The 56,707-nt window shown below is 40.5% G+C and overlaps 1 protein-coding gene and 1 long non-coding RNA gene across 3 annotated transcripts; one reads left to right on the forward strand and one right to left on the reverse strand.

Moving 5' to 3' along the window:
* Window positions 1-1,695: 1,695 nt before the first annotated feature.
* LOC124272926 lies at window positions 1,696-37,084 on the forward strand (the record flags this gene model as incomplete). Its single annotated transcript, XM_046708171.1, has 23 exons — window positions 1,696-1,772; window positions 10,526-10,594; window positions 11,287-11,384; window positions 11,628-11,723; window positions 11,963-12,085; window positions 12,400-12,690; window positions 16,030-16,165; window positions 25,061-25,280; window positions 25,896-26,580; window positions 26,782-26,962; window positions 27,619-27,736; window positions 27,828-28,007; window positions 28,176-28,212; window positions 29,669-29,932; window positions 30,696-30,740; window positions 30,867-31,045; window positions 31,270-31,462; window positions 31,551-31,670; window positions 31,962-32,116; window positions 33,727-33,840; window positions 34,016-34,130; window positions 34,780-34,873; window positions 36,512-37,084. Coding segments are annotated over 23 exons (3,729 nt in total), but the record flags the coding sequence as incomplete, so codon positions are not given.
* A 1,133-nt stretch (window positions 37,085-38,217) lies between these two features.
* LOC124272928 lies at window positions 38,218-38,983 on the reverse strand. 2 transcript variants are annotated; one of them, XR_006897496.1, is made up of 3 exons: window positions 38,954-38,983; window positions 38,794-38,873; window positions 38,218-38,712 (listed from the first exon to the last, which is right to left on the reverse strand). It is a non-coding gene; the product is annotated as an uncharacterized LOC124272928 (long non-coding RNA). The 2 variants fall into 2 exon arrangements; XR_006897495.1 differs by having other exon boundaries at window positions 38,218-38,753.
* Between the last annotated feature and the right edge of the window lie 17,724 nt (window positions 38,984-56,707).

Consider the following 56,707-nt stretch of genomic DNA (forward strand, 5'->3'; position numbering starts at 1 on the left):
ATTTGGACGGTCTAAGGTCATCATCATCAGGATCATTTTCAAGAGGACGTTTTGGTTTTTTTGGTGGGGGTTTCATAAGCTATAGTTAGTGTAGAGATTTCATCATCCGAGCTCCCCACCCACCAAGGAGTATCACAAGGACAATGCTAAAAACAAGCGGATCTCCGACTTGCAACACCATAGATAACCGGATGATATACTCCAGCAGAAAAATTAAAAGATTAATGATTTCACCAGATTGGCCCATGAGCCACCGCCTTCTGGGCATACGACTCTAGGCAAAAACATACATGAAATTGTGTAGTTGAAATTCTCAGTTTAAAAAAATCGCCAATATTTAAACATATAATTGTATATGTTTAAAAAAAATTGGTGCAACAGTACATAGACGTAGGAAAGGCTTGGCGTGACCAGCGGATTGATAGAACCGGGCCAGTTCTACAACCCGTCTAGGTGAAGTAAGGGGCGAAGTGGTGTGTTAGACAGAGGAATACTGTTCCTGGAACCAGTGCCCTCAAACACCAGAATCCCGTCCTCCACCGACACAGTGGCTCAACCCACGGCAAACGGGTTGGTGGACCACATTTACCCTCAGGTCCACAACGGGGGGTTGAAGAGTGCCTAGCGTTATCCTGCACCCACCACGAGGAGGTGGCTCTTCACGGGTGCTAAACGCCAAATGAACGGAAATCCCGTAGTATATTCAGAGATGAAGTAAACATGGCAAACAAGTTTGAATTCTCATTTTGTAGTGCTTATAACTATGGTCGTATGACTCAAACGAGCGATCCACATTTTCACTCATCAACATATCAATCAGTTGATTCTTCCATGTTACCAAGAAGAACAGTGTACTGAAACTTGATATAAGCTCAGTGACGGGTACACGTTCGTGATGCTCGTCTTTGGCCATAGCATTGGCATATCTAAAATCCATGTATGGTTCCCGGAAGGAACAAAATGATCATACAAAAAAGCTATCAATATATAGAGGATATTATATGAGTGCCCTGTCATACTATACTTACGACAAGAGTGCCTATATGTTGGTATTTCCTACGAGGGATATACCGATATTTAGGCACGAGTGTCGTAAACATAGTATGATATGGACATGAATATAATTATATTTTATTTATTACTGAAGTCGTCACATTAAGGAAAATATATCTAAATCTACTTTCAAAGATAGGCCCGCTACCCGCCGTCGTCGCATGTAGGACGCAATGTCATAGAAGAAATGTGACGTCATAGCATTGTTCATGACGTCACATCACCATGACAAAGTGGTATTTTGCCCTTGGGCATCGTATGATACATATGAACCCCGATGTTTTAGGTAATAAAAATTGATATACTATGGTTAAAAATCAGAGGTGTTGCGATACTATTTCCTTGTGTATACAATTCAAACCGCGCCCCACTAACAGCAGTGTGGTTCTAAAATATTCTCGCTGATTAAATGATGCCCTCTTATTGGATAAGCGTGTCTGCAGTGTAGGTGTGCCCATAATCTGAAGCAGTGCGACAAATCACAACGCGAAATATTCAAATTAACCTCCTGGATTGTCGAGGTTCAAATAGCTACCCGCACACTTTTCTCCCTATAATCGGTGTACATGCACTCTGTATGAGACATCCTGGTGACAGAGCAGGATTGGAGTCAGGCGTATCAGAGGTGTTATGGGCAGCTAGTGTAGAATAAAGATACACTTTCTCCTCTTGGTAGTACTTCTGGGGATCCTTGTCGAGTTCAGCGTCCAGTGGTCTGGGTAAGTGACTTCAATCTTAGACACCTGATACTGTCACAATGACAATCGCCGCAAACAATACCTGCCAAATAGATATATGCATTGTGATAACAAGGAAATGCTTGTTTATGTTCACTTGTATCGGATTAACGAATGTATATACTGAAAAACGAAATACAAAACACAAATTATTGGGAAAAGCGCAGAAATTTATGAAATCAGTCAAGGAATGTAGACATATTATGTAATATTTTAACGTTGGATAAGGGCGTTGCCGAACCGTCGAATACTAACGAAATAGATAATGAAGTCATGTCATGCTAGTGATTTGTCTTCATGTGAGCTTTCTGCAATGCGTTGTAAATTCCGAAGGTTTTGCATTGGTTGATTTTATATAAGAGTCAAGTATTTCTTAAAACTGTTGTTTTTGGCAAACGGTGTGTGCTTTCATTTGCACGTGGAGGTGCAGGACGGCTACAAGCAGACAGGGATGATTACATTTTGGATGATCTTGAGACACACGGTTTCATTTACCAAAGAATATTTATTATGCAATGATGACTGCTTTATCATAGTACACGTTTGAGTGATGGGTATCTTCTCGGCTTGATGGATTCATGTCTCGAGCGTCAGATCGAAAGCCACTGCTTCAAACCACTTACATAAAAACAAGTTAAATATCGGTCCTTCTTTAAAAGTATGATCCACTGTGCCAATGACAAGTCTGAGCGCAGACATCGGTATTTACATAGCAATTCTTGCTAACTGGACATCCTCTTTAGAAGAAGTTGATAACTTCATGTCACTGATAGCATTTTGCAAACCACACGGAGACTGTCAGATGTTCCTACTGAAGATGGAATGATGCTTTTATGTTATAAACTTCTGCCAAAGTCATATAAAACATGTTCATTTTGACAACCCTATTCTGAAGCTCTCAGCCACCTCTTTAAAAAAAAAACTACAGGTTTTGTAGAACTTTCAACAGGACCATCATTGATTATGTTTGTGATTTAAATAAAACTAGGTCAGGTAATCAGTACATGCTTACATGTGCGCTTCCACAAAGTTTCCAGAGGCTTTGGAAACACTACTTTAAAAACACAAAACAATGTTGTTTGAGCGTGTAATTTTGCGGCGTTGCCATGTTAACCATGCTATCAAACAGGGACCCTAGCACTGCTATGTATTGAAGAATATATTTTCACTACAAGTAGTTACTTGTTATTTTTTGGGAATGCATGTGTTGCTCCAAGCACTCCTACGCCAAACCATGTCTCAAGGTCAAAACAATCAGCTTTGTTTCTTTTCTAGTTTGAAATTCTATGTGTTATGGTTCCTAACTGCAGACAACGCTACCTGTGCAGCACCGTATATTTGGTAACATGAGACATGCAATAGACTCCCTCACTTTCTGCAAATATGCATTTCATATATTAGAACACATGTGATTTGGAATGATTCAATTGTTACCATGCATTCAAATCTTAACACAGAAACTATACTTGCTGTTTTGAAGTTTACTTACTGAGTGCATATAACTGATTCAAACATGACATCATTGCTCAATTACAAGGAAATCATCACTTTTCAAATTTCCAAAACATGATTATCCAGAAAGTGTTTGGTAAAGCCATTTGGTCAGAGTAAAATGTCTGGTGTGACCACCATGAGCATCGATAACAGGTTGGCAGCAGTGGCCCATAGAAGAAAGGAGATGCCCAATGCTGTCTTGAGGAATGTTTTGATACACTTGCTGAAGTGCTGTGTGCAGTTATTGTAGTGTCTGAGGTGGCGTTGTGTCGTTGAGCTTCTGTCAGTCTTGGCATTCTCTTGTCGTCTGTAGTGGCTTAAAGCAATGCATGTGGAGTGCCATTGATGTGGCTCAGCCTACAGTCATAGGCCTAAGCTCAGGGTGATACACAATTTCATGATGCACGTGCATTTTATGTTGGGTGCGATTTAGCGATTCACTACAGATGTGAGTGTAACGTTACGTTTTTGTTCAACGTTTCTTTTTTCAAACGTTTTGCCGTCGGCAACCATTCCTCCACATGTTGGGATTCTGCATGGATTGGTTTGTGTCAAATATGTTCCTAAAATTCAATTCTTTCCTGTGTCAAGTTTCATTTTTGAAGGATAAATATGGCCTTATATAACTCGATACCACGACAGTGTACAGGTGTTCATATCATCCGTCACTCTGCATAATGAATACATGTGGTAAAGCATCCTCCAGGTTAAAAGCCATAATTATCCATTGTTTTTGTTGCAAATCTGGCCTAATACGTTATGCTGTTGCCAGTGCCATTTGGAAGGTAGTCTTCCATGCAAGATGAGATAAGGGTGCTTTTTCGTATGTTCTTGAGCGAGTGAGTTATTATTTAACGTCACATCGGCAATATTGCAGCCATATCGTGACGAGAACATATTTGACTTTGAAGTGGAATATATGTATATTATAAAAACCTGTCGACGAAGGACAGTAAAACAACTAGAATATCTCAATTAGAATTAAAACTAGCGTGGAAAGTTTAAAACTAATAGCACTATTGGGACAATACAATATAAAAACAGGCTAGAAATCGCCAACAACAGAAGGTAGATCACCATATTAGGGACCATGGGGACTTACAGTACCTTTGCTACCTGCATGGACCCTAGCTAGATTTGCAACATCCCTTCAGCCGCTGGCGATTGTAGGAAAATTTAGCCGGAAGTTACAGAACAAAAATACTACGATTAAAATGTGGTAAATTTACATCTTACTTTGAAAGGTTTGGGACTTCCGTACGCTCTAAGGAGGACACTGATTTTACAGTACTTTAACCCCCTTTGAAGGTACAGCCACTAACAATCTAAGTTACTCATCTAAACTACCAATAATAAAATACATATCTATTTACAAACTATTCATCAACATTTATCTGGTAATTCTATTCCTTTTAAAAGTTCAATGATTAAATGATAATTAGCACTAAAAAGATCCTTCACTGTTTGGACATTAACATATTTATCACTTGTGATGGCAAAATCAATACAGTCAAGCAAGATATGCTTGACTGTTATTCTTTCATCACAAGGGATACAAAACGGAGGATCCTCACCTTTTAACAGGTATTCATGAGTATACCTTGTATGGCCAATGCGACATCGTCGCATGATGACCTCTTCAAATCTGGACTGACAACCCAAGTAGGTGTAACCAATATAAGGTTATATTTCATGTAATTTATTGATACAAAATATAATACTGAATTAAGTAATAATCCATATTTGCTTCATTTCATTTGAGTATTTACAAACTTCTGGAATTTAGGCACATAAATAGAAGAGGAAGAGTGTTTAGCAAGAGTTTCACCTAGTTTATTCGCAATATCTTATTGATCAATAAGTAATTGATCTCCATGTTTAAGATGATGGACGCTAGATTTAGTACCTTTACCTTTACTTTTCTGTACCGTGCTCCATACTTTGGACATTAGCGTTCCGAAGTTATCTTGGACACATAATTTTGCCAAGATTGGCTTTTGGTCTGTTTAAAGGTACGCCGCACTTTAGCATTTAAAATTTAAAATTTGTTTAAGTTATGCACCATAGGGTGGCAACGGAAATAACGTTCTGCGTTTTTCCTTGCCTTCCTAGCTTGTTTGCACTCATCGTTAAACCAAGGTTTTCGGATATGTGGAATTGCAGAGGACTTTGGTATGCACTCATCAGCTATGATGTTCAGTTCATCGGAGGAACATTTGATAGCATCGGGAACGCCAATAAAAAGTTCAAGTTTAAGTTTTGTAGCACACAGTGTTTCATATAAAGCCCAGTTAGCCTTTTTAATATTCCGCCTTGATGATGTAGGTACAGCAGAAGGAGTTACAGGTTTTAGTATAGTAGGAAAATGGACTGACCATTCAAATTCATTTAAGAGGTCTGAATGTGTGACTGACAAGTCGAGAGCAGAATAGATTCCTGTACCAGGGTGTAAATATGTGTTGGAACCATCATTATAAAGACATAAATCATTACCATTTACCTTTAGCGTTTGTAGTTGTACTACCCCAGAGTGGGTTGTGCCCATTTAAATCTCCCATAATAATACAGGGCTTCGGGAGTTGGTCATATAGAGCTTCGGTTTTGTGAAACATTGAGGACGGAGATATATAGAGAGAGCATAATGTAAACGCAACGTGCAAAGTTAGTAGATTAGTAGTAAGTGCAACAGGGCTATGGATAACGTTCTGTTTGACTAGGATCGAAGATCCTGCAGTGGCCCTGTCACCTAGAGGTGAAAAACAATTATATGCATTGAAAGAACGCAGGGCAAAAGCATCTGTTTTTTTTTAAATAGGTCTCCTGCAGACAGAATGCTGATGGTGTTAAATCCTGGACTAAAAGTTGTAATTCACTGAAATTAGTCCTCAGACCTCTACAATTCCACTGTATAATATGATTGTGATAAACTATCTTTTGGGAGGATTTATTGGGGATCTTCCCTGCACTTTTTAGCTGGGCGACAAGCTGAGTGCCCTACAAAGGACGTTTTCGGACACGTCCATATCCTCAAGAGATCCATATTTGTTGTATAGTTGAATTTTATTTTCTGACCCTTTTGGACCTCTGCCACTGATTTTTTTTGAAGCATCTGACTGTTTACTTTTGGTTTTAACGAGACCTTGTTGAGACTTTGTTGACGACTGAGAAGATTGGTCATGATCAAGGAGTGTCTCTGATTGGGTTCGAGATGTACGAGAAGTGATGCTCCTGTTTGAGTAGATGCAGCGGGCGAGAAAAGTTGAGGAGAATCTGTTTTTACCCAAGTATAGTTTGTCTGACAACTTGCAGATACTTTAGTTACTCTAGATATTGCCTCAGTCGTTGGTCTGTCAATGGAGGCATAGCTTTCTGTCTGTTCTGAGCTTTGGGCTAATTTCTTTGCTTCTGCAAAACTAATGTTTTGCGTGAATTTTATTTTGTTGATGGCCATTTGTTGTTTCCAAACGGGGCAGTCTTTAGAGTAAGATGGGTGATTCCCTGCGCAGTTAGTGCACTTTTGACAACACTGTCACAATCTTCTGTTGTGTGTGTCTTTTCACCACAGTGAGCACACACAACAGACAATGTGCAAGTATTAACGCCATGGCCAAACTTCTGACATTTGAAGCAGCTAAGAGGGTTTGGAATGTATGACTCCACATTGAGGTTACAATAACCTGCCTTCAGTGATTTTGGTGCATTAGGAATAGAAAAGGAAAACAGATACGTGTTGGTTTTAATGGTTGTGTAGTTTTTACGGGTTTAACATAGAGTACACCCTGATCTTTCATCTCGGAGACGATATCTAATTCCGACATGTCAGCCAGCAATCGCTCACGATCTCTAACAATTCCCTTGCTCGTATTGAGGGTCTTGTGAGCCGTGACGCTGACAGGAATGCCGACAGTTTCGGTGTTCAATAGGTTGGTTGACTGTTGTCTTTTGCCACACTCGATCAACAGGACACCAGAACGTAATCTTTTAATGTTCTTCACATCGCCGGCCATTCCTTGGATACCCTTAGACACAGCAAAAGGGTTCAATTTTAATGGTGTCATATCTTTTGTCTCAAGGACAACAAAATGTGGCCAGTAATCAGTTGGTTTGGGCAGTCTGAGTTCGCCTTCTGGGCATAAGACTCTAGGCATATTTAACAATTGTTGAAATTTTGAACCAATACATATTCGGTGAAATAATTTTACCAATACCCAAAACAGGATCATTTACAAAAATCAAATTTGTGCAGTATCAAATACAAAGTACAGGGCATGGCATGACCATCCGATTGATAGAACCGGGCCCATTCAACAACCCGTCTAGGTGAAGTAAGGGGCGAAGTGGTGTGTTGGGCAAAGGAACGCTATTCCTGGAACCAGTGCCCTCAACCACCAGACTCCCGTCCTCCACCAAACACAGGGGCGCACCCCACGGCAAACGGGTTGGTGGACCAAATATACGCCCGGGTCCACAACGGGGATTGAATAGCGCTTAGCGTTACCCAACACCCACCACGAGGAGGTGGCTCTTCACGGGTAACGTATGTTCTTGAAACGGATGATGTAATCATTCATATTCCCTGTTGAGTAAAATCATGAGGACTTGAGAAATGGCAACAGCATCTTGATTGGAGTCCCGTGTATAACGTTGTCGGGATTCTTGAACATTAAATCCATACTAATAGGTACTATGACTGAGTCCATCCATTTCCATCTATACTGGTTGATCACATTCTGAACGAATCTTAGATGCAGTTGGAATCTGAATTCCATTCCCGTAGTGGGTATGGAGATTGCTGGAACTGTGATATCCAGGCACTGACCTCCTGTAAATATTTCAGCGGGGAATAAACGAGACTTGATGTGTGTCGAATATGGTCCATATGTATTTATGTAGTTTCTTGGTTGAAGTTCTGCTTTGTCTGCAAATCTCTCAGAGTCCGCTGACATTTGGAAACAGAAAAATGTCCAGATAACAATTGATTATTATGCGTTGTAGTTATATATAGATACGCTAGTAATGGCGCTGTTATAATAGTGAACAGCCACTGGTATCCTGAAACGTAGGACTTTGAACTTAAACATTCTTCCTTTGGCAGCAAATTGTAGATATTTCTTAGAGTCTGGATGGATAAGCACATGTATATATGCATCCTGCAGATCTATGGAGATAATGCAGTCCACTATAAAAATCGCTGTGTAGAGTCCTTGCTTGTGCTATCTTCTGCAGAGAAATTGTGAACGACACTTGCCGTTGAATTGTTGATCATCGTGAGGCTATAAACATAGCATAGGCCACATCTCAGGAGGTACAGACGAATGCTGTTGGTGTATGTGGTGAACCCGTCTAAATAAGGTAAACTGGGCTGCCAAGTCGGCTTAGAAAGCCTGAAAGCTTTCTCTATACTTGGGGCCATAAAGCATCATAAAGACATAAAGCCGTAAAGTGTCATATACCCGGCGATTTTGAGGGTAAGGCTTTGGTATCTGATGCACAAGAGTCTCTGACCTGCAATGACGAGCGTCGCAGGATACTTTAGAGAGGCTAGGCATTCATCCAAATCCTTCAATATCTTGGATTGAAAAGATGACTATGCGTTTCTGTCCAATATTTGAGTCTCTGCAGCAAATTCTTCTTGGTCCAGAACGCAACCCAGCAGCAATAGTTTGTGTTCCTGTTTATCGTAGGCATCTTGTACATGATCTGCTGTTCAATATGATGCAGGGTTACGGACTGTATGTTCCATGCTAGCCTTGCATGCCGTGCTGCTCGAGCTGTAATCACAAGCTGGTTGAGCTCTATGAAGACTGTATTCTCTGCAATCTGGATAGTTACGCGGATCCTGCAGACTGTGGAGTTCGTGTTAATTGTTTTGTCTCTGTGACTTGATCATATGTGGTGCTCCATAACTAGGTCCGTGTGGAGCGTGCAGCCATGTAAACGGTCAATATGGATGATTCTAAGGTGGTCAGTGCAATAAATGGGTCAGTGCAGCCAGTGTGATCCTTGACTTGCCCCTCATCTGGGTTTGCCTGTACAGTGTCATTGTTTTCAGATAAGCCACGTTCAATAACTTTTACACAAGGGCACTCAATGGTGTAACTCCTACGGACAGCGCTAGGGAAGAGTACAAGGCATTTTGGAAATAGGTGTTCAGGCTAAACCTGTGGATTAGAAACAAGTTTCAGGAAATAAGGCAATGAAATGTCAGAGAGACGTATTCATAACTCTCTGAAATTATACTTTCGGTTACAAAAACGACAATATGTTTTCACACATCAGACCATAATAAAAACACCCCTTTGTAATGTCAAAAGTATCATGAAAGAAATGGCAAGTTACATTATTGAGAATTTAAGATTGTAATTTGTTCTTTAAAGGTTTTTCAGTTGGTTTAGTCCAGAAGTTCAATGTATTAGGAAACAGCCACACAGAACTTTAATCTGAGAAAATCACATTGTCCCAGTTAAAATTTCTATGCTGTAAGCGCCAATTCAACATTCGCTTCTTTTGTTCAGGTTTCATGATTGGTGATGGAATTCCTCGACTTTTCTGCAAACCCATTGCATGCAGTTCAGTTCTAATTGTCTCCTTACATACAGCCACAGTTCCTCTATCAATCATATCCAGCCTTAAGTTTTCTAAACACCTTCGTTTATTTTTAGAAACAAGAATACCAAGCCGCCTCCTGTCACCAATAGTCAATTTTCTGGGCCTACCTGCGCCTCCCTGGTGCTCAATGCCATATCCATTTGCAATATTTTTCAAAACACGATAACAGTGGACAAAGGGATGCCTGTTCTACTTGAAATCACTTTAGCTGATCTGACGTCCTTGTTATAATACTTCAACTTCCTCTTCTCTAAATCATCCATACTGAGGATCACTGAAAATGCCGTCTGCTAGCAAGCAAACAAAGGGGGATAACTCTTCACAAACTAATGAAAAAGGATTAACGGAGTTGTCTCTCTTGAATGAAACCAAGCTCTTTATGGCTGGGAAAAGTTGTTTATACTAGAAATCCAATTAGACATATTCCTAAAATTCTCAATAATTTCTGGTCATACTATATATACCTCCTCAAATCACTCTCGCATATCTACTTCAACGTCAATGATTCAATAATCAATTTCTTAACAACATATCTAAATTAGTGTATATTTTGATTATATAAGAAGTCTTTTGCAACCTTGAAAATCAGTTTTATTCACAAAAGTTTCATGTTTATGCGCCTATTTTTTCAGGAACCTTTGTTCTCGGACAGTCTGCAGGTACAGACAAGTGACACGCTGTGCATATCGGACGTGGATGGGGTATGTGGAACCAATGCACTTTGAAACAATAATTCGTATTATAGGGTTATAGGGTGAGATATATTCTGCACATTTCTATTTTACTGGGCCTAATGCGTGACTGTATGAATGGAGCAAATGCAATCATACCATATTTCCCAGACTAGAGTAATACAAACACACACATACACACACACTCACACCTATGTATACGCTAGACACACGTGGATCTAAGCCGCAATGACTGACTGACTGACTGAGTTTAGTTTTACGCCGCTTTTAGCAATATTCCAGCAACATCACGGCGGGGGACACCAGAAATGGGCTTAACACATTGTGCCCATTGGGGAATCGAACCCGGGTCTTCGGCGTGACGAGCCAACGCTTTAACCACTACGCTACCCCACCGCCCAAGCCGCAATGAAGGTCCATATTCTTGTATATGACGTTAACCCCTTACCACACAACCACTTCATAGTGTTTATTGGAGGAAACTATGCATACTACATGTATATACATTTCAAAGTGTTCCTACAAAATGAGTCTTTAACGTTTCTTGTCATCTCAATGGATGCACAATTCAAATATCATTACTATTATTTAGTATTTAGTAGAAGTAATAACAAAAGTGGACAATTTCAGAGGTTGTAGTTTTGCATGTCGTCCATAATCATCGTCATCAATGAGATGTTCCCTCTGATTCCACTGTACAGATGCTGCTACTACAAGTGGTACCGGGTGCCGGATTATCGGACTACCTATTTCTGCTGTCCTGGCTGGTCAACCTCATCCTACCAGAACTGTAACCGACGTAAGACTGCCCCCTTTATATAATGACCTCATAACGTATTTATCACCTGGAACTTGTGACGCTTGATCTATCATATCATGATTTCAAATCGAAGTACCTACACATACAGCTCCAAACTAGTTTCTTTGCTGTTCTGTCTTATAGTCGAGATATTCAACAACCTTTGTACAATACAATGACACGTTACAGTTGTGTGAAAGGACTTGTGGAGACAATTTGATTTGTTTGCTGTTATATTTCCAGCAATCTGCAACCCTCCCTGTCAGAATGGTGGTATCTGTGTGCAACCCAACACCTGTCAGTGTAATGATGGAGCTATAGGATTAAGGTGTAACACGTGTATGTATTGTTAATGTCACATATTTAACTACGTCCTTACAAGGTTATACCCATTTCGAAGACACCTGGTAATAGTAACAGTATGGTATAGTAGTGAAACAGTAAAGTACATTTTGTACAATTGGTTGCTTGAATTCTTACACGCATAAGAAAACTACACTTTGGGGTAATCACCTCAATTGAGAAGGATATATAGTTTTGCCTGATCTATTTTTACTTTTTGTTTTATAATATTTCAGTTGTATGTAACTACCAGAGGCCTTGTTTCCCCGGGATCTGTACACCAGGCATCAGTGTCAACTGTGACTGTTCATCAGGGTTCACGTCTCCTTCAACTAGTCCGAGTGACTATTGTAGAAAATGTACTGGTTCATGATGTTTACACTATAAGCTCATGGCAATTACAAAGTCAATTAAGGACCAGTGGTATATTCCTCTCAACCATTAAATAAATGGCCATGTAACAAACAGTGAATATTTTCTTTGCTTATGACCGTTTACTATCATGCTTATCTGTGTAAAAAAAAGTCTAATAAGACTTGGATGCAGTGAGTTATGGAATGTGCGTAAACTTTGTAAATATAGTCAAAGTGGACCGATCCCATTTTCATAATAAGAACGGTTTGCGATGTGATAGTTACTAAGCGACGGAATGTCCTTGATCATACTTTTGCAGTGGAATCAACCCAGAAGCCAGAGATTTACGAGATCGGCGCCAGACTGTCGTTCTGGCATCGGGGCACCGGGATGCCAACCATGGAGAAGTATTCCCTGTACGCGGACTCCACCATGTCCACTGATGCTGACTCCCTCTGGACAAACAGGGAAAGATTCAACTGGGTGAACGTCACTGCGTCTGCCCATTACATGACGGATAATTACACTCAGCCCTTCTTCATCAAGAGATATGGCATTGGAATTGCTAAGGCAGAAGTTGACATTCACCATGAGAAGCTACTGTTGACGGGTGAGAACATTTTATGGGACTAGTAGTATACATAATGGGGTTTTGCCGCAAACTCCTCTGAGACGTTTATTTGTGGTTAATTAATCTCCCTGACCGGTTAAAACAGTGTTGTTTTTTATCCATGTAGAATCGTCGTTGAGCAGAATTTTTTTACTTAATGCAACGATGTCCATAAGTCGTGACACCAATTCCTGGCGATCCATCGTTTGGTATCCATGGGTGACATGCTTATATATAGAAATGGTGATTGAACAACCATTTCTCGATCAACCTCTAATGATGATAATATACTGTAAAGGGTAAAGGGTTTTAATAAGGAGGTAATACCATGTCACGAGGTACGACGAGCAATTCCTCTTGCACGAATCCTCCGACGGGTCCATCCTTAAGGTAATACAAATGGGGTCCGTCTTCGTTGATATCCACCCGATGGATTTGCTACGTTTTCATCGACCACACGGGGTCCTTGACACAATGTAAATCCCCTCCTTCGAATTCATCGGGCTGGTATAAATACCTCACGCTGACCCGACTTGATAGTTTTTTCTCAGTTTTCTATTTGGTAGTGCGGCCGATTCGGTTGTCACCAATTTCATTTTAATGGCTTCGACAGGTTTTTTGTTGATGAGACGCGTCACTTCATAGTTGATTGCCCTTACCGCCTGAGGTAAACGCACGACCCATTCCGTCGATCGTGTTTTGGGTGTCGTCATTTCTTTGGCGTACTGGTGTCCGAACAAGCGTTCGGCTAAGGTCCGGTTGAATCTCTCAACGATGGCTTGGCTGCGCTCCCACCATACCACGCCTGACCTTGACTTTGTGTTTGCAAAGCAGCTGCGAGAAGGACCCATTAATTCACGTCCGGGATTGACTTGTAATTCTACAGGCCACGTTAAAGGGCTTCGTTTGTAAATACGTTCCAGCGCCTTAGCCACTTGAGCCGAAACTTCTGCTGTGAGTGGTTTTGGCCTCTTTGTAGCAACTGGCCACATCCACCAGGGCATATTTGTACGTTTTGCATCTCACTTTATCATGCAGTAGAAACAAAAGGTCGGCTTGATGTACTCGATTGAGTGTTGATACATCAAACCTTCTTCTCGGGATGTATGGAGAAGCCGGCAAATAAATTTGCTATAAGGCTTGTTTTTCCAACCAAGCCTTAGCAGTCTCTTCTGAGACTTTCGCGGCTTCGGCGATATTGGGGATAATGTGCTTGCACCTTTCCAGTATCCCCGGGGGCTGTAGAACATCGTATCCATTATATCGATTTATTCATATTTATTCTTTAATAGACAAAAATGAAAACATTTTTTCAAATTTTCATACTGTGAGTCGATTACGTTCGTTAAGATCATCTTTTTTTCTTGTCATAAATAATTTGGTTTCGGACCACATCTGCTCTGTGGGCTTTGCACAAATCATAATGCCATTTCACTCCAATACCGCATACCGAACATGAGTAGTTTATGCATCCCTTTCATACTTAGACATCATGTGTATGTCGCAGTATTCGGCCACGCATTTCCTGTCACAGGTTTCTGCTTTTCCAAGAAGCACGTAGTTGCAATGATACGGAGCGGGTCTCATCTTCGCTGCACCTGGATATACGTTAGTCTAATTGCTTGGCGATTAAGGCTGTCGTGGAGAAACCTAAAACCATGAAGATCAGCTCGCAGTTTTTCTGATTTGGAGAAGGTGTGTAATATTCCAATAGGTTGGGTTGATCTCCAAGGGTCCCCATTGTTTTCCCGTGACGAGATAATACTCGTTTATGTCCTGAAACGTTCGTACTGCGTGCCCTTCTCGTTGGAGTTGATCGTGAATAAAATCCATTCTTCGCATTCGTTTTTCGTGTATTATGCTTGCTTGGCTTGTAATTTCTCCACGGCTAAATCGTGACGTTTCCGTTCCGCCTCTGTTTTGACTGCATTAGTTATTCGTAAATAAGAAAAATGGTAGTAGTGCTACTCAAAAAGGCGAGGGCATTGGCTAAAGCCCTGCCGACAAACAAAGCAATCGTGGCCCTTTTTTATGTTTATAATGGCTATTTACTTCAATATGTTTTCGGGGATGATGCCTTGCTTGATGAGCATATCTTTGGTGGCCATCGCTAGTCCCAAATCCAGGACCACCATGCCCATGTCGTACGCATTGAAATGGAGTCTGGGAGTGCCTCGTTTGGTGATCATTTTACTTAATCGTGCATAGCCTATGGTTAAGCCAGTGACCACAACGTATTGATATGCGTGGTTGACAAATTTATTTCCATCGGTGGTGGACATGATTATAACATAAAATGCCATGGCGTACAGAATCTACGGCCGATTATTCATCAATTTATTATGATGCTAAGCTAACCTGCCTTTTTTACCAGCGGCTACTTTTTTAGGGTGCTTTTTTATGTTTCTGCATGACATTATCAATCAATACTTGGGGGGTTGTCTCCTCCACCTCCAAAGAAGGTGGAATCAATTCGAGGTTCGCCTCCGTCATCTTGTATATCATTTGGAAAACATTTATGGTTAAAACGGCAATGCTTTGCCGTGGTGATCGCTGCGGTTTTTGGAGCGAGCAACATCCCGTATCCATGATAGAGTTCACAACTGATCCTACTCAAAGCGTGTCTTATGAACAGATGATCCATGGACAACACTTTTTTAACCGGTCAGGGAGCTCAATAAACCACAAATAAACCTCTCAGAGGAATTTGCGGCAAAACCTCCATTATGTATACTACTGGTACTAGTAAAAATATCTGAATGACAGGATAATGGCGGAATTAAACAGAAGCATAAATTTTGTCAGGAATTATAACATTTAACTTTCTACAAATTTTATTTATCATACCAGATATGTGTGAATCACGCCAGATCTGCAATACGAAGTGACTGTTGGGACAGAAGTTAGAGAACCATCTTAATATGATTGGAACCATCGTTTTCACGCCATGCTAACCCTTGATTCTATGCCATGAATTTCGAAATAATTCTCAACGAGTAACATCTGGTGCTATTCAACATGTAGAGGAATTATACATAACTTGGTGTACTCAGAGAAATTGAATCTGTTGATTGTAAAGGCATAACCAGGTTAGTTCTCTACTATCGGCCCTACTTCTGGAATCAGCACAAACTATCATGATTATGTCTCAGGAAGATCAATACACTTATCAGATATGAAAACATCTTCATAATCAGCACCATTAGTGCAGTTCATTCGAAACGCGTCTATATATCCGACCCGATAACAATGCATATTATAATGCATCCATTCATTTGTGAACGTAGAGAAAGTTGCACCATTGTTCAAAGTTGATCGTATCTTACATTTTGCCTCTAGGGTCAACCCCGATTGTCAGTCTTGACACAACGCTGCCCTGCACACCGACTGTGTCTTACCTCAACCCCACCTCCGACACCTACTACTGTGACATAACCAAACGGGACTACGACATATTTCTGGAAAATGAAGATACGTAAGATGTTTTCCTCGTCTGTAACACGTGTTATATTATAAAATATTCTTTCTTAGTGATATACTGATTTTAGGAATTGTGTGGAGCCACGGTGTTGAAAGTCGATAGTGTGATAGTGTGGGTGCGAATCCCGAATGGGGCTCAATACAATTGTACAATAACCTGTACTTTACTCAGAAGGGTTAGTCCCAATATCACACATGTCATTTGGTCACTTTCTAGAAGGCACTGTGTATTCATGTTTTTATCTTATCAATAAACAACCTCTCCTTGCTCCTTTGTATACTTGTAAATCTCAATCTACAAAGCTACTTTTAGGATGATACAGCACTTAGTTTGGATATCTATCATGGTTTATTTTTGAGAAATAAGTGTCGGCATTGTCACATGTTCGTCGTATGGAATGTCCAACAATGAGATTATTCGGGTAAAAATGCAGCAATTTTGTTATCATTGTCCTGCACAGAACAATCGAACTCTAAACTCAAGATATATTATTCTGTGCCAAAACTGATCACTTGCTCAACCGCAGGATCATATCATAAAAGCGCAACAACTTTGTCATGAATATCAAAGATGTGAAACCAGGTTTGACCATATATAATGTGATATTAAATGATGTTTATGACGTTGAGAAATATATTGCTAGATACAAATCTCAGTATTGATTCATTTAAGAGAAAATGGAATGTTCTTGAGAATGTGCTGTGATTGTTCGTGACAGTGAATTATTTCTTCTCTTTCAGCCTCTTTTATACACCATTATTCCCACTGCAAATCCTAACAAAGAGATGTCATTCACTTTTTTGTTCCATTATGAAATCATGTCTGCAAAATGTATCAAGCAACGATGATTTTATCCAAATGAAGTGAATAATAAACTCATGGTTCATTCAATCCTTCGTGTGCTCATGAGTGGTTCATTTAATTACACATGTGCCGTTCCTTCCAGTATTCGTGCGCACAGGTTTGGTTCATTTGTGCTGGTGCTGTTTGTAAACTGCAACTATGTCTTGAAAACATCTGCCATAGTCCCATCTGTATATAAAGACTGTATATCACTTTGATCAGCAGAAGGAATAAGAGAAATCGTGTCTGTATTATGGAATCCACACTGTGTACAATTATGGTAGGGACTCGATGCTTTAATTGAAAAGAATATCATCATAGTAAATGTGCCGAATGCATATAATAATATATCTTAATACTTTTGCTAGAAATACCGAGATAAAAAATAAACTCATTGGCCAAAGAAAGTATAGGACTGGAAAAAATATTTCACTGTCATTGACATGGTTATGAGAATTAGACATGCTGGCAATGTTGGCCCCACCACTGGGAAGGGAAATACACCGCCAAAACGCAACACGTTCGAACAGTGAGAGTGATGACGTCACAAATGTAGAAAGGATGGTCCATGCTCCTAGCACACAATGCACGTACAAAGTTTCGGTATAAATGCAATGCATCGGCCCCGTCATATCACAGCTGCTGAAAACACATGAAAAGGATACCACAACTGCCGGCAGAACAGAGAGAGAGGGCCATAGGGATGTCCGATATGGGAGCGACGAATGTCAGAATTGCAAGGAGATTTGGTTGTACACCACTGACGATAGCAAGACTCCTCGAACGATTCAGATTGACAGGTCGAACACAGGACAGGCCGAGGAGTGGACGTCCACGTGTAACCAGCGCACGTGAAGATCACCATATACACCTGATACACCTCTTAAATCGATTTGTTACAGCAACGTTAACGGCAGAAACAGCGTTGGGACGTCGCATCAGTCGAAGGACTGTCCTCAGACGTTTGCGAGCAGGTGGAATACGTTGCTATCGATCATTCCGTGGAATGAGACTAACTCAACAACATCGACTTGAAAGACTGCAATGGGCAAGACGAGTATACCACTGACAAGGGCGTGATTGGCGTAGGGTCTTCTTCACCGATGAAAGTCGGGTTTGTCTGCACAAAAATGACAACCGAGAGAGAGTTTACAGGCGACGTGAACGTTTTGCAGCAGCATGCATTCAAGAAATCCATGCCTATGGTGGAGGTGGTGTGATGGTATGGGCTGGCATTATTGGCGACCAAACGACACCCTTGGTCGTTATTCAGGGGACTATCAATGCTAATGAGTACCGAAATCAAGTCTTGCAGTCTTTTGACTTACCTTTCTTGAACAATTAACCAAATGATGTATTGTTTCAGCAAGACAATGCAACTCCCCATACAGCAATAGCGACGAGAAACTATCTTATCAGAATAACGTTAATGTTCTACCCTGGCCTTCTCCATCACCAGATATGAATCCGATCGAGCATTTGAAGGATCATTTGGGAAGACAAATTCGTGGTCGTCAATATCCCCTCAGACAAGACAAGAGTTGGAAGTGGCACTGAGGGACGAATGGCAGCAACTGCGAAATGCCGTCATCCGACACTTGACGTAATCGATGCGACGACGTGCACGAGCGTGCATCGAGGCTGATGGCGGACACACACGCTACTGACGTTGTGATCGTTCTGGAACAAACTTCTCTGTCTTTTGTAAGGAATATCATTGTAACTTTGATATTTACCCCCTGACTGTTTGAATGTCAATGGGCACCCATGAAGGGCCACCTCCTTACGGTGGGTGCTGGGTCATGCTAAGCGCCCTTCAACCCTCCGTTGTGGACCCGGGCGTATATTTGGTCCACCAACCCGTTTGCCGTGGGTTGCGCCCCTGTGTCGGTGGAGGAAGGTAGTCTGGTGGTTGAGGGCACTGGTTCCAGGAACAGTGTTCCTTTGTCCAACACACCACTTCGGCCCTGACTTCACCTAGACGGGTGGTAGAACTGGCCCGGTTCTATCAATCGGCTGGTCACGCCAAGCCCTGTGTATAGACTATATATATATATATGTCATTGCACAAATTTGATTTGGAATTGTTTGAATTTCGGGCTTACTTGTTTATCTAAAACGTTTGTGGTTTTGAATTATTATGTTATGAACTTTGCCTAGAGTCTTATGCCCAGAAGGCGGTGGCTCATGGGCCAATCTGGTGGAATTATTAATCTTTTAATTCTTCTGCTGGAGTATATCATCCGGGTATCCTTGGTGCTGCAAGTTGGAAATCCACTTGTTTTTAGCATTGTCCTTGTGATACTCCGTGGTGGGTGGGGAGCTCGGATGACGAACCTTGAAAAATTAACCATGGCTTACGAAACCCCATAAAAAACAAACGTCCACTAGACACTGATCCAGTTGATACTGATCAAAGACTGTCCACGTCCATTGAATACTGGCCACGATTTCTTGTCATTGAAACTGTTGATAAGACTCCATTGAAGTTGAACCCCTTTGCGATATCTTAGGGTATACAGGGCATTGCTGGTGATGTCAAGAATATTAAACGTTTACGTTCCGGTGCTCTGTTGGTGGAGTGTGGGAAAAGGCACCAAGCCACCAACCTCATGGGTTCAGAATCGTTTGTCAACGTCCCGGTCACCGTCACGGCTCATAAAACTTTAAACACGAGCAAGGGAATCATCAGAGACCGTGATCGATTGTTTGCAGATATGTCTGAACTTGACATCGTCTCTGAGATGAAAGAACAAGGCGTACTCTATGTCAAACGTTTCACGACCAGGAAAAATGATACTGTTATCAAAACAAATACCTACCCGTTTTCATTTTCTTCACCAAATGCTCCAAAATCTCTAAAGGCAGGATATTGTAACATCAATATTGACACGTACATTCCGAACCCTCTACGGTGCTTCAAATGTCAAAAGTTCGGTCATGGCGTAAATACTTGCACATTATCTGTTGTATGTGCTCACTGTGGTGAAACGACACATACAACAGAAGATTGTGACAGTAATGTCAAAAAATGTACCAACTGTGAAGGGGATCATCCATCTTACTCTAAAAACTGTCCTGTTTGAAAACATCAAATGGAGAAAAATAGAATCAAATTTGCCCAAAACATTAGTTTTGCCGATGCAAAAAAGCTAGTTCAAAGTTCAGAGCATAAGGAGAGTTATGCTTCTATCACCAGAACACCGTCAGAAGCAACCACTAGAATAACAAAGTCAACTGCATGCTGTCAGACAAACCTGACCTGGGTTAAATCCGAATCTCCTGTGCTATTCTCACCTGCAATATCGACCCAAACAACTGAATCAGTTCCTAGTACGTCTCAAAGCCAATGTGAAACATCCTCTGATCTTGACGCATCATCTCAGTCGACATCAAAGTCTACACAGCCCCTTAAAGGCAAAGGTAAGAAGCCAGATTCTTTCAAAAAATTCAGTGGCAGAGCCCCAAAAGGGTCAGAAAATCAAATCAACTTGTATAACAAATATAGTTCCCTTGAGGACATGGATGTGTCCGAAACTGTCCATTCTAGGGCGCACAGTATGTCGCCCAACAAGAAAGTACGGGGAAGATCCCCAATAAATCCCCCCAAAAGATAGTTTATCACAATCATATTATACAGTGGAATTGTAGAGGACTGAGGACTAATTTCAGTGAATTACAACTTTTAGTCCAGGATTTAACTCCATCAGCATTCTGTCTGCAGGAGACCTATTTAAAAAAACAGATGCTTTTGCCCTGCGTTCTTTCAATGCATATCATTATTTTTCACCTCCGGGTGATAAGGCTACTGGAGGATCTTCAATCCTAGTCAGACAGAACATTATCCATAGCCCTGTTGCTCTTACTACTAATCTTCAGGCTGTTGCAGTGCGACTAACTTTGCACGTTGCGTTTACATTATGCTCTCTCTACATATCTCCGTCTTCAACGTTTCACAAAACTGATCTTCAAGCTCTATATGACCAACTCCCGAAGCCCTGTATTATTATGGGAGATTTAAATGGGCACAACCCACTCTGGGGTAGTGCAAATACAAACGCTAAAGGTAAATTACTGGAGGAGTTTTGTTCAGATAATGATTTATGTCTTTATAATGATGGTTCCAACACATATTTACACCCTGGTACAGGAACTTATTCTGCTCTCGACTTGTCACTCACTAATTCAGAACTACTAAATGAATTTGAATGGTCAGTTCACGATGACCTATGTGGAAGTGACCATTTCCCTACCATACTAAAACCTGTAACTCCATCTGATGTACCTCCATCATCAAGGCGGAATTTTAAAAAGGCTAACTGGGCCTTATATGAAACACTGTGTGCTACAAAACTGAAACCTGAACTTTTTAGCGACGTTACGGATGCTATTAACTGTTTTACCGATCACCTGAGTACCATAGCTGATGAGTGTATACCACAGTCCTCTGCAAATCCACATATCCGAAAACCATGGTTCAACGATGAGTGCAAACAAGCTAGGAAGGCATCCTATGGTGCATTATTTAAATAAATTTAAAATGTTAAATGCTAAAGCGCGGCGTACCTTAAACAGAATAAACGCCAATCTTGGCAAAATTATGTATCCAAGATAAATTCTCGAACGCCCATGTCCAAGGTTTTGAACATGGTCCAGAAAATTAAAGGTAAAGGTACTAAATCTAGTGTCCATCATCTTAAACATGGAGATCAATCACTTACAAATAAATCAGATATTGCGAATAAACTGGGTGAAACTCTCGCCAAACACTCTTCCTCTTCTAATTATTTGCCTAAATTCCAACAATATCAAAAAACAAGAAGAAAAGAAAACTATTAATTTCAATTCGGATAATGGGGAAGATTATAATGAAACATTTTCTATTCATGAACTCCATACTGCTCTTGAGCAAGCTCACGATACTGCTACAGGTGCAGATAACATACATTATCAGCTCCTGAAAGACTTACCAGAGTCATCTTTAGAGACGCTCTTACACATTTTTGATGATATTTGGACGTCAGGGAAATTTCCTTCCTCATGGCGTGACGCTATAGTAGTACCAATACCTAAGCCTGGACGTGATCATACGGATCCGTCTAATTATCGACCGATTTCACTAACAAGCTGTGTTTGCAAAACCATGGAACGCATGATAAATAATCGACTTGTTTGGTACTTGGAAACTAATAACCTTATAACAGATATACAATGTGGTTTCCGTACAAACAGAAGTACTGTCGACCACCTAGTGCGTTTGGAATCATTTGTTAAAAATGCACTAATTAATAAACAACACGCTGTGTCTATCTTTTTTGATTTTGAAAAAGCATATGACACTACGTGGAAATATGGCATATTAAAAGATTTACATGGCTTCGGATTGCAAGGCCGTTTGCCTCAATTTATAGCTAACTTTTTAAACGACAGACAATTTCAAGTACGCGTGGGTTCTACCCTGTCTGATCATTACAATCAGGATCAGGGTGTTCCACAAGGCAGTATTTTGTCTGTTACCTTATTTAGTATCAAGATCAACAGTTTATCCAAGGTTTTAAATGATTCAATCGATGGATCACTTTTTGTGGATGATTTTAACATTTCTTGTCGTGGTAAAAATATGCATACTATTGAACGGCAACTGCAGTTGTGTTTAAACAAGATAAATAAATGGTGTCTTGAAAACAGCTTTAAATTTTCTAAATCCAAAACTAATTGTATTCATTTCTGCCGTAAATACAAACCGCATAAAGACCCTGAACTATCTTTAAATGGCACACCCATCAAAGTTGTGAAGGAAGCCAAGTTCTTGGGTTTAATTTTTGACTCCCATTTAACCTTTCTTCCGCATATTAAATCTAAAACTAAATGCCTGAAGGCACTTGACTTGTTGAAAGTTGTTTCCAACTCAAAGTGGGGAGGGGATCAAACTACATTCCTCCACCTATATCGCTCATTGGTCCGCTCGAAACTTGTTTATGGCTCCATCGTGTATGGTGGAGCCTGCAAAAGCAACCTAAACCTACTTGATTCTGTCCACCACCAAGGTCTGAGACTTTGTCTTGGGTCCTTTCGAACTTCTCCTGTTGACAGTCTCTACGTCGAGGCTGATGAGCCATCTCTTACACAACGCCATATAAAATTAACTTTACAGTATATTACAAAACTTTATTCCAATGAGTCAAACCCTGCAACTGTGTCTTTACTCCACAATATGAAGATCTGTATAACAAGAAGCCTTCTCTTGTTCCGCCTCTTGGTATAAGAGTGCAACCTTTCCTTTCTGCTGCTGGCATTGAGCTAGAACATATAGCTCCTTCCCGTTTTCTTTCTTCTCCGCCTTGGCAATTGGTTAGGCCACAAGTTGACCTAACATTCACTACATTTAAAAAATCAGAAACAAATGAATTACAGTATAAACAAGAATTTAATCAATTAAGAAATAAATATAATACATACAAATCCTTGTTTACAGATGGGTCCAAGGATGGTGGCGCAGTGGCCACATGCCACTGTTATTGGATCCCGAACAATATCTTCTAGAATACCGGATAACAGCTCTATATTTACAGCAGAAGCAAACGCCATCTTAACAGCTCTTAAATATATTCAAAGACATCCCAAACATAAACAATATATAATATTTTCTGACTCTCTTTCTTGCCTTCAGGCTATTAACAATCTCTCTTGCAAACATCCACTTTTAATTGAAATAATCGAATTATATAATGATCTTGCTACTGGCCAATGCGACATCGTCTTTTGTTGGTTACCCAGCCACGTTGGCATTTCTGGGAACACGATGGCTGATATTGCTGCTAAGGCAGCCCTCAACAAATCTGTGACACCACTTCTTATCCCATACTCTGATTATAAAGCCAGCACTAGAACATACATCCGCGATCTAATGCAAAAGAAGTGGGACACCCAAGTAGGTATTAATAAATTACATGCAATAAAACCCTACATTGGTTACACCTACTTGGGTTGTCAGTCCAGATTTGAAGAGGTCATTATGACGATGTCGCATTGGCCATACCAGATATACTCATGAATATTTATTGAAAGGCTAAGATCCTCCGTTTTGTATCCCTTGTGATGAAAGGATCACAGTCAAGCATGTCTTGCTTGACTGCATTGAATATTCCATCACAAGGGATATCTATTTCAAATCCAAAACTCTGAAGGATCTTTTAATAATGTCAGTTCTCATTTAATTATTGCATTTTAAAAAAAAATTAGATTTGTTGAGTGATTTGTAAATAGACATATATTTTATTATTGGTAGTTTAGATTAGCAACTGAGATTGTTAGTGGCTGTATCCTCAAAGGGGGTTAAAGTATTGTAAAATTATTGTCCTCCTGAGAGGGTACGTAAGTCCCAAAACATTTAGTCAATCTAAGTGTACCTGCTTTTTAATCGTAGAATAAGTGTGTTTTTAATTTATGGCTAGATTTCTCTTCTGTCGCCAATGGCTGAAGGGATGGTGTAAATCCAACTAGGGTCCATGCAGGTAGCAAAAGTAATGTAAGTCCCCATGGCTCCTAGTATGGTGATCTACCTTCAGTTGTTGGCGATCTATAGCCCATTTTTATATTATGTTGTCCCCTATAGTTACTATGTTTTAGATTCAATTACTAGTTTTACATATATATCTGTGATACTCTAGTTGCTTTACTGTCCTTTGTCGGCAGGTTTTTATAATGTCTATATATATATATATATATTCTTTTTCAATATCAAATGTTCTCGTCACGATATGGCTGAAATATTGCCGATGTGACGTTAAATATTAACTCACTCACTCACTCACTCACTCACTTGAATGTCAATGTCACCTTTCAGTTCTTTCAACCAAGTGATGATTTGTGAACACAGCAAAGTGCAAATGAATTTGCTACAAATTACATCTATTACATAATCCAAATCTTGTGTTGTTTCTGTTTTGATGATCTTCAAAATGACCTATACTTTCTTTTGCCCATGAGTTTAGTACGACCAGGAAAAGCAAGGGCTACATACGTATCTTTTCCTCTCCACTTCAGACTTATTCTAACATTCAAGGCCTGGAACGGGGGTTACCGGGAACTCCAGGAATTAACTTCTTCTGGCCTGAGAAACAGAGGGAACCAGACGTACACGGGACATATGGTAAACCAGTCTATGCAGTTCCGTTTTGACTTCAAGAAACCAACCCACAGCTGCCTGGGTCAAGGGTCTTCCTGTTCAGGTGAACCGTTTTCAATGACGCAAGATGTGACAAAGGTAAACATCATTACATGTGAAAAAGATACCATGATCAGTATGTGTAAGGAATAGGAACTGTATTGGCATCCCTGTCATTGGCATGGAACATTCTGTTTCGACATAGCATATGGAAACAACTGACCTGGGATAGCGTTTCCTCAAGATGTACATGTTGGAGTGATACACTGTCATCGTATTATGTCCGCAAGTCATCATCTAAAAGCGCATGTTGTGTCCTCTAAATCGCCTTCATGCTAAAATCACAGGATCTCTAAAGGGTGCTTGAATATGTCGTCAAAATGAACACATAGTTTTATTTCATGAATCCTGAGCACACATTCAACACCGTATTTTACTCAAAGCCGCAGAGAAACAACACACTGTGTATCGTGTCTTATAAGGAGCAATGAAGCGTCTCAACGCTAAATTCTGATATCGCTTATACAATTAGGTTTCCTTAATCATTATTTCCTCATAAATAATTTCACAATATTTCTCTCTGATCCTCACTAAATGTCGGACAACATTATAATATTCTAAAGTGAAGCTTAACTGCATATGTTATGGAAACCCAAAGCAATATCCTATTGATATCAGCTTCAAACAGGCACAGTGTTACACTTTCACTTTCAGTATCCAATCAATCTCCGCTGGTCCAACTGGAATGATGTTCTTTCTGGCATGTACCGCTATGCCTGGGAGGTATTTAAACTACAGGTGGATGGGAACCAGGTTCTGAAGGAGTATGAACCCTTGAATCCCATATATGGACCTGTTGAAGTCAATCAGTCGTCATCTGCCTCCAACTCCTTCCAAGCCATCTACACACCAACTGCTCCTGGAGTGTACTCCTTCATCCTGGAGGCCTCGGACAAGGCAAATAACTCTGTCTTTGTCAGGAGAATCGCCATATACGACCCCGTGTCCAGTGTTACTATAGATACAGGGGCAGAAAACCGTCTATACATATCTTCGGCGGATCCTAATGGCGGGTACAACTGGCAAGATGATCCATCTAGAGAAATCAAGGTCACGTGGACCAACCACTTTGTCAACCTGATGCACGAGCAGGGCAAGTGGTTGAACCAAGTCCTCGCCTACCCCCCACAGCTTGAGAACTTCTTGAAGAACATCCCCAGAGAGTCCGGACAGGATGACCACGAAGGAAACAGGACAGTAGACGCAATACAAAACAAGAGAGGTGTTGTCAAGTTTGAGATAGCTTATGCGAAGGACAGCAACGCCGGTGTGAATCAGGTGGAACCAGCCACAGGCTGGACTGATGTTGGACTCAGTGAAACATATACCATACCTCCAGGTAACGTGTTAGTTATTATGCAACGTATGTCATATTCGGGATTACACTTACTGTCATGAATATTATTGCAACAGAACTCGACATACTGGTATCTTATAATGGAGTAAATCCTGAATCCGCTGGCTCAGTAAATCTATTTATTCACATCACGTGACTACCCTTTTTGTTCTAAAATTATGAATATTCGTTTGTGATTGGTAGGTTCACACCTATATCTACTGACGAAGAGCGACACGGTGACAGTTTGGGTGAGAGCTACAGACGTCCTAGGCAACACCTTGGTAGATTCGACCAGGGTACATTTTGATGATACACCGCCTGAAGTCGAGCAGCCTGTGTTCAGGATGAACGTCCAGTCGAACAATATTTCATTCAGTTCAACGTAAGTAGTCGTATATATATAATGTGTTAAAACATACGGATGTTAGTTAGTTCATCAGTTCGTCACCTGGGTTTTTTTTCTGGTAATCGGGCTGAGCTTCAACTTTGAGAATACCGGTTATTTGTAAATGTTACTGGTCAAGTGATCACGCCTTTCATTGTGCGCGAGACCTTGCATCCAAATAACCAATCAGAAATGTAGAGGGTATCGCAATGCGTCAATGCCTGGGAGTTTCCATAAAACTGCTATTTGTTATTTGACAACACCTCGATGGCATTGTGAAAATGATTCTTTTCTTTTTCGAGGAGTAACAAAATTGACAGAGGTAATTAGAAAACTGATTTTAACATTTATCTGGACACATGACTGACAGGTTTTGAAATTACCGGAGATTCTTACTTTGCACCTGTCAAAGTCCGGTATATAACCAGATAACGGTAACATTGTAAATCGAATTTACTTTTTAATGTAAAGTAACAGATAATTTTAAGATTCGTTCCCATTCCGGTGGGAATACTTGATAAAGATTCAATTATCATTTGATATTCCATGAAGTTCGTTTTGATAGTCGATGAATAGCACTACGTCGATGTTACTTTTTTGTCTCATCGCCTGAAATAAAAATAACCAACAACGTCTCACTTCTTTGATTCTAGTGTTGAAGTAAACGTTCGGGACATGCAGAGCGGTATGAAACGTGTGGACCTCTTCATCTGGAAAACTGACAGCAACGTGGCGATTGTTAATGAAACGTTGCCTCTGACGACCGTAGATGTAAGTGACCATAGATCCTGTGAATCGATAGACAGTTTTTTGTTTTCTTTGTTCATTTCCATGAACCATATGATTTCACCTTTTTCAACAGTACTGTGCGGGTTTTTCAACGTGTTACTGTACCACCGTCAATCCAGTCTGCTTCAACAAGAAGCAGCTCCTGCCCATTAGAAACTGCTGGTTGACGCACCCAATGCTGGAAGGAAAGACGGTGACAATGGAAATGAACTTCGTGAACATGGCCGGACTTCATACAACAAAGAGTTTCACTGTGAGTGTGGATATCAGCTTAATACTGCTGCCAATGACTTCTGCAAACAAGAACGGTGTTCATATAGGTATACATATATTAAATAACGTTTTCGTAAGATCCAGTGTCAATTTATTCAATTTATGATATGTTCAAAGTTTTTTTAACGTTGCACTTTTATTATAATAGGTGGACAGTCCAGAGGCACTGACTGGAACACAGGGATGTAAGTAGGGTATTAATGTACGTCTGTCATTTCCAGGTTACACACAACGTGTAAAGAATCCATGTGTGAACCATTACCTCATAACTTGCCAAACCGGTCGTCTAGGTAACTTATGGTACCTATGAACATGCAATATTCTATTCTGATCTACTTCTGTGTTTGCTCTGCACGTCTTTGTGACGGGTGCCACTCCTGGAGAGGAATACGACCCCCGCTCCTTATAGCGTTATTACATTGCCATTCCAACTCACTCTTAAGATATGGTCGTAGTCGGACTATGGCGTTTGAAAATCATTCTCGTCATTATGGAACTATACCAGTAAACAAATGTAGGGGCTATTCAATAATGAGGTCACAACTACTGATATTGTATATCTTTAATGAGATAAACAGCTTAACAGACTAACAGGTATATCTCACTGAGATGTGCAACAGTCGTCGAACGTCAGATGACCATATATTGTTTTAGATGATTGTCGCTTACCATGAGAAGTTATCAATATCACGTTAATAAGCCTCTAAGACATCGGTGATTGTGTCGTACGCGCCGTTCAAGGATATCGATGCGTTGTAAATAAGGTGAGAACATGTAAAAGTGTTCTGCCAGTCATAGTGATCCCAGCTCAACGAGGGAAAGATCTTTCTGTCTAATGAAAACGGTCATTCACTCAACACGACACTGTTACGCCTGTCAAGAAAATCCGAAGCAAACCTTGCTTCATCCGAAAAACATAACGCTTGCCCCACGAGGATTGGTCCAGCGCTACCGCTCTTTACACCAACGACAACGTTCAGTAATGTGACGGTCCGTCGATCGTGCATTACCACATAGATGTCGGACAGGCAGGTTCAATATCTGCTGTGACTTATTCGTCTGTCTACTCACTCTAATACCTGTAGCTTTGTAGAGAGCATCTATCGTAACATATCCGTTCATAAGAAACGGTCTTGTGTGTCAGTTGTCGAAGGGATCGACATGTGTTATTGACGTTCTTTTCTATTGGTATCATCATTGTAATCTGATAATTACGGACTCTGAAACGTGCAACAATGCTCTGACTTGTGCCAAATTCCGACATACACAATACCGTTCCTGACATGACAGACGCTGCATGTCAAGAAACGTTTAGTCACAACAACTAGTCTGTTTTGTTAATTGACACGCTTCACTAAAATTTCGATTTTTAAGCTGACCATTTTCAGGTGCGCATTATGGAAAAAAACCGTGTTTGCACTAAATACTTAATGCTTACCGGTGAATTATTTTATATATTCATATACCATCATACAACTTTGTTCCCAAATAATAATATAACTAAATCTGAAGTACCCCCACTAAAAAAGCACATTTACATGTACATAAAGCATATAGCACAGAATTAGTGCAATGACCTGGATTCGTGGTGGTTCCAGTATCAAAACCATACATTACTTATCTCTACTTTGTTTGCATCAGCGCTAGCACCTGTAAACGTGACTGTCATCAGCAAGGACACCAACCAAGTGACCCTGGCGTGGAAACACGCCCTCACCTGCTACCGCCGGACAGAGATGTGGATCAGCTATGAGTCAAATGGACGGACGGAAATAAGACTACTGCACAGGACAGCGACCACCCACACTCTGGTCGGCCTCCAGCCGGACACAGAATACAGCATTGTAGTCATATCCCAGTATGTGGATTATAAGAGCAGGGCTGTCCCATTGACCGTCAAAACAGGTTTGTTTGTATGTTGTTTAACGCCGCACAATATTCCAGATATATGGCGGCGGTCTGTATGTAATAGAATGGGAACCAGGCAATCCAGTGTTCAACATCATGAGCATCGATCTACGGAATTGGGATACGATGACATGTGTCTTTCAAGTCAGTGAGTCTAACCACCCGATCCCGTGACGGCCGTTAGTCGACTCTTATGACAAGCATGGGTTGCTGAAGACCAATTCTAACCTGGGGCAACACAATATTTATTAACAGGGATTGAATGTACATATGTAGTAGTAGTAGTAGTAGTAGTAGTAGTAGTAGTAGTAGTAGTAGTAGTAGTAGTAGTAGTAGTAGTAGTAGTAGTAGTAGTAGTAGTTGTTGTTGTAGTAGTTCACATTATGTTGGCTAGTTCTGCTCATTTATGTCAAGTACTTGATTGTCAGGCCCAGAATGCTTACAGATCGCCGTCATTTATCTAGATTACTGACACAGCGATAAAAAAAATAACAAGCAAAAGGAATAAGAATTGTTCAGACAGTAACAGGGTTATATTTATGTGAAAACACGCTTACAAAAGACGATTTATTACAAGCATATACTTACAAAACAGAAACATCGAATATTTCTAACTGGTGTGCAGCAGGACTTTATTGTTCTGATTGATGGAGATGTAGAATAAGATGTTAACGTTTATCCTAATTTCTGACTGATATTGTGTGACTGTGACGCAAGTTTTCTATTATTCCAGACTCTGCAGTTCCAGTTTCTGATTCAGTTTCTGATGGACTTTCTTCTGGAGCTGTTGCTGGCGTTGTTGTAGGTAGATGACTGAGTTTTCATATCACAACTTTGTATCCTCCCATAAAATATCTTTTCTAAACAAATCAAACCTGCTACATACGCAGTTAAACGCCTCCATAATGTGCTATTTTTCTGTTTTGTCAAGGAACGTTGTTGCTGCTAGCTTTGATACTGGTTGTTGTGGGCCTGATTCTGTTCCACCTTGGGCTATTGGCTGGAATCTTCGGGCGTCGGAACAATTACAGAGAACAACCCCATGTTGTGACCTCAGGGCAAACGGCGGGCTTCAATCGGAACAACCGTAGAAGTAGATGGGCATTTGACGTACGATTTAGTATTAGACATACACCATTGCACTACGTTCATTTGGAGATGTGAATGTATTCTACCAATGAACCTTGGATATGTTTACAGATGAATAATTATTACAAAATATCCAAAAAAATATCTGATCAATTTCAGTTTAGACATTTCGAGGAGAAACCAGATCCAATCTGTATTCTATAACTTGAATAATGGATTTATACAACACTACATTTATGCTACAGATTACAACATACACAAAGGACGACGGCATCTACATCAACGGCAGCATGGACCTAGGGGAACCGTGGTACGTCCCTCCAGAGGACATAACCCTGTCAGAGGTCATCACAGCTGGCAAGTTTGCCACGATCTACAAGGCCAAATGGATGGAAACGCCCAAGAACGTCAAACAAGTTGTGGCTAAGGTTCTGAAAGGTAAACGTACAAAACACCTTCTAAAATATGTCATATATTTTTTATACTTTGTTAGTATTGCTGGTTACGTCGATCTCTATTTCCTCAGTGCGGGAGAGTCAGGACGACATCCTTTTGATGCTGGCGAAGATCAACTTTGCTGCAACTAAGCTGGGCAAACACAAGAACCTGTTGGGCTTCCTGGGAGCTGTCATGGAGAACGAGGCGTGTGAGTTGAAATTATCATCACCATTCCAAATAGAATAACGTTACTTTTGTTCGTTTACTCCAAGTGATCCATTTTGATTCATGGCATGAACCTAGCTTCCAGTCTGTTTTGGAAAGACCCCAGCAATATATTCCCTTAAGAGAGCATAGGGATGTTTGTGTATTGTTTGCATGGCATGAACCTTGCGACCTGAAACAATTTAAGAAGACCTCAGCACTGTGTGTGTTCAATATGCCCTAACCAGAACATAAAAATTTGGTTCATTATTCTTCTTTCTGTGGTTTCTGTCAGTGGGTCCCGTGATGGTGCTGGAGTACTGTGAGATTGGCCAGCTGGACAAGTGGCTGACCAAGCAAAGATTAAACATCAGCGACGACACCCTCGACAGGATTCAGAACTTTGCCCTGGAGATCGCGCGTGCCATGGAGTACCTGGCGTCCAAAAAGGTCACTTATCGATTAAGAAGTAGGAAATAGTAGGTAGTAGGAAATGTGCAAAACTGTAGGTTTAATGCATTCCAACCTGTCCTGGGTTTGATCCAGTGGTATTGTAGAGGCTTAAAACTATTTGGATGAAATACGGTTACTGATTCAAGATGTTAAACTGTCTGCCTTTTCCCTCAAGAAACTTACATTAAATGCACTGTATGAAATATGATCAATTTGACATCCGCCATTGCAGTACCTTTTCTCGTCCGGCATTAAAGTTACAGGAGGCAGTACATTCTTCACTGTCCTGTACCACCTAACACCGACATTAAAACATCTGCTGTCCGAATGACTTTGAACATGGTATTCACAAAAGGATCCATAATTACTTCTAGATGGTATTCCGGTCAAGGTAGTAGAATAGACCAAGTTCCTTGCACCGTTACTTAACATTCTTACCACGCATAAAATTTAAACGCGCGATACGTGACATCAAATTTCAAGCAAAGTGCTTTTCTACATCTTTATTTATTGTAATTTTATAACTTTTCAAATACATTTTATTTAGGGTCAGTTACTTGTTTCCGTTAATATATGTTAAGCATAAAAAATATTCGAAACAATTCTTCATCTTTTCACGATCATTGTCTTGCCTTCAGTTCCTTCAATCTGGTCAATATGACATCGTCATTTGCTGGTTCCCATGTCACATAGGCACAAACCATTATCAGAAACCATTATGTTCCCTGCTAATCCCTTATAGTGATTTCTAAAGATACTTAAGACATTTTGTTAAAAAAGATGGGACACTCTGGTAGGAAGAAATGAACCACATTAATTGAAACCAAAAATCGTTCACACCTATTTGGTCATTGTACGACGATGTCATATTGGCCACGGTTGGTTAAATCATAACTCTACTTAAAGCAGATTGGGAAGGACCTACTGTGTGTATGTCTCATGATGACGTCTTTACCACCAAGCATATTTTGCTTGATTGTCTGGACAATTCACTTAGCCTATAATATGAAATATCTGTTTACCTGCGTGAGTGGGCGTCTCATTATTAACTACTTGAGAGAAATTAGTATGTAAATTGTAACTGTGTATGTATATGATAAATGGCATGATATTTTCTTAAAATTTGAGGTGATTGTGTTTTTAAATTGTAAATAATCTTAAATGATGAAAATGTATATATGAACAAAATCTGTTGAACTTTGTACTTCAAATGAACTTGACGTGCGTACATGTGTAGAGTGGTTTGTCTATATGGCTAAATCTATGTCAAGGCGACATAAACGTACAACTCACCCACACCACTCTCATCCGTGGATTCGAAATGAGGAGGGTAGATAGCAGGACTCCTGGTTAGAAGGCACCAATGAATGCCGTCAGATGTGATCAAATGGATCTGATAAACAGTGAGTGAGTATGGTTTAAGTACTATTCCAGCAATATCACGGCGGGAGACAACGGAAATGGTTGATGAACAGGCTCGGACACCTGGTTGTTATCAAATCATCGAATCCAGATCGGATGGTTCGACGTTCATGACGTCCATCATCTGGGTCGAATATTTACCAATTGTAGATTTCCTAGATTTAACAATCGTGGCGTTTCTTCAGATCGTTCACCACAAACTGGCTGCAAGGAACTGTTTGCTGACCAACCTACTGGCGATCAAGGTGTCTGGGTGTGGCCCGATTAAGGCTGATGAATCTGCTGATGACGTCAAAGAAGTAAGTGTGCAACCTGTCTCATCCTGATCAACACAGTCCCAGCAACTCATTGATATCAGATAAATACTTTCTTTTATTAACTAGTCAGAAATATTCATATTTCAAACAAATATGTTGATACAATTATTTCAATACCCCTAAGCTTTTATTATAATAATGTTTGTTTCTGACTTAGGACCGCATCCTCATTAAATGGACAGCCCCCGAGTGCCTCACGTCCTTTAAGGAAGCAAGCGAGAAGAGTGACGTGTGGTCCTATGGCGTGACTGTATGGGAGATCTTCAGTTTGGGTAGGTGCCTGCGCCTGGTTGTGTCCTGAAGGACTCCGGTCGTGTCTGGATATCCGAGAAATGTATCCTAAGCCACACCTGAACCTCAAGCGAAAACAACTGTGTAACGAACACAAACTAATTGTGTGTAGATTTTAAATGTTAGCATTACGATAATTAATGATTTAGGTTTAATTGTCCTGTTGTTACATTGTAAACATGTTTTGGGAATGTATACATGAAAGATAACATTATATGTAAACAGGTCTCGGAATGATTAAACTAAGAACGAAATAAGACTTTGGGTCTTTTCTATCTAATCATGTTCAGGAACTGTGCTGTCGTCTCACATCTTAAAGTCATCCTAATCTCTGCATTCCCGTAATCTAAACGTCTTTAAACATTTTTCAGATTTTCAGTTTAACAAGATTTTAAGTTTCAGTGATGACTGAAATGCAAACATGGTGACTAGGAAACTTGAAACTGGTTACAGTAACAGTCAAATTTTGCTGAAACAAAATAGAGAAAGTTTTTACTTTTACTTACATCTTTAAAAGATAAGGTTCTGCTGCAATAGAGTTCCAAATAGAGAATGTCTCATCAGAATCAGAACACCAACAGGAAGGCGAAACAATATGCATCTGTTATCTAGTTTTTTTGTCTTCCTTAGGTGAGAAACCTTACTCTGACATCAAAGGTCGTGACATCCCAACGAAGGTCAAGGGCGGGCATAGATTGTCAAGGCCAGAGTATGCCGAGGACTTGTAAGTAATCTCACTTTTGTAATTGAACTCTTTATCTATACACATGAGCATAAATTAAGCACCACCTGAATCCAAGGCCATTTTTAAAAGAAAGTTAATTCCACACAGACAACCACCGCCGAGCACGTTGAAGGGCATATGAAAAGCACGTGCTTCACACAATCTCACAGAAGCTATGGGTCGCATGTTCACGTGCTACCAAGGTGCCAAACGCATAGTGGTAAACATTGTGTAATTGCAGAATGTGTACTTAGGTTTTCTGAATGGATTTATATGATGAAAGTATCTTGCAACAACAAGACGCTGACAGAAAGAGGCACGTCGTCCGATCCAGTGTCCCTTCCTCATAGGCAGGAACATCTGACGTAGGTTCACTGGTCTGATGAAAGTCGTTACCTTCGAGTCGACAGGTTTCAGACGACCGTTGTCACGTATGGAGAGGCATATCACCAGGAGGTGGTTTCATGCATCCAAACCCTTTGGTCGTGGCTCAGTGGGGCTGGGTTTTGAATGACTGAAAGATGGATCTTATTACAGTACCTGGGACACTCAGTGTTCAACGTTATCTACAGAAAATACTGGAAACCTCCTCCGTGCCACATGTCGATTGCTATTCAAGTGCCAGTCGTCCGATATTCATGGATGACAACGCTTGCTCGTTCTCGAGCTGTCATTGCCCATTCACAGAACAACGACATCGACACATGTACCATGGCCCGCAATGAACCCAGATATGGACCCCAACTGACCATCTTTGGCAATGGTGAAACTTCGATTTGGTATACAAAATGTTGTGTTTTCGTGCTTTCCATATCATAAAAGATGGGTAATGCTTGATTAACTCTCATGGCACCACTACCAATTATAATATATGTTACGTTTATGTCCGCAAAAGAAATTACGCATGTCAGTATACATTTCTTTGAATGCATAAAAGAGGACTGCAGATATATCGTTAACATTTGCAAATGTCAGAAGTTTCAATAGCGATATTATTAAAGAAAAGTGAAGAACATTCTGTGAGTGACAGAGGCATCATACAAGTTCAGTACTTATTATCAGTCAAGGTAATAAAGAGCAGTCACCGCAATGTCTAACAGCAATTGCAATGTAGAACAACCGTGGTAATTTAGAACAGGCACAACAAATTAGAGCAGTCATGGTAACGTGGAACATTAAAAAAAATAATGCGACGACAGCGATGATGAGGTAAAGCAATGATACTACCTTGAAAAAGACACTTTGGAACAGACATATATAGACCAGTCATTTTCATATAGACCTTGGTTCTCGCGTCAAAGGAGAATATTCTATGTAAAGTTATCTTAATTTGTACTACTTATATCCATGTGTAACAAGCCAGTACTGTAACGTGTAACGGCCATAGAACAACTAACAGTGACAGTAATGTGTAACAGTCGTGATTATTTGGAACACTGATCATTATCTGTATAATTCATAATATAGAATAGTGACCGACATGTAAGCGTCACAGTAATGTAAAGCAGTGTCAGTAATGTAAAGCAGTGTCAGTAATGTGTTATAGTAATAGTAATGTATTGGGGTCGTAAAACTGAAGAACACTCGTAATATGCACTCAGGATTAACAGCGCAATGGTTATGTCTGTTTGTTTTCAGTCACCATCGGCTGATGCAGGAGTGCTGGTTTGAGTCCCCGAGCGAACGTCTCGCCTTCAGCACCATCGTGGGAAGGCTGGAGTCGTCTTTCAGACTGCAACCTGATGGCAGCGATGAACCCCATTACAACGAAATATGAGTTGGCAGGCAAGGTACCTCGTGGTACACACGACACGCGCGCACATACGCACGCAGAAAAAGAGAGAAGCTAGCGCACAATTAGATTGTATTTTTCTAGTTCCTGTTTGCCATTCTCAGTATGGATGAAAGATTTAAGTATCTTCAACTGATCTTTCCACAAATACAATACATACACACTCAAATGTTATAATGCCAGACCATTAAAGAATAGCATCCTGTCATGCTTCACAAAGATTAGACATGTCATTCAGTATTGTGAAGAAAAGTCGCCATAATTTGAAATGAATAGTCCAACTGGGAGTCCGTTAAGTGCGTACTGTCGTTTCGAAAGAGGTGTTGACTTTGTTTGGTTTCGTACGTTTTGGGGGCGCTTCGTAAGTTTTCTTATGTTAATTTTCATGGAATTCAGAATAAAATTATATTAGTGTTTTACGTCAGTTCTTTTCTTTCTTCCAAAGGTAAAGATTATATATGAGGTACTATGAGGACATCACTGGTTAAATGTTGGCTAGTGTTGTATTGTGGGGACCTCTCTGGGCAAGGCTAAGCAAGGCTAAGCCAGTGTTGTATTCTGGGGACCTCATCGGCAAAGGCTAAGCCAGTGTTGTATTGCGGGGACCTCACTGGTCAAGACTAAGCTAGTGTTGTACTGTGGGGTCCTCTCTGGTCAAGAGTAAGCCGGTGTTGTACCCTGGGGATCTCACTGGTCAAGAGTAAGCCGGTGTTGTACTGTGGGTACCTCACTGGTCAAGGATAAGCTAGTGTTGTACTGTGGGGTCCTCACTGGTCAAGAGTAAGCCGGTGTTGTACTGTGGGGACCTCACTGGTGAAGACTAAGCTATTGTTGTACTGTGGGGTCCTCACTGGTCAAGGGAAAGCCGGTGTTGTACTGTGGGGACCTCCCTGGTCAAGGATAAGCTAGTGTTGTACTGTGGGGTCCTCTCTGGTCAAGAGTAAGCCAGTGTTGTACCCTGGGGATCTCACTGGTCAAGAGTAAGCCGGTGTTGTACTGTGGGGACCTCACTGGTCAAGGATAAGCTAGTGTTGTACTGTGGGGTCCTCACTGGTCAAGAGTAAGCCGGTGTTGTACTGTGGGGACCTCACTGGTGACGACTAAGCTATTGTTGTACTGTGGGGTCCTCACTGGTCAAGGGAAAGCCGGTGTTGTACTGTGGGTACCTCCCTGGTCAAGGATAAGCTAGTGTTGTACTGTGGGGTCCTCTCTGGTCAAGAGTAAGCCGGTGTTGTACCCTGGGGATCTCACTGGTCAAGAGTAAGCCGGTGTTGTACTGTGGGGACCTCACTGGTCAAGGATAAGCTAGTGTTGTACTGTGGGGTCCTCACTAGTCAAGAGTAAGCCGGTGTTGTACTGTGGGGACCTCACTGGTGAAGACTAAGCTATTGTTGTACTGTGGGGTCCTCACTGGTCAAGGGAAAGCCGGTGTTGTACTGTGGGGACCTCCCTGGTCAAGGATAAGCTAGTGTTGTACTGTGGGGTCCTCACTGGTCAAGAGTAAGCTAGTGTTGTATTGTGGGGACCTCCTTGGTCAAGGATAAGCTAGTGTTGTAATGTGGGGTCCTCACTGGTCAAGAGTAAGCCGGTGTTGTACTTGTGGGGACCTCACTGGTCAAGGATAAGCCAGTGTTGTACTGTGGGGTCCTCACTGGTCAAGAGTAAGCCGGTGTTGTACTGTAGGGACCTCACTGGTCAAGGATAAGCCAGTGTTGTACTGTGGTGTCCTCACTGGTAAAGGGTAAGCCGGTGTTGTATTGTGGGGACCTCACTGGTCAAGGATAAGCTAGTGTTGTACTGTGTTGACCTCACTGGTCAAGGGTAAGCTAGTGTTGTACTGTAATGACCTCACTGGTAAAGGGTAAGCTAGTGTTGTACTGTGATGACTTCACTGGTCAAGGGTAAGCTAGTGTTGTACTGTGATGACCTCACTGGTCAAGGATAATCTAGTGTTGTACTGTGGGGTCCTCACTGGTAAAGGGTAAGCCAGTGTTGTACTTTGGGGACCTCACTGGTCAAGGATAAGCTAGTGTTGTACTGTGGGGTCCTCACTGGTCAAAGGGTAAGCTAGTGTTGTACTGTGGGGTCCTCACTGGTCAAGGGTAAGCCGATGTTGTACTTTGGGGACCTCACTGGTCAAGGATAAGCTAGTGTTGTACTGTGGGGTCCTCACTGTTAAAGGGTAAGCTAGTGTTGTACTGTGATGACCTCACTGGTCCAGGATAAGCTAGTGTTGTACTTTGGGGTCCTCACTGGTCAAGGATAAGCTAGTGTTGTACTGTGATGACCTCACTGGTAAAGGGTAAGCTAGTGTTGTACTGTTGGGACCACACTTGTCAAAGATTAGCTAGTGTCGAACTAAAGAGATCGCCCTTGCTCAATTTTAAGTTGGTGGGCATCTCAGTTCTCGAGTGGAAGTTTCTACCGTGTAGTGGTTAGGATTACAGGCTTGTGGCGGTGGGGTAGCCCAATGGTTAAAGCGTTGGCTCGTCACGCCGAAGACCCGGGTTCGAATCCCCACATGGGCACAATGTGTGAAGCCCATTTCTGGTGTCCCCCGCCGTGATGTTGCTGGAATATTGCTGAAAGCGGCGAAAAACCAAACTCAGTCAGTCAGTCAGTCATTCAGTATTATGAAGAGCAGGCGATACCACACATATCATCATGTACATGGAAAAGTTAAATTCAAATCAAAATTGATAAGTTTATGAAGGTCACGTAATATTTGATTCTGTTTTTCCCAAAGACACATCAGTTCACCCACAAAGTTTACCTTCAGGATGTCAAATCTGACCCTTTGGTGCAATACTGTCCCAGCTATGGGATACGGACACATGTTTTCTCGTGCTTTTTATATATTTTTCTATTCTAATTCACTATTCGCTTGTACGTAGTGTGTTTCTTTGTTACTATTGTTTGATTTAGCTGAATAAAAAAACTCTATTTTTTTGTCGTTTCATTTATCAGCAGTAGTGATGTTCGATGTACGATAGCTAGTAGGCAAAAATAGCATATTTATTGATGAATAAGAGAGCTCAGAGAGAAACAACAACATTGATGTTGTACATCCAACTGACGTACGGGCGTGCTGTTATGACACATCGTCCTTGTAGGCCAACCGAAGTGTTTCATACTATCCACGTGGGAATTGCCCATATGGTTAATACTATCCATATGAGCGATGTGTTTCATGCTATCAATGTAGACGCTCGTTGATATGGTTCATTCTGAACATAAAGCAGTCGTCGATGTGTTTCAAATTTCCAGGTGGCAATCGCCGGTATGGTTAATACTATCCATATGAGCGATGTGTTTCATGCTATCAATGTAGACGCTCGTTGATATGGTTCATTCTGAACATAAAGCAGTCGTCGATGTGTTTCAAATTTCCAGGTGGCAATCGCCGGTATGGTTAATACGATCCATGTACGAAATATCCGATGTGGTTGATATGTGAGGTGAGGTGAAATGGGGTTTAACGTCGTACTTAAGAATAGTTCACTCATATGACGAATTGCGTGCGTGTGTATATGTATGTGGCTGTTTGTACTAGCCCAGACTTAAACTGGTTTTATAGTGCTAGCTCACTGGGATACCATGCCGTAGTCCGACGAGTCTTTGACGTACCATTAATGCCGATTGCCAGGCGGAGAACAACAAGTACCATAATTCAACGTATGTTGGTATTACGCGGCCGGGGATCGAACCAGCGACCTTCCGCTCTCCAGGTGGACGCTCTAACCACTACACCACGGAGGCGGTTCGATGTGGTTAATACTTTCCAAATCATTATCTGATGCACTTACTTCGTCTGTAGAGGCAATCACCAACGTTCTTCATACTATTCCACAAGCAATGCCCAATGCGGTTCATACTACCAATGTAACAAATGAACGCAGTACAACGTTGACGTTAAGGTACTCAACAAAGCACGTGACACTCAGACTCGTTTTAAATTCAATACAATGGGCGGAGTTACTGTTGTCCTGCTCTGTTCAAGTGCAGGCGGTGGGGTAGTGGTTAGAACGTTGGCTCGTCACGCTGAAACCCGGGCTCGACTCCCCACACGGGTACAATCTGTGAAGACCATTTCTGGTGTCCTCCGTCGTGATATTGCTGGAATATTGCTAAAAGCGGCGTAAAACCATACTCACTAACTGTTCAAGCGATTCGCGCTACCAGACAAATGTGATCAGCTTTCCCACTTTCCACAATGGATTACAGTCTTTCGAAGAGATAAGGGTGCGTTATTTACCTCCTGGATGCCATAGGGCATATATGACCCTCCTCTTTAACCTTCATTTTGAAGTCCATAAAATTCAAAATATACCACACACTCAAATACGCTTCCGGTATCTTGATACCATCCATTATCATATTAGGCTATGGTAATTCAGAAACGTCTCCGATAAACCTCAAATCGGTTTTGGGAAAATATACGAATACGAACGCCGATATTAGCTTTCCGCCATATTGGGTAGTGTTTACAAAAGCATGTTTCGCGAAGGCCGGTCATGAGACGGCTATTACATCACATATATTTTCACACTCAGCTATGACACATTCGTCACTGAATTCCTAATGCATGTCATCAAAACCGAGCGTCTAGATGAATCGAAACGGGTACGAAAACGAACGCTGTGGTCTTGTTTGAAATGGAAATAAGAACTAAGATTTTACATTGGGTGACATTTCCTAAAATTTTCAGACATCCATTCTGTATGCATTTGCTCATACAGTATATGCTTAGAAAGAGTATTGCAGCAAGAAATATGAAATTAAATGTAGACACAACACAGTGATTTGATAACTTCAAACGAAGTTCCATTTAGCCGTGCTGGTAATTATCGACTTCACTGACTTCTTCTCTTAGCACCGAAATCAAAATATTGTTTTCTATAACATACTCAATTTATATTAACAAACATTAGATGACTGGATATCAAACAGTTAATGATTTTTCTGCAAGAATTAAAAAAAATACAGAGAAATTCGATATCCTCCTTTGGTACAGCACTATTCTGATAATTCCGAACAAAAGGGACATTTTGTGTTCAGCTTTCATCGCATAAGTATAAAGAGAATTAGTTACGTAATAATTACCGATGGAAAGGATATATGGAACAGAAGGATATTATCTACACCTTGTTTGCTTGGCCAAGCTGTCTTTTGATGACAGTCAACGAAATGGTCTGTGGTCTAAGGGAGATAACTCCACATAATGTTTTTTAATCATCTGATCAATGGCTCAGTTTGTGCGTGCATGGTGTTAGACTTGTGTACATTTTTCATAGTTTTGTGTTGGGACGACATAACACAAATAGACAGTTTAAGCAAAGAATAATGCACACTCATATATAACATTTGTATAAATTCCAGAATGGGTGCGTGAAGTTAGCTATGGCCGAAATTAAGCCTGTAAACCTATACTTGAAACTAAGGCAATTTTATGCTGAAGCACAGCGAAAAGACATCTCACAAAGGTGTGAAAAATGCCTCCCAATGAAGCTGCCGAGTATCATGGAACTCCGCATTAAACCGTTAGCTCCGCAATAAGTCGTCATATGCGCGACATGGGAAGAGATGTAACATTGTCAGAGACGAACAGTTTAGGCCAGCCAATGCTGTGATTTTATGACCTTTCACTAACATTTTTCAGTTTGAATTTTAGATTATTTTAATCAGGCTGAATTTGTCTCAGGTGCAATTTCTCTCTTCAAAATACACTTGGATTATTCAAAATGATTTTTCAGCCAATGATGGTTAGTCTCTTTGCATTTTGGCAATTCCAAATGACCAATGAATATAGCTGTATATATGCAAATTAGGAGCCACGTGACCATGTGGGTAATCAGAAATAATTATCCCGTTTTCCTTCATAGTTAATGCGGAAATCGAGTTTTCTATACATCTGTAACTTAAACAAATTCTGTGTTTCACTAATCAAAAACGTTAATAAACTTATATACTTTCAATTCAATACAATACTAGAGCATACCTGTACTAGTTAAATGTATACTTTCGAATTGCAGAATCGGAAAATCCATTCCATTTTAGTAACACGCGTTAGCTTATCCTGGAATTTAGCGAATGGCCGACTGTTTTCCTAGAATCGGTTCGAGAGGCGTGGTCGGTAACAGTACCACGATTACTGAGCGCTAAGTGTGTATGTTATACCGTCTTAGAATTTATAATTACCTTCTTTATTTGATCATCTTTAAAGTTAAACTTTCGTCAATTGTACGGGATACCTAAGGCTTGGCCAAGTCAACTGCTTGTTCTCTATTCTTCAGTCATTTAGTCAGCTTCTTTGTTGTGCAACATGTTGGCACTGTTGTAATATTTCAAAACGAGATTAGCCTGCTCTAATTGACATATCTTTACAAATTCTTACGCTTACACCAAATACCACAATCGAAGTAGTAAAGGTATCATTACGTCTAATGCTCCTGCATATAGTTCTGTGATCCGATGTTCCTTACACAGACTGTTCTCAGTATTATAAAAAATATCACTAACTGTATGGATTTGGTAACAATAAATATTGCTGCTTTTCTAGATCGCACATTATCCAGGTAAGTTTCCTAATATGACTTTGTGCTAGAATTTACATCGTCGAATAGAAAATAAATATTGGAGATATCTGTGTTATATTACATTCGTAGGTAGAATTGATGCCGTCGAATAGGAAATAAATATTCTAGATAACTGTGCAATATTATAGTCGTAGGTAGACTTTACGCCGTCGAATAGGAAATAAATATTCTAGATATCTGTGTAATATTACAGTCGTAGGTAGAATTTACGCCGTCGAATAGGAAATAAAAGTTCTAGATACCTGTGTAATATTATAGTCGTAGGTAGAATTTACGCCGTCGAATAGGAAATAAATATTCTAGATACCTGTGTAATTTTATTGTAGTAGGTAGATGCAGTGCCGTGCTAACTCCATTCTCATACAACGTTTACTTTGTGATTTTATGAAAATGTGCGTCAGAAGATAACACACTCAGTATCCAGAGGGTTAATGTGCCTTTGACAGCGACCTGTATACGACACCGATATACATTTGTGTGAATCAATAGGAGGAAGTCATTTTATTGTCCAAGCTAATGTCAAAGTTACGAAAACTGATAAAAGTTTAAGCACATTTTTAATTTGAAACACATCTTGGAAAACGTCTTGGAGATTATAACTACCTACATTTGTGACAGGCAGTTCGTATGTAGAGAGTATGTAGAGAGTATTGGGCAAAATATCGAAACTTTTAATCTTCGCATCACTCCTCATAAAGGGGCGGCACCCGTGAAGAGCCACCTCCTCGTGGTGAGTGCTGGGTAACGCTAAGCGCTCTTCGACCCCCCGTTGTGGACCCGGGGGTATATTTGGTCCACCAACCCGTTTGCCGTGGGTTGCGCCCCTGTGTCGGTGGAGGAAGGGATTCTGGTGGTTGAGGGCACTGGTTCCAGTAACAGTGTTCCTTTGCCCAACCCACCACTTCGGCCCTGACTTCACCTAGACGGGTGGTTGAATGGGCCCGGTTCAACCAATCGGTTGGTCATGCCAAGCCCTGTGTATGTATATTGTGATGCACAAATTTCGGAACTGTTTAAAATTTATCATATGTCTTGGCTGCATGATTATATATTTAAATTCCAAATGAGTCACTTCAATTTTGTAATTTGCCTAGAGTCTTATGTGCAGAAGGCGGTGGCTCATGGGCCAATCCGGTGGAAAAATTATTCTTTTAGGTTTTCTGCTTGAGTATATCATCCGAGTATCCTTGGTGCTGCAAGTTGGAGAACCACTTGTTTTTAGCATTGTCTTCATGATACTCCGTGGTGGGTGGGGAGCTCGGATGATGAACGTTCAAAACTAAAACATGGCTTATGAAACCCCAACAAAGAAAACCAAACGTCCTCTTGACACTGATCCTATTGACGATGACCTCAGACTGTCCAAAGCTATTGACTTTTGGCCACGTTTTGTAGTGATTCAAACTGTTGACAAGACACCGTTAAAGTTGAACCCTTTCGCAATATCTAAGGGCATTCAGGGTATCGCCGGAGAGGTTAAGAACATTAAAAAGTTACGCTCAGGTGCGCTGCTGGTTGAATGCGTTAAACGACATCAATCAGCCAACCTGATGAGCACCGAATCGTTCTTCAGCGTTCCCGTTACTGTCTCTGCTCACAAGACATTAAATACAAGCAAAGGTATCGTCAGAGACATGTCAGAACTTGATATCGTGACTGAAATGAATGACCAAGGTGTGCTGTACGTCAAACGCTTTTCAACCAGTAAAAACAACGAAAATGTTCAAACCAACACTTTTCTATTTTCCTTTTCTTCTCCGACAGCTCCCAAATCACTGAAGGCAGGTTACTGCAACATCACGGTTGACTTATATATTACTAATCCGCTCAGATGTTTTAAGTGCCAGAAGTTTGGCCATGGTGTAAAGACGTGTACATTGTCCGTTGTGTGTGCTCACTGTGGTGAGAAGACACACACAACTGAAGATTGTACAAGTACCTTTAAAAAATGCACCAACTGTTCAGGAGAACATTCATCTTTCTCAAAAGAGTGTCCGATTTGGAAAGAACAAATGCAGATCAACAAGATCAAATTCACCCAAAACATCAGTTTTTCTGATGCCAAAAACCTTGTGAAGAGATCGGAAATTACAGAAAGTTATGCTTCAATAACCAAAACACCAACTGAATCAAGCCTTAAAGTATCTACATCATCCACAAGCTGTCAAACAAACTTGACTTGGGTCAAAAGTGACAGTCCACAGTGTTTCCTGCTATATCACCTCAAACCACGGAATCACTTCCTAGTACATGTGAAAGGCAGGCAGAGTCATCTTCAGATCACAAGTCACTCACTCAATCACGTTCACAATCTCAATCGTCATCTCAAACTGCTAAAAGCAAAAATCAACAGAAGCTTGATGCTTTCAAAAAACAAAGTGGCAGAGCCCCAAAAGGGTCGGAAAATAGAATCCAGTTATACAACAAATACGGATCACTTGAGGACATGGACGTGTCCGAAAACGTTCATTCTTGGGCACATAGCTTGTCGCCCTCGAAAACGGTGCGGGGTAGATCCCCAATTAATCCGCCTAAAAGATAGGTCTATCTACCAATATCGTGCAGTGGAACTGTAGAGGACTCCGGACAAATTTTAATGAAATACAGCTATTAATCCAGGATTAACACCATCAGCGTTCTGTCTGCAAGAGACGTATCTGAAACAGACAGATAATTTTAACTTACGTCAGTTTGAAGTCTATAATTATTTTCCCCTCCAGGTGATAGAGCCACTGGAGGTTCTACTATCCGTATACGACAGGATGTTATTCACAGCCCTGTTACACTTAACACTCATCTCCAAGCTGTTGCAGTGCGACTTACTCTGGGTGTAGCATTTACGTTATGCTCTCTGTATATTCCGCCTTCATCGAACCTTCAGCTGACTGATGTTCAATCACTCTATGATCAACTCCCAAAGCCATGTGTTATTATGGGTGACCTAAACGGTCACAACCCACTCTGGGGCAGTACTAACACTAATACTAAAGGCAAAATAATTGAAGATTTCATTTCCAATAATGACCTGTGCATATTTAATGATGATTCAAGCATCTATCTGCATCCTGCAACTGGCACTTTTTCTTTTCTGGATTTGTTTCTTGCAGATTCTAACCTCCTGAATGAATTTGATTGGTCCGTTCATAATGACCTCTGTGGAAGTGACCACTTCCCAACTATCCTTTCAGAAATAACTCCATCTGATTCCCCATCGTATACAAGATGGAACTTTTCGAAGGCTAACTGGTCTTTATATCAAACTATATGTAAATCGAAACTGCGACCTGAATGTTTCAGTGATATAACTGATCCCATTCAAACTTTTGCTGACGTTTTAAATGAAATAGCTGATGAGTGTATACCCAAGTCCTCTACGACTCAACATGTACGAAAACCATGGTTTAATACAGATTGTAGACAAGCCAGAAAAGCGAGGAAAAAGGCAGAGCGTTATTTCCGCCTTCATCCAACTGTGCATAACTTAAATAAATTTAAAATACTCAATGCAAAGGCGCGTCGTACCTTTAAACAAAACAAACGACAATCTTGGAGAAATTATGTCTCCAAAATTAATTCACGTACCCCAATGTCCAGAGTATGGAACATGGTTCAAAGAATTAAAGGCAAAGGTTGAAAATCTGCTGTTCACCATCTTAAAGATGGTGATAATTTAATAACTGACAAATCTAAAATTGCAGATAAAATTGGCGAAACTCTTGCCAAAAAATCATCACCGGCAAATTATGTCCCTGAGTTTCAGAAATATCAGAAGCAACAGGAAAAGACAAAACTTAATTTCGACTCACATAACGGTGAAGATTATAATGAAGTGTTTTCATTACATGAGCTACACACTGCTCTTGAGCAAGCTCATGACACTGCAGCGGGTGATGACAATATACATTACCAGCAACTGAAACACTTACCGGAACCATGTCTGATGACACTTTTAGATATATTTGACCAAATATGGACGTCTGGAGAATTTCCTCCTTCATGGCGTAATGCCATTGTAGTCCCAATACTAAAACCTGGCAAGGATCATACAGATCCGTCGAATTACAGGCCGAACTCTCTAACTAGCTGTGTTTGTAAAACCATGGAACGTATGGTGAATAATAGATTAACTTGGTATCTTGAAACCAATAACCTTATAACAAATACTCAATGTGGTTTCAGGAAAAACCGTAATACCATTGATCATTTGGTACGTTTAGAATCCTTTGTTAAAAATGCTATAGTAAATAAACAACATGCTGTATCAATTTTCTTTGATCTTGAGAAAGCTTATGATACGACCTGGAAGCATGGCATTTTGAAGGATTAACGTGATTTCGGTTTGAGAGGCCATTTGCCTCTCTTTATATCACAGTTTTTAAAAGACAGACAATTTCAAGTACGAGTGGGTTCAACCCTGTCTGATCATTACAATCAGGATCAGGGTGTCCCTCAAGGCAGTATTTTGTCTGTCACTTTATTTAGTATCAAGATCAACAGTTTATCCAAGGTTATAAACGATTCCATCGATGGATCACTTTTTGTGGATGATTTTAATATTTCTTGTCGTGGTAAAAATATGCATACTATTGAACGGCAATTGCAGTTGTGTTTAAATAAAATAAATAAATGGTGTCTTGAAAACGGCTTTAAATTTTCCAAGTCTAAAACTAATTGTCTACACTTTTGTAGAAAATATAAGCCGCATAAAGACCCGGAACTATCTTTAAATGGCACTCCACTCAAAGTTGTCAAGGAGGCCAAGTTCTTGGGTCTAATTTTCGACTCTCATTTAACTTTTTTGCCACATATTAAATCACTTAAAGCTAAATGCCTGAAGGCCCTTGATTTGTTGAAAGTTGTTTCCAACTCAAAGTGGGGAGGGGATCAAACTACCCTCCTCCACCTATATCGATCATTGGTCCGCTCAAAACTTGATTATGGCTCCATCGTATATGGTGGAGCCTGCAAAAGCAACCTAAAACTACTTGATTCTGTCCACCATAAAGGCCTTAGACTTTGTCTTGGGTCTTTTAGAACCTCTCCTATTGATAGTCTCTATGTTGAGGCTGATGAGCCATCCCTTACCCAACGTCGTATCAAATTATCTTTACAGTATGCAACAAATCTGTATTCTAATGAGTCAAATCCTGCATTTAACTGTGTTTTTAATTCTCTTTATGAGGATCTGTACAACAAAAAGCCTTCTCTTGTTCCGCCTCTTGGTTTGAGAATTAAACGATTCATTTCTGCTGCCGGCATTGAGCTGGAAAATATTTCTCCTTCCCGCCTTCTTTCTTTTCCTCCTTGGCAACTGGTGAGGCCGGAAGTTGACCTAACTCTGACAAAGTTTAAGAAATCTGTAACTAATGAATTACAATATAAACAAGAATATATTCAATTAAAAAATAAATATAATACCTGCAAATCCCTATTAACAGATGGGTCCAAGGATGGTGGCGCGGTGGCATGTGCCACTGTCATTGGATCCCGAACAATATCTTCTCGACTACCAAATAACAGCTCTATTTTCACAGCAGAAGCTAACGCCATATTAACAGCTCTTAAATATACTAATAAACACCGTAAATATGAACAATACATCCATCTTTTCCGATTCTCTTTCTTGTCTTCAGGCTATTAAAAATCTTTCTTGTAAACATCCACTTTTATTAGAAATTATTGAATTGTATAATGAGATTGCTACTGGAAACTATGAAGGATCTTTTTAGTAATATAAGTTCTCATTTAATTATTGCATTTTTTAAAGAATTAAACTTGTTAACTGATTTGTAAATAGATACATATTATATTATTGGTAGTTTAGATTAGTAACTGAGATTGTTAGTGGCTGTACCCTCAAAGGGGGTTGAAGTAGTGTAAAATTATTGTCCTCCTGAGAGGGTACGTAAGTCCCAAAACTTTGAAAGTCAATTTAAACTTACCAGGATTTTTAAACGTAGTATTCTTGTTATTTTAATTTTGGCTAACATTTCTTATAATCGCCAACGGCTGAAGGAATGGTGTAAATCCAAATTGGGTCCATGCAGGTAGCAAAGGTACTGTAAGTCCCCATGGTCCCTAGTATGGTGATCTACCTTCTGTTGTTGGCGATCTATAGCCTGTTTCTATATTGTATTGTCTCTATAGTGCTATTAGTTTTAAACTTTCCACGCTAGTTTTAATTCTAATTGTGATATTCTAGTTGTTTTACTGTCCTTCGTAGGCAGGTTGTATAATCTACATCTATTCCATTTCAATGTATAATGTTCACGTCACGATATGGCTGAAATATTGCCGATGTGACGTTAAATTTTAACTCACTCACTCCTAAAGGGGCGGTGGGGTAGCCCAGTGGTTAAAGCGTTTGCTCTTCACGCCGAAGACCGGCTTCGATTCCCCTCATGGGTACAATGTGTGAAGCCCATTTCTGGTGTCCCCCGCCGTGATATTGCTGGAATATTGCTAAAAGCGGCGTAAAACCCAATCCACTCACTCGCTACTCATTAAGTGTTTGAAGATCAGTGATTGATGTTTTAGATATCGAAATGCGCTGTTTGTGGTAAGCGCGTCAGAGAAGAACAGAAAAGAAACAGGACCTGTAAAGCTGACACCAAGTACTTATTTATACTAAGTCAAAAAAGAAACTTCACACTCGTTTGGAGGTCGATAAGTTGAACATACATGAAAAGAGGTTTTAAATAATGATTATATTCCATTCTGTACCCATTAAGGACGGTGTACCATAAAAATCATGTTCATAATGTAACCAGTTCCACCGGAAATGCTATGGAAATGTAAGAGAGTAAAAATGGTAAGTTACAACTTGATGAAAGCATGTCAATAGCACGCATGCCCTCCATGAGCGTTCACAACCGCGACGCAACGTCTCCTCATGGATTGAATGATGCGTCTGAACACAGCTTGGGGGATGCGTCGCCATAATTGTACCAACATGGCACCAAGTTCCTGCAAATTCTGTGAAGGGTTCCTTACTTGACGGAGTCTTCTGCCCAACACATCCCATACATGTTCTATGTGATTTAGGTTGGGAGACCTGGAGGGCCACTCCATGACATTGATGCCAGCATTCCTAAGAAAATTCCGCGTTAAATTGGCCGTATGAGGTCTGGCATTATCGTGCTGGAATGTCAGACCTGGGCCATGAGTTGCCATGAATGACAAAAGCTCTGGAATAAGCACTTGAACGGTCAGTCAATCAGTCTGGAACGGGCAGGACCATTAAAGGCACCCCAAACCATAACACTACCGCCCCCAAAACGGTCCACTTCCTGCACACAACACTAGGCGTTGCGTTCACCGCGTCTCCTCCAAACTCTAACTCTCCCATCAGCGAAGTGCAAATTGTATCTGATTCACTAAAACAACCCCATTCCAATCACGCTGAGTCCATCTGAGATGTCGTTGTGCCCAGATCAGCCGTTGACGTCGGTGTAACTGGGTTAGAATTGGTCCACGATATGGCCGACGTGCATGGAGACGAGCAGTGCGCAGACGATTACGTATTGTTTGGGCAGTCACACGACCTCTAAACAATTCAATCCTAGTGGACGTTGCAGTGAGAAATCGATTACGCAAATGACGTAAGACGATTTGTCGGTCTTCTGCTTGTGTCGTCACACGTGGTCTACCCGAACGAGGTCGGTCTGCTGTGGTGCCAGTTTGTTGGAGACGTGTCCGAAGATCATGGATAGTCCGTCGACTGCATCCCATAACCCTGGCAACGTCAGTGACCGACGTTCCCGTATTCAGCATGCAAATGGCACGTTCACGTTGAATGTTTGACAGTCGTGGCATTGCAATGAACGGATAATTGACTGTAAGAACTTGTTTTTCCGAGATGTCACTCTACCGTGCTAACTTGGGCTCAATTGCACGTGTCTCATAAGGTCACGTGACTAGGAACACGAGAAAACATGTTTTTACTGTGATGTACGTGCTGCATGCCTGTGCACGTCGGAGTTGCTGTGTGTCATGATGTCTTTGACAACGCATTTACCCCTAATAATAATAATAATAATAACTCTTGTATTTAGTTTCAAGAAAATATTTAGAAATTTATGAGTGTGAAGTTCTTTTTTGACTGAGTGTATAATATTAATCATAACTATCGTCTCCTCTAGTCTGACTTGCTGAGCTGTTATGTTAGTAAGCTTCCAAGTGGAACAATTTTAAAAGACACTATTTCGCGACGAACAGAAAAAAAAACCATTTCTGTCGGTTGCATGTTTATTTAAATATAAAGTCATTTAAAGTCATTTACTTTAAGTCATTTAAATTATAACGCATATTCATCTATTCAACTTATACATACAATTTACAGTACTATTCGTCAATTTTCTTTTGCCACACGTGGACTTTCAAAGGTAATTGTGTTCTATTTAGACCTGGAACAGCCAATGTTACACGACACCTGTATGTAACTTATCATGTGTATATCTATGTAGTGAGTGAGTATGGTTTTAAGCTTACTATTGTATTTAAACATAATTGATTTGTTTGTTCTATCCCTCGTATATAAGACTGTTGTTCCTTCAATGCCACGAATTTACCGATCTTCTTTCTTCTATACCACGAATGTAGAACTGCTTATTTCTTTTATACCACGAATGTACCGATCTTGTTTCTTCTATACCACGGATGTACCGATGCTAATTCTCTACCACGAATGTAGACTGTTTGTTTCTGCTATACCACGAATGTAGACTGTTTGTTTCTTCTATACCACGAACATACCGGTACTTCTTTGTTCTATACCACGCAGAGCTGCGGGTTTCCTCTTTCCCATGGAGGTAAGGCTGTGATTTGCTTCCATCCCATGGAGGTAGGGCTGTGTTTTGCTACTATCCCATGGAGGTGGGGCTGTGATTTGCTTCTATCCCATGGATGTAGGGCTGTGTTTTGCTTCTATCCCATGGAGATAGGGCTGTGTTTTGCTTCCATCCCGAGTATGTAGAGCTGCTTGTTTCTTCTATCCCATGAATGTATGGCTGCGTATTTCTTCTATCCCACACATGTAAGGCTGTGTGTTAACTTTACCCAATTTATGTACTGTTTGTTGTTTCTTGTAGCCATGGATGTTGGGTGGTGTTTCGTCTACCACTTGTATGTAGCTGGGTCTTTCTTCACACCTCAGTATTCTCGACTGATTGTTTTTTATGAGACGTGCATGTACGCCAATTTGTTACTACTATCCCATGTCTTGTTTTGGTTCCCTGTTACTTCGAATTATGTCAGCGCATGAATGGTTTTCGTCAAGCCACTCTTAATGTATGCACAGCGTGTTGTTGCCTGTGTTGAGACTGATAAACTGGTAATGGCTACTGCCGCACGTTTGTGTGGCCCCTTTTTCCTCTGTCGCCTGTCAAGCTTACTGATTTCCTGGAGTGTAGTTTTCTATACCTCTTTTAAGTTTCTTCAATCCTGGATATGAACGTCTACATGTTCTCTCTATCCTGTGCACCCCCTATGTTTGCATGTTGATGTCATACACATTTGAATACAGTTACTGACATAAACGATCATGTCTCTCATATGGTCCTTCGTATCATCTGTAAAATCGTCCATTTTCACAAGTTCTTTGTGAAATCCGGGACATGTATAATGCTTTATGGCCAATAGTGTTTGAGTATATATCCCAAAATACAACATTTGCATGAACACGTGCTTTGTGTTTTTCACTACTTTACAAAAACGGATATGTGTACTTGTCAGATCATCTGTTTTGCTGCTTGTCGTAAGAGGCGACTAACGGGATCGGGTGGTCAGGCTCGCTGACTTGGTTGACACATGTCATCGGTTCCCAATTGCGCAGATCGATGCTCATGCTGTTGATTACTGGATTGTCTGGTCCAGACTCGATTATTTACAGACCGCCGCCATATAGCTGGAATATTGCTGAGTGCGGCGTAAAACTAAACTCACTCACTCATCTGATTTTACCATAAAATGCCATGCATAATACATGACGAACTCTATCCTAATACGATAACTCGTGTCACTTTCCTCCTTCCCACTTCACTCGTAGGATCCAATTTCCCCACTGACATGCAGGGAAATACATGTACCTCAAATAAGGAAAGTACTGCAGTTGAATATTCACTTGATATACATGTATAGACACCGTAACACTTCCCCTATTGATACGAGGCCTTTAAACACACAATACCTAATAACATTGATACTCAGTTTGCAACAGGGACTGTAGCCGGCTAAGAACACTCCGGTTTATGAGATTCAGTTGTGATAGCTCTAATATGTGGGAGATAGATATTATGGCGAGAACTCAAAGATGCTGACTGACAGAGAAGGGAGGGAAAGAGATGGATGAGACGAGAAGACAGGGTGGCAATTCAGATAACAATTTCCAAAGAACCCATATCAGAGGTGTACACAAAGGCAATGACTACCAGTCTTCCTACTTCTAGTTTTGCGGAAGCCATGTTGGCTGAGTGGTTTGGATAATTGACCTTGTGTGCTGGCGATTAGGCGCCTGAATCTGAGAATGTTGGTTCGAATCCCGAGCGAGACTCGACCAAATTACCGAGAAAGTGAATGAGTGACTTAAAATTTAAAGTCACATCGGCAGTATTTTTAGCCATATCGTATCTAAGAAAGTTGTAAATTTATAAATGAATAAACATAAATTCATATAATATACTTACCTGTCTGCAAAGGAAGTAAAATAACTAGAATATCACAGTTATAAATGTAAAACTAGTATGAAAATCTAAACATCTTAACTATGAAAGACAATACAATATAAAAACAGGCTATAGATTGCCAACAGCTGAAGGTAGATCACCATACTAGGGACCATGGGGACTTACAGTACATTTTCTTCATGCTTGGACCCTAGCTGGATTTACACCACCCCTTCAGCTATTAGCAATTTTAGACAATCTAGCTATAAATTAAAATGACATATATACTGCGATTAAAAGAGTAGTAAGTTTAAATTTACTTTGAACGTTTTGGGATTTACGTACCTCTCAGGAGGACAATAATTTTACAGTACTTTAACCCCCTTTGAGGATACAGCTTACCGAGAAAGTGTTATCCCAAATATACACAAAGAACTGAATTAAGCACCTTCTGTAATTTTGTAGTGATAGGTTTTCAACGCGTACATAAAACCTGTCGGGGTTACCACGATGGAGTTTTTCTGACCCGTATAATCTTTAGATTCATAAAAAACGACAAAATGATTGGAATCCATGTTGATTTTATGATGATAATTGCTCATTTAAATAAAACCCGACTGATTTTCATACAAAACCATGTCTGTTCAAGTATGGCCCTGGAATGTTTAATGTTGAATTTATTGGTGAATGTGAACATTCATCATTTTGCGTGTCAGTACCGAGTGTAACCTCCATGTGACTGTAGGACAGATAGCACTCTCCTCTTCATACCCCTTGTCAGCTTCCTGATCCACTGAAGGGGTAGTCTACGCCATTCCTCGTGTAAAACAGCTTCCATTTGGGCCAGGTTCTGTATAGGAGGATCCCTTTGCTGCACACGACCAATCATGTCCCAGATATGCTCCAAAGGGTAAAGGTCGGAGCTCATTCAGTCGTTAAATATGTCATAGGGTGCTTAACTAAGTTATTTGTGTATATTAGATGTGTTACATTTCAAAGAGTGAGTGAGTGAGGTAGATAAATATTTTCCTCACATCGGCAATATTTCAGCCATATCGTAGAACAATCAATTGTTATACATAGGTATTAACGGTAAATTATAAGAAACTGTCAACGAAGGGCAGTAAAATAACCAGATTATCACAGATAGGAATTTAAAACTAGTAATTAAATCTAGAACATTTTAACAATAGATGCCAATACAATACGTTTCAAAGAAGCTAGCTTCAAATACTATTAGTAAAAACACTTGATGTTAAACGAGCTTAACATAATATCGTCAATGTATTGTAATGAGATCTATACTACATAAATCAGAATTCAACAGAAATACACTGTATGAGTTTAAAGAGGTTTTAGCTAAGTACTGAGTACGCCAACATTATATCGTGCTGAGAAACTCCTAAAATACAGCGAAACTGCCCAGGTAAAACACGCATGACGATGAGGATATTATAAAGCTAGTCACGGACATTATATTTGAATTTCTCAATTTGTTAATGAATTTTGAAATTCCCGTTGTATTGTTAGCTTATCTACCTCTGTCGTCGGCATAGATAACAACGCAGTCAACTTTATCCTCTGTGTCAATACAAGGGGGAAAGTCCCCTGAAAAACCTGGACAAGGAAAATGAAACACAATTTTTAACTTATATACAGAATGAACTGGCAATCAGCCCTTACAAACTTGAGGGGTGAGTGGGTTTAGTTTTACGCCGCACTCAGCAATATTCCAGCTATATGGCGGCTGTTTGTAAATAATTGAACCTGGACCAGGGCATCGATCTGCACAATTGGAACCGATGACATGTGTCAACCAAGTCAGCGAGCCTGACCACCCGATACCGTTAGTCGCCTCTTACGACAAGCATGGGTTACAGAAGATCTATATTCTAACCCGGATCATCACGGGTACCTACAAACTTGAGGGAGAAGAAAGAAGAAGCAAAAGAACATACCTGGGACAAAAAGATAAAATCAAAGCTTCGTATATGGAGTAAATTAAACAAGCAGACGGATGGAGGCGACTTAGAGGTTGTTTGGAGCTTGTATGAGATAAGACATAAATTATCTCCGAATATCAAACGGTCGGCCATTAGGTCTATTGTGTTCGCTAGAATCTGAACAATATAGGTCATTTCATCGCTCTTGAAATGTAAAGAGAAATAAATTTGTTAAGATCCGGGTTATAATCGGTGTTCAGCAACCCATGTTGGTAGTAAAAGGAGACTAACGGGACCGGGTGGTCAGGCTCGCTGACATGTGTCATCATATCCCAACCGGGCAGGACGATCCTCATGATTTCAATCACTGGAGCAGTTGTGCCCCAATTTGTTCCGACGAATAAAGACGATGCAAGACAAATGTTATGGATAACAACTTCTTTATTTGTTTGTCTGGGCTAGTTCATGTCCCTTCCTCAGGTGGATAATCATCGTTCTTCCTTGGTGTTTGAATATATTTAATTACATCTCTGTCTTCCTGTACATCAATATATGTATACTGTACTGTACACTATAGTCATCATCCACCTCAGGAAGGGGCAAGAACTAGCCCATAAACATCGTGACAAACAAATAAAGAAGTTATCTATAACATCTTTCTTGTACTAATACACCAACTTCTAAATGCCTTTGAAGACTTGCTATGTTCTTTCGTCGACGTCTTACTATTACCCTGGAAAACCCTGAAATCTAGATTCCTGAAGTAGAATCTATTACTCCTATTGTTTCTCCATTAACAAAAGAATCCACTGTAAGATTGTGACTACAACCTCACCACTCTC

The sequence above is a fragment of the Haliotis rubra genome, unplaced genomic scaffold, assembly GCF_003918875.1.
Source record: "Haliotis rubra isolate DU_JTF1 unplaced genomic scaffold, ASM391887v1 Scf1741, whole genome shotgun sequence".
Taxonomy (NCBI): domain Eukaryota; kingdom Metazoa; phylum Mollusca; class Gastropoda; order Lepetellida; family Haliotidae; genus Haliotis; species Haliotis rubra.